The 71,606-nt window shown below is 31.0% G+C and overlaps 7 protein-coding genes, 2 long non-coding RNA genes and 1 pseudogene across 14 annotated transcripts in view; 2 read left to right on the top strand and 8 right to left on the bottom strand.

Moving 5' to 3' along the window:
* Positions 1-5,361, bottom strand: part of LOC114183142 (Single hybrid motif superfamily protein) — a 5,665-nt gene extending 304 nt beyond the window's left edge. The window contains exons 1-8 of the mRNA XM_028070049.2: positions 5,116-5,361; positions 3,333-3,518; positions 1,824-1,903; positions 1,111-1,170; positions 706-957; positions 575-637; positions 223-291; positions 48-93 (exon numbers count right to left, since the gene is read on the bottom strand). Coding sequence (XP_027925850.1) covers positions 48-93; positions 223-291; positions 575-637; positions 706-957; positions 1,111-1,170; positions 1,824-1,903; positions 3,333-3,518; positions 5,116-5,125 — 766 coding nt within the window. The 5' untranslated portion in view covers positions 5,126-5,361. The remainder of the gene's footprint in view (positions 1-47; positions 94-222; positions 292-574; positions 638-705; positions 958-1,110; positions 1,171-1,823; positions 1,904-3,332; positions 3,519-5,115) is intronic.
* Positions 5,362-7,337: 1,976 nt separating this feature from the next.
* Positions 7,338-9,211, bottom strand: LOC114186133 (RNA-binding protein csdA-like). Of its 2 annotated transcripts, none has more exons than XM_028074162.2 (3): positions 8,751-9,211; positions 8,267-8,584; positions 7,338-7,620 (listed from the first exon to the last, which is right to left on the bottom strand). In XM_028074162.2, exons 2-3 carry the CDS (start codon positions 8,575-8,577, stop codon positions 7,545-7,547), a joined length of 387 nt encoding a protein of 128 aa, XP_027929963.1. In that variant the 5' UTR covers positions 8,578-8,584; positions 8,751-9,211; the 3' UTR covers positions 7,338-7,544. The 2 variants fall into 2 exon arrangements, with proteins under 2 accessions (XP_027929963.1, XP_027929961.1); XM_028074160.2 differs by having other exon boundaries at positions 8,267-8,589; positions 8,751-9,208.
* A 7,818-nt stretch (positions 9,212-17,029) lies between these two features.
* LOC114183239 (uncharacterized) lies at positions 17,030-20,970 on the bottom strand. Its single transcript, XM_028070174.2, has 8 exons — positions 20,666-20,970; positions 20,255-20,554; positions 19,953-20,168; positions 18,635-18,786; positions 18,003-18,161; positions 17,790-17,870; positions 17,650-17,704; positions 17,030-17,487 (listed from the first exon to the last, which is right to left on the bottom strand). Exons 1-8 carry the CDS (start codon positions 20,774-20,776, stop codon positions 17,278-17,280), a joined length of 1,284 nt encoding a protein of 427 aa, XP_027925975.1. The 5' UTR covers positions 20,777-20,970; the 3' UTR covers positions 17,030-17,277.
* Positions 20,971-24,151: 3,181 nt separating this feature from the next.
* Positions 24,152-25,235, top strand: LOC114183496 (uncharacterized). Its single transcript, XM_028070529.2, has 2 exons — positions 24,152-24,296; positions 24,703-25,235. Exons 1-2 carry the CDS (start codon positions 24,243-24,245, stop codon positions 25,069-25,071), a joined length of 423 nt encoding a protein of 140 aa, XP_027926330.1. The 5' UTR covers positions 24,152-24,242; the 3' UTR covers positions 25,072-25,235.
* LOC114183495 (uncharacterized) lies at positions 25,123-28,171 on the bottom strand. Of its 4 annotated transcripts, XM_028070527.2 has the most exons (9): positions 27,616-27,980; positions 27,142-27,256; positions 26,571-26,607; positions 26,387-26,456; positions 26,195-26,299; positions 25,883-26,033; positions 25,635-25,717; positions 25,463-25,556; positions 25,212-25,382 (listed from the first exon to the last, which is right to left on the bottom strand). In XM_028070527.2, exons 1-9 carry the CDS (start codon positions 27,644-27,646, stop codon positions 25,298-25,300), a joined length of 771 nt encoding a protein of 256 aa, XP_027926328.1. In that variant the 5' UTR covers positions 27,647-27,980; the 3' UTR covers positions 25,212-25,297. The 4 variants fall into 4 exon arrangements, with proteins under 4 accessions (XP_085530126.1, XP_085530125.1, XP_085530127.1 ...); XM_085674000.1 differs by lacking the exons at positions 25,463-25,556; positions 27,616-27,980 and adding an exon at positions 28,068-28,171 and having other exon boundaries at positions 25,123-25,382; XM_085673999.1 differs by lacking the exon at positions 25,463-25,556 and having other exon boundaries at positions 25,123-25,382; positions 27,616-27,994.
* Positions 28,172-33,814: 5,643 nt separating this feature from the next.
* Positions 33,815-36,862, bottom strand: LOC114183357 (cytochrome c oxidase subunit 5b-2, mitochondrial-like). The gene is made up of 6 exons (XM_028070361.2): positions 36,648-36,862; positions 36,470-36,555; positions 36,193-36,243; positions 35,304-35,370; positions 35,111-35,190; positions 33,815-34,241 (listed from the first exon to the last, which is right to left on the bottom strand). Exons 1-6 carry the CDS (start codon positions 36,760-36,762, stop codon positions 34,188-34,190), a joined length of 453 nt encoding a protein of 150 aa, XP_027926162.1. The 5' UTR covers positions 36,763-36,862; the 3' UTR covers positions 33,815-34,187.
* A 1,776-nt stretch (positions 36,863-38,638) lies between these two features.
* On the bottom strand, positions 38,639-41,268 carry LOC114185730 (BIIDXI-like protein At5g11420; annotated as a pseudogene). The gene is made up of 3 exons (XR_014995392.1): positions 41,042-41,268; positions 39,541-40,053; positions 38,639-39,449 (listed from the first exon to the last, which is right to left on the bottom strand). The product of XR_014995392.1 is annotated as a BIIDXI-like protein At5g11420 (transcript).
* Positions 41,269-50,608: 9,340 nt separating this feature from the next.
* Positions 50,609-52,456, bottom strand: LOC114183105 (uncharacterized). Its single transcript, XR_003604296.2, has 3 exons — positions 52,316-52,456; positions 52,132-52,204; positions 50,609-50,873 (listed from the first exon to the last, which is right to left on the bottom strand). It is a non-coding gene; the product is annotated as an uncharacterized LOC114183105 (long non-coding RNA).
* Positions 52,457-54,972: 2,516 nt separating this feature from the next.
* On the top strand, positions 54,973-56,123 carry LOC146886562 (uncharacterized). Its single transcript, XR_014995401.1, has 3 exons — positions 54,973-55,167; positions 55,251-55,598; positions 55,811-56,123. It is a non-coding gene; the product is annotated as an uncharacterized LOC146886562 (long non-coding RNA).
* Positions 56,124-57,518: 1,395 nt separating this feature from the next.
* LOC114184230 (boron transporter 4-like) lies at positions 57,519-61,882 on the bottom strand. The gene is given in 15 exon segments (XM_028071512.2): positions 57,519-57,781; positions 57,783-57,806; positions 57,918-58,043; positions 58,130-58,409; positions 58,525-58,847; positions 58,945-59,061; positions 59,143-59,238; positions 59,329-59,502; positions 59,583-59,749; positions 59,830-59,995; positions 60,098-60,236; positions 60,312-60,504; positions 60,821-60,903; positions 60,994-61,099; positions 61,644-61,882. Coding segments are annotated over 14 exon segments (2,022 nt in total). The 5' UTR covers positions 61,098-61,099; positions 61,644-61,882; the 3' UTR covers positions 57,519-57,751.
* Positions 61,883-71,606: the final 9,724 nt, after the last annotated feature.

The raw sequence follows: 71,606 nt of genomic DNA, 5'->3' as shown, positions 1-71,606 counted from the left end.
ACCACACAGAAATTAAATTAAATTGATTGGGAAAACCAAAAACTAACCTCCATCCTTCCGCAGTATCTTGATGACCTCTCCGGACACATCAGACTGCAAACATTGAGAGTCATGGCAATGGTAAGTACTCATCATATTACAGTCATTTGCCCTTTCTAAACATAAAAAAAATCATAAACATGAGAGTCACACAATGACTTGGAAGAGAGTCAAGACACAAACCTCAATTGGCACCTGACCACCCAGTTGTTCAATGTAACAAATCACTTGCCCCTCCTCAACCCTTTGTTTCTGTCAATTGGCACACTACTTCATGAGAACACCACGCCAAAACAAAATAATAATAAACCTATTTTTGTGATGTTGCCCTACCAGGAAACTGCTAGCCTTGTTTTCAAAATATTGCAATTGTGTTGTGATCATATGTTTAAATGTCAACACTCAATACAGATAGAGATAGGAAAATCATCAAAAAATAAATTTTACAAGTTGTATGTTTCTGTGTAGCCTCACATGGTGGATAACAAGATTTCCCCAATAAAAAGGAAAAGAGAAAAGCCATCAACAACTGTACCTCTTTACAAGATGGTGGAGAACGCTTCCCTTTTATTGTTCGTGATCTTCTAAAGAAACCCACCTGCTTACGGTTTTAGAGAACATTATGTAAGGTTTGTAAAATGTGAAGTACAAGTTTCAGATTCTTACCTTTGGAGACGGAATTATTACCAAGCCTTCATCAGCAGCTCTGTCAAGGAATTTCTGGATAGATCCTGGAGAAGATATTGGGTCGACCGGGTTTACAGGCTTTGAGATGGCCAATGAAGTTGTAGAAACTGATCCATTTGTTTTAGGGGTTTCTATGACATTATTTGCACTTACAGAAGCAGGAATAGGAGGAGGTAGAGTTTTATGTTTTTGAGTCAAATCCCTCACTATATGCAGGTGAAACCCAGCAAGCTGATACCATTTGGAATTTGGGCAGATGACAATGAAGAGAAGAAACAACAATAAGAAGCAAGTCAAAGATAATATATCTAATGCCATTATGAGAGAGAATTCGAATAATATTGTGCTAATGAAGACATCTAAATTCAACTTCATTGTACTTACTTTTAATTCTAACTCCCCAATTGAACTTGAGTCACATAATTTAGTGACTAGGAATTCCACCTGCAAAGAATGTCCATACATATAGAGATACACGACTTCAAATTTTCCATTCATGAATAATAAATGTAGAAAACAGACTTGTGCATTACAATGTGACAATCTCTTTTCAAGTGTCATAAAAGGCAAGTTTTTATAGCTGGGAAAACTTCAGAACTAAGATTAAAATGATTATTTAACACTTCCAAGTAAAGAAAATCACAGAAGTATCCACACAAATTTCTGTAATAAATGAAAGCTGGGGATGTAGGTCAAGCCTCGGGAGCTAGGATGCTAAACATCTGATAGGTTCATAAGCTTGGACACAAACTGTACTTTTATTTTGGCTTGTGCTTTGTCAGTTTAATCAGAAAGAGCTTAAGCTCCAGAGCTAATGTAGAGCCACATTTCAAGCTAAGCACTGGCCAATATTAGACTAAAATATACTGGTAACATATGCTATACAATATACCAGAGCACATAATGGTTTATCTACATAAAATGGTTTTATAAATATGGAACAGCTTACTCAAATATTGACTAACAAACAAAGAAGGTAATAGATGAAAGCAGCACAATAAAGTCATCATGAATTTGGATCTGTTTTATAGATTATTCGCCCTGAAAAATGAAAAAAGAAATAGATGAATAAACAATGGGATCTTCCAAGTACTAACCTCGTTAAAATTGGGAATAAGCGGACTTGTCAAATCTGAAGATTTAATCTCTTCAGAACCTTCTTCCGACCTTTTAATAACTGTGATGTAATCATTTAAGTATGTTATAGAAGCCAGACAATGGTACAAATATCAAGTTAATAGTATTTGCCATAGTGAGAAACTTCAAATCAATAGCTTTACAGCTTTTACACAATAAGTCAGAAATGTGAATCAGATTACAAAATGTACAATCGTAACATTAAAAAAATCCTATAAAAGATACAGTTATGAAAACTTTACAACAAAGAACAGTACAAGTTCCTGCATAGTGTCCATATTCCTTGTATTTATATGATAAGTACGTACCCAAGCAGTTGGGGAACTCACCCAAAAGCTAACTATTTAAGAGGGGGAGAACCAAATACTCAAACACTCCACCGAGTATTCTAAACTACTCAATGTAGAACTTGGACACCCCATAATACCTAAGTTCCTATCATTATTTCGTACGCCAAAGGTAAAGGTGAAATCAATTTGACTTCCAAGCAAAGTTGATGCTAATATAGTCTATAAACTGCGAAAAGTGACATCAAAATCGCCTTCTGTTTGTTCATCACAAGAGTGAAGGACTTAATCAACATTAGTTTCAATGGCGGAGGCACTAAATTGATATAAACTCTTGTGGAAGGTCAAATTGCTTTCACTTTGATCAAGAAAATAAAATGATATCAGCTTTCTTTGGAGGATAAACGGATGTCACAAACATCTTTGAGGACTAAAATAGAACTCTATTCAACGCAAAATATTTTAAATTGTCAAGTATATAAGTAATTAAGTATGATTTATAGTTTCAATTCCAATAATATAATGTTTGAATTTATACAAACATATTGAATATGGTTTAATTACTTCTTTCCTCAAATAAAAAATAAATTAATAAAAACTTATTTGTTATGCAATCTATTTTAATATAAGGTTTTTCCATATAATGAAGTTGTCATCAACCAATTATTCCAAAAGCTTAAGCTTTAGATGGAAGTACAAGAATGGATTTATATCCATCACATCCTCCCACCCAAGAGTCCTGTGCCCTTTGAACACCGGTCAGTGCAAAGACTCATAGTGTGCTAACATTAAACTTTTTTTAGAAGAACTGGAGGAGCAGCTAAGATTGAACTCTAAACCACTTGCAACATAGGTTCTAATACCATGTCTTCAAACAACTAACTAAAAGCTTAAGCGTCTAGGTTAAAACACATGAATGATTCTTTGTCAAAACAGAAATAACAAGATCTGAATGTGTGTTATATCATGCACACATAGTATGACATGAATATGCATGCCAAAACTCACACCAGATTACTACCAGAAACCTAAATTGGACAGAGATAATGCATTGGATCCACTAGAAATCATTGATGGTAAGAAATTTAATAGGATTTGAAATTGAGAAATAAACTAATGACGGTTTTTATATAACCTATATGACAAAAAATATGTAAAAAATAAAAGAATAGAAGAAATTACCCTTGATCTCTGACGCTGGGTCATTGGATGATGCTAAAAGCCTATCTGCCTGTCGTGACGTAACCAAACCAGTGTACTGCAATGACTGCCTTCTCCAGCTTCTCGTACCAACGTGTTTTGAAAGTCCAACATTTTTTCCACTAAAGTGCAAGTTCAATACTTTAATATTTGGGCTACCTAAGCTACCTGTGATAGAATTTATGACATGATAACCACTCTTTCCGGGGTACATAACCATTTAGTAGTCTTGAAAGAAACACCAAACTCTTGCATACTAAGTATCCAATATATCAAGACAACAGAAAATGATTGAAGAATAAAGAAAAAGTTTCTTTGAAATGTTAAATATTTTGTCAAATGCACACTTAAGTGATGCTTTGGTTAGTAGAAAAAACAAAAAAAAAAAATCACAAGAAAAAGTACATTGATGAAATCAAAGAGAAAAAATACTAAAGAAGAAACAAAATAATAGAAATTTCTAATAGATTCCTACACTATATAATGGAACTTCGGCAAAGATTACAAATAACAGAGCACAATAGAAATGATCTTCGGCTGAAAAAGTACAATTTTCAAGACTCAATCATGATTATATTTTACACACAAAAAATGCTAGAGGGGGAGACATGTATTCTTTTCATTCACACTCATTGTGACCTATGCTTGTTTCTCAGAAATCATTCATAGTTATGTTAATCTACTCAACTAGTAGCCCATCTTTGAGGCTTAGAACAGCAAGCCCATACATAATCCTCACTTGAAGGAACAACAGTAAACCAGTAGGCTCACAAATTAAAGGACAAGATGAAATAGCTGCCCCAATCTGTACAAAGAAGTGTCGGACTATTGTAATGTCACCAGCTCAGGAAAATATCTAAGGTTCAGTCATGAAATTAAAACGCCAAGCAGTTTCACTGCCCTCATACACTGTATAAACTGTACAAATCAAGGCACCTTTTTCCTATTCCAAGGATACTAAAAAAACAGAGTTTTGTTGTCAGGGCTAACTTAATCCAACTGTTTTTCAAATACCCTCTCGGTCTCAAACATAAGCAAACCTAACGAGTGCTGGCCTCGAATATAAGCAAATCTCAACTAATTTTACCTCGTTTAATGAGACTATTTCTAAGATGCCTTCATTTAATTGAGAATAATAACTCTTCTATTCTTGATATCAAGATTTAAAAAGTTAAGATTACGAAAAATATCACTTTCGTAAATGAAACTAGAACAATTAAATACTACTAACATCATTTCTTAATTGATGTGAATTAGTTTTTCTTGGCCTATATTGAAAACGGAGGTAATATATCTTACAATGGACATGAACCTAACAAACTCAAAACACAAGAACCCACAAACAGAGTTTCAGAGACAAGTACAATATTTGGTTCAAAAAATCAATACATTGTACAAAATAATTGAAAAGACATCGTAGTGAAGGCTGCAGCAATTACGAATTTATGAACAATCCGGTACCCATAGCGTTGGTGGGACGAGCAAAGTAGATTACCATACGCTTGACCCATCAGATTAAAAATACAGCAGATTGTCAGTACTCAGTACAAAGCAAATAAAACAGCACTAAACCAGCATCGACCATGTCACCGAAAACTACATCTCAAATATAAAATCACATTCCACTTTCATTTCCCAACCCCACTCACGATATTGCAGAACAAATCACATGAAAAAACATAAATTATCGAAAAGGCCCCTCTTTGAAGTAGTAATTGTAATCTGTAATCGAATGGATATAAAATAGAGAGAAAGAAAAACTCACATGAAGCCATAGGAAGCGTGGAGCAGAAAGTGTCGGGGAAAAGGGTAAAGGGTTGGGAAATGAAGAGAGTGAAAAAGAAAAGAGAAAATTGTGGTGTCACTTGAAAGTTGAGAGAGTGAAAGAAAATGAGACTACAAAAGAATGAGAAGAGAAGAGAGACAGCAACATGAACAAAACCAATACCAACATGGAATGAATGAGGATTGACGGTTACAGCTGGATTTTTTTAGGATTGCTATTTCTATTTCCGTTTCTATTCTTAATCTTCACTCCAAAACTTGGATTTTCTTTTCTCCTCCAAAATAAACCTAATTATTTTTTTTTATTTTTACTCAAATAAACCAATGTAAATATCATGCTAGATCAATTTATTATTTAAGTTGAGAACTCTAAATTTATTATTTGGCTGGTGTGGAGTGAATTTCTGGCCTGATTTTCCAGCTTAAGACTGAGTTTTAGTCTGATTTTTTCAATATTTTTGAAAATTAGGAAAAAAAGGAAGAAAAGAAAATCGAATGTTAGTGTTTAACACGTGAATGATAAATAGGTTTAATTTAAAAATTAAAATAAAAATTAGTTTATTTGGGAAATTTTTTTATTGAATATATATTTTAAGAAAAAATTCAAAACTTGATCCGTTATTAACTAACGTATCTCCACTTTTAATGTGATATTGATTCATTTATTATTTATTAATTGATTATTATGAGTTTTAATTTAACTTTTCTTCTTCCACATTAATTTTCAAGAGTTCAGTTTTGTGAGACCGACCACGCTCCAGAGGTATTATTTTTCTTTAAATTGTATAAAAAAAAACATTTTAAAATAAATTTTTTTATTCAGCACATTTAATATCTTATTACACTTCAGCTTTAGATTTATAACTTTAGTCATGATACTACAATAAAATACTTTTATGAATTAAAAATAAAATGATAATTTTAATTACTTATTCAAATAATTAATTGTTAGGAAATTTTTACCGTTTATGTTGTGAAAAAAAAATATTTGAGTAGAGTAGAAGTAATATGAACTATAAAATTAGTATAAGAAAATGTAATTCGTCAAGAGTGATATGCATCATTTTTTATGAATTTAATAATATTATTTATTTTAATAATAATTATAATTATAATTTTTTTTTTATTATCATAAGATAAAAATATATACGTTTCCACTAATTTATTGTAAAAAAAATACTTACAAAATATATTAAAAAGCTATTTACAATAAAATTATTCATATTTTTTATATTTATTATTTTATTATTTAATCATAGAAAAAGTAAATATTTTTAGTGATATAATTTGTCTTTATTTCCAGTCAAAATATAGGTAGCCTAACAAAACCTCGTTAATATCGAAAATGTAGAACTGATTTTGAAGTATTCTGATTCTATTATAATAATAAGATGTTATGATACATGAACATCTGATATTCTATTCAACACCTATCCGATATCAACAAAATAATATTTTTACTTTAAAATATAAAATCATTTAGAATGAATCAATTAAAAGAGTAAAATTAAATTAATTAAATGTTGGAAAGGATGTGAAAATTGAGTATGAACATTTTTTATATAATAAATAGACCAATATAAATAAAAAAAATACCTTATAAAGTAAAGATTATACACTACTTATATATTATACTTTGGTATGAAATATATCCAACATTTTTTACAATATATTATTGCTTGTAAATAAAATTTATATTATTATTATTATTTTAACTACAGATTAAGTTAATATTTTAATTTGTAGGGAAACTAATAGCTAACAAATTATAAAAATATGATTTGTTTAATTTTTTATGATTAAATAAATTTATGTATCAATTATTTAAATATGAAATAACATGGTAAAAGTATTGAGAACATTATATGTGCTCCCCGTAGCAATGATATTATAATAACAACAAATTAAAACAAACTATGGTGACTTACACTATATTTTTTTCTTTATTTTGAGCATCAATCGAAGCATACATCATATGTTTGCTTGATTGTAATAAGAAAAATTGAAACTGAAAATGGCAATTTATCGCAAAAATTAAAATCTTCCCTAGTTTGGGTACTATAAGGATATAAGAAGAAAAAACATTTTTTTTTCTGAAAAAATCTTACTTTTTGTGTTTATGAAAACTGAGGACAAAATATAATTTTTGGCTTCTCTCTTTTAATTCTATTAAATTTTGGTTTGATACATTAAGTATCGATTTTTAGTTAATGATCTATTATCTAAAAGGAAAATCATGAGAATGGATTCTTGTTAGCTTTTTCAATAATTTAAAGAACATATATATCAATTAATTACTAATTTAATATCATGAAGTAAATTAATTATTAAATTCTTAAATCCTTGTAAAACAAGTTGTAATGCTAATATATGAATGGTGAATATACCCAAAACTGGATAATCTTATTTCTAATGCAAGTCTCTTGGAGCACAGCATTTAAAACATTCCATTCTGCTAGCGAAGTTATGTTCATTGCATCCAGATCTGCAGAAAGTGAAAAACAAATTGTCATCACAAGAAACACATGGAAGAGAGTTGATGATTCATCAAAATTTCGTTAAAATAAATAAAATAACGTAGCATATATAAAATGAAAAATAATATTTTAACAATTTTGATAATCACATATTTTAAGTGATCTTTCATTTGTTTATTTTTTTATTTTTATATTTTCTTTCGAACAATATGATTTTTATATTTTGATTCTTATCATTTATTCTGATGTAGTTTAGTGAGATTCATTGATTAATAGACCACTATTTTTTTTTTGAAAAAAATCAGTGATTCATAAAGTCATGTCAAAAAATAAATGATGAGAGTAAAAAAAAATGAGAATTATAGTATAATTTTTTATTTCAAAATCAGTCAGAAGATGTCACCTCAAATTATAATAGAAAGTTGTCCTGAAATTTAAGTCTAAAAATATCGATTTTGGATTTTTTGCTGGATTTTTTGTACGGTTCATCTACTGTACCTTCATAATATATTAATTATCACTAATTTTGACGTTTTAAAATATCAACATATTGTATTTTTAATGCTCAGCAGAAAAGACTACCATACCAAAAACAGCACGAGAGAATCTAGACTCAAAAATATCACTCCATCTAAGATATATATGAGTGATCACCTGTTACATATCCAATCACCATGCTTCCATCCAGGTTTCCAAGAGGGTTTTGAAGATGAAGTGTGAGCAGCAGCTGAGTGGTTCCTGGAAGCACCACACTGGAAGCAGGTTGAACGGGTAGCAAAGTTATGTGAAGCACAGTTAGATGCATCACAGTACCAGTCACCTGGTCGAACATCTGACTCAGTGCCAAAACCACCATAACCATTCCCCTCTCCACCTTTACAATCCCCACAACGTTGGCAACACTCTCTCCTCTGAAAGTTCAGGTGCTGGCATGACCTGCACTTCCAGTCTCCCACTCTCATCATTTCTTCTCTGCACTTTTAACACCACTCAAACAAATATTAACAATCAAACCTCACACAGTTTCACTACTAAAGCATTTTCTCAAACAATACATATGCAAGTTTCATTTTTTTCTATGCATCTCTTTCACTTCATTCATAAGGAAAAAAGAGAGTAACTACGTACAAAGACCAACCTGAAGATGATGCAAAGCTTGAACAAATCAGAGAAGCAGAAGCTGAAGAAGAAGGTGGTGATGAGTGAATAAGTGATGACGAGGAAGATGGTTTATATAATGGGAGAAGCCACAGAAAAAGAGAATGAATACTTTTTGATAAATGGAATCATTGAATTCTAAAAGAGAAAAGAAAACCATGCATGCTACAATTCCAAAGATACGATACTTTTGATTTTTGTACAACACTTCCAAGATTTCATGCATCACTGCAAGTAATGTAAGTAAAGTATGTTATAGGATTAACAAAAATCTGTTCCTTTTACTCCAAAATCAGAAAGCGAAAGTGGAATAGAGATAGTCTTTCTCCTTTATCAATCTTTTCTTCAAGGCATGCATGCTTAAAGCTAAAAGCATTTCTGAAGGAGCACTTTAATTTCAACCAACATGGCAAGTGAATCCAAATTTCCAAATCTTGGAATTTGTGGTCTTAATTCATTTTTTGACTTTTGGAAGTTTGCATTCAACTTTAGATGAATTCACACTTGGTTAAATTGCTTACTTAAACGCACTTTTTTGTTATAGAAATAATATAAATAAATTAGGAATAAAATATTATTCAAGTACAGCTCGTTAAATTTCGTATTGTTATGAATTAATGGTCGTCCATTGATTTATACAATTACTCATATGATTGATAATCATATTATTCATTACTCTTTATGATGTAATATTTTGTATTTACTATTTGATTTTATATCCTTTCTGGGTTACCATATTGTACCTATAAATAGGACTCGTCCTATCAGTAATGCGACACACATAAAAACAGAAGTTGCTCCCTACTCTCTCATTCTCTATTCTTCCTCTCCTTTGTCTCTCTTATTACCTTTATTTTATAACACGTTATCAGCACGAGGGTTATCCAACTGAGCGTGAAGGCATATTTTTTTTTTCCCTAAGAACAACGCTCTATATTCCTTAACCGAGGTTCTTTCTAATCTTTTTCTCATTCACAAACTTTATCTCATTTTCTTTTTTTTTGTGTAATGATAATTGTTTGATTTATTTTTCTCTGTCATATTATTATTATTATTATTATTTGATTTTAATAATTTCATACATGAAATTTGATTATATTAATATTTTATGTGCTAGTTTTAAACACGCGAAACGTTGCAAAATTCTCTGTCATAATATTTTTATTATGACGATGATTATTATTAATATTATTATTTTGATGATGATGATTATTATTAATATTATTATTTTATGTGTTAGTTTTAAACACGCGAAACGTTGCAAAATTTGGATTTGTGACCCTTGATATTGTAAGGAAGAATTCCTTATATTGGATTTTAAATGTTGAAATATATTTAGATGCAATGGATATTGGGATACCATTAAATAAAGAAATAAAGCAACTAATTTGCTCATAACAAAAATATTGTGAAAAGAGACTTCACAAATATTGTGAATTTATTTCATGCCTATGCATGGCTGGCTGGACAAAGCAATAAAGCTTTTGATGAAAAATCATGAGATCCGCCTAATCTGCTCCATTCCCAGAAGTGAATGGAGCAATCAATATTATGAATTGATTTCATGCCTTCTTGTGGCTGAACAAAATAATGAGCTCTTGATGAAAAATCATGAGGCCCGACCAACTGGTTCTGCTCCATTCCCAGAAGTGAATGCAGCAACATCTGATCCATATAATCATGGACGAGGTCAAGACCATAATAATAATCGTGGTCGTAATTTTGGCCGTGGTCGTAGCCATGGTCGTGGTCGTGGTCGTGCTATTAATCATGGTCGTGGACATGGTTATAAAGGAAATTTTCAAAGAGAAACTTCATCAACAGAAGTGGAACAAGAATGCGAAAAAGGAAAAAGAAAGGGGTGAAAATAATGGCAAAAAGGCTGAAAATATATGTTACCGTTGTGGTAATAAAGGTCATTGGACCCGTGCCTGTTATACACCAAAGCATCTTGTTGAACTCTACCAAGAATCACTTAAAAAGAAGAATGTAGAAACACACTTTGCTTATGAAGATGGTGATTCTGATTATGGTCATATGGATACTACTCATCTTGATATTGGTGATTTCTTTTCTAAACCCGATGGAAGCATTGATCACCTTATTGGTGATGGGAGTGTTAGAAAATAGTTTTATTTTATGATTAATTTTTAAGACAATGTTTTATATTTAATTCATGTTGCTTTTATATGTACAAGTTTTTATGTTTTTATGAATAAAATCCTCTATTTTATTTTTTTTTTTCTTTCTCTCCTCTTACAAAGTAATCTCTAATATTGATATTTATGTTTATATGAAGAATGAATATTGGCATTAACACCAATGATGAGGATCTGTGCCTTGCTGATAGTGCAACAACTCATACAATTCTCAAGAGTAATAAATTTTTCTCTACTTTGGTAATGCGAGAAGTCAATGTTAGTACTATTTCTGGTACTACAAATATAATTGAAGGCTCTGGAAGAGCTACAGTACTTCTGCCAAGAGGTACAAGATTGCATATTAAAAATGCATTTTATTCTCCTAAGTCCAATAGAAACTTATTAAGTTTCAAGGATATTCGTCTAAATGGATATCATATTGAGACAAATAATGAAGGAGATGTTGAATATCTTTATATCACTCAAATTGAGTCAAATAAAAAATGTGTATTGGAGAAATTATCAGCCTTCTCTTATGGCTTGTACTACACATATATTAATGCGATTGAGACGCATGTTATTGTAAGCCAGAAGCTTACAAATAAGAATGAATTTCTTGTTTGGCATGATCGGTTGGGTCATCCTGGATATATCATGATGCGAAAAATAGCTGAAAACTCATGTGGACATCCACTTAAAAGTCAAAAGCTTCTTCAGTCCAATGATTTCTCATGTACTGCATGTTCGCAGGGAAAATTGATAATAAGACCATCACCAGAAAAAATTAGAAATGAGTCAATCTCATTTTTAGAACGAATACAAGGTGATATTTGTGGTCCAATACACCCACCATGTGGATCATTTAGATATTTCATGGTATTAATTGATGCGTCCACTAGATGGTCACATATTTGTTTACTATCAACTCGAAATCAAGCATTTGCTAAGTTATTAGCACAATTGATCAAGTTAAGAGCCCACTTCCCAGATTATCCAATTAAGAAAATTCGTCTTGATAATGCTGGTGAATTTACATCTCATGCTTTTAATGAGTATTGTATGTCAATTGGAATTGAAGTTGAACATCCAGTAGCACATGTTCATACTCAAAATGGACTTGCAGAATCATTGATAAAACGTCTAAAATTGATTGCACGACCTTTACTTATGAAAGCTAATCTTCCAATGACTACTTGGGGATATGCAATTCTGCATGCTGCAGTATTGATTCGCATCAGACCAACAAGTTATCACAAATACTCTCCTTTACAGTTGGTTTTTGGTCAACAACCAAATATTTCTCATTTAAGAATTTTTGGGTGTGCTGTATATGTCCCAATTTCCCCACCAAAAAGGACTATGATGGGTCCTCAAAGACGTTTGGGAATATATGTTGGATATGATTCTCCATCGATAATAAAATATCTTGAACCATCAACAGGTGACTTATTTACAGCTCGATTTGCTGATAGTCATTTTGATGAATCAATTTTTCCAACGTTAGGGGGAGAAAGAAAGAAACTGGAAAAAGATATTGGTTGGAATGAATTATCATTATCTCATCTTGATCCTCGTACAAAAGAGTGTGAACTAGAAGTTCAACGGATAATTCATTTACAAAAATTGGCCAACCAATTACCAGATGCTTTTACTGACACAAAAAGGGTAACTAAGTCGCATATACCCGCTGCTAATACTCCAATCAGAATTGATATTCCTGTTGGACAATCTAATATAGCAAATGAATCTCAAACACGCCTAAAGCGTGGTAGGCCTTTGGGTTCCAAAGATAAAAATCCTCGTGTGAGAAAAAGGGAAAAAAGGCAAGATGGCCTAATCGAGGGGGTAAAAGTCCCAAAAGATTCTTTTGACATAATCAATGATTCGGTTCCAGAAGAACCTCAGGTACCTGAAATTGTTGAAAATGATGAGATCTCAATAAATTATGTCATGAATCATAAAATATGGAATCGAAATAAAGTCAATATTGACGAGGTTTTTGCATATAATGTAGCAAAGGATGTCATAAGTGACAATGATGATCAAGAACCAATGACAATTGAAGATTGTCGGCAAAGAAATGATTGGCCAAAATGGAAAGATGCAATCCAAGCAGAATTAGATTCGCTTGCTAAACGAAAGGTTTTTGGACCTGTAGTTCGCACACCTGAGGGTGTAAAACCTATTGGGTACAGATGGGTTTTTGTACAAAAACGAAATGAGAATGGTGAAATTGTTAGATACAAAGCACGGTTAGTTGCTCAAGGTTTTTCACAAAGACCTGGTATTGATTTTGAGGAGACATATTCTCCAGTATTGGATGCAACAACATTTAGATATTTAATTAGCCTTGTTGCACAAGAAGGTTTGAATTTGCACCTCATGGATGTTGTTACAGCCTATTTGTATGGCTCTTTGGAAAATGATATTTATATGAAACTCCCTGAAGGATTTAATGTGCCCAACAAAGCAAATTCTAAAAAGGATTATTCAATAAAATTGAATAAGTCCCTTTATGGATTGAAACAATCAGGACGTATGTGGTATAACCGTCTAAGTGAGTACTTATTAAAGGAAGGGTATAAAAATGACCCTATTTGTCCTTGTATTTATATGAAAAGATCCGAGAATGAATTTGCCATAATTGCTGTTTATGTAGATGACATAAACATAGTTGGAACTCCTAATGAGCTCACAAAGGCAATTGATTGTTTAAAGAAAGAATTTGAGATGAAGGATCTTGGAAGGACAAAGTTTTGTTTGGGATTACAAATTGAGTATTTAAACAAAGGTGTTCTTGTACATCAAGAAGCTTATATAACGAAAGTGCTTAAAAAGTTCTATATGGACAAATCACATTCACTATGCACTCCAATGGTGGTGAGGTCATTAGATGTTGATAAAGACCCTTTTAGACCTCAAGAAAAAGATGAAGAACTACTTGGTCCTGAAGTACCATATCTTAGTGCTATAGGAGCACTAATGTATCTTGCTAATTATACTCGACCCGATATAGCATTTGCTGTAAATTTGTTAGCAAGATATAGTTCTTCACCTACAAGAAGACATTGGAATGGAGTAAAACAAATACTCCGTTACCTTAAAGGCACTATGAATATGGGCTTGTTTTACCCAAATGATTCAAAATTAGATCTAATGGGTTATGCAGATGCAGGTTATTTATCAGATCCTCATAATGGTCGATCACAAACAGGATATTTGTTCACATGTGGTGGCACAGCGATTTCATGGCGATCTGTGAAACAAACAATAACAGCAACATCGTCAAATCATGCAGAAATTTTAGCATTACATGAGGCAAGTCGTGAATGTGTTTGGTTAAGGTCTATAATTCAACATGTGCGACAAACTTGTGGTTTATCCTTGGGAAAAATGAAACCAACAACGATATATGAAGACAATAGTGCATGCATTGCTCAATTGAAAGAAGGATATATTAAAGGAGACAGAACAAAACATATTCTTCCAAAATTCTTTTTCACTCATGATCTTCAAAGAAATGGTGATGTAGAGATCCAAAAGATTCGCTCATGTGAAAATCTAGCAGATTTATTTACAAAGTCTTTGCCAAGGAGAACTTTTGAGCAATTGGTTCATAGGATTGGACTCCGCCATCTTAATGATGTAAGTTTACATGAGGGGGAGAAATTAGAAGATGCAAAGAACAATATTATATAGAATGATGTACTCTTTTTCCTTCACTAGGTTTTTATCCCAAAGGGTTTTTCCTAGTAAGGTTTTAACGAGGCACATTCTTTTATCAATGGACACCCAAGGGGGAGTGTTATGAATTAATGGTCGTCCATTGATTTATACAATTACTCATATGATTGATAATCATATTATTCATTACTCTTTATGATGTAATATTTTGTATTTACTATTTGATTTTATATCCTTTCTGGGTTACCATATTGTACCTATAAATAGGACTCGTCCTATCAGTAATGCGACACACATAAAAACAGAAGTTGCTCCCTACTCTCTCATTCTCTATTCTTCCTCTCCTTTGTCTCTCTTATTACCTTTATTTTATAACACGTATTAATTAAAAGTTAAACATATGTAAAGAATAAAACTAATAAATTTATTCTCTCGTATATAGATTAGAGATAATTTCAATCTCTTATATAAGTTTCATACAAATATTACACATTAATGTGTAACTATTTAACCATAAATTTAATGATATTCATACTTTAATAAACTTAAATATTTTTAAGTGAAATGATCAAACGTTTAATAAACAGCTTAAATTATTGGTCAATATATATAGCATTTAAACTATAGACTACTTTTAATTATTTATTTTTTTCATATACATCCACATTTGTTCTATTTTAAATTATCTTATTATTATTTTTGTGTTATTCTACATTAGCTCAGAACAATTCTAAAGAGACCACAGAGTATCAAGTTTTATAATGTTACCTCTTTTTTACTTTTTTTCTAATTCATGTTATAGAGATACAAAGAACCAAAATATGCAATAATAAGTAAATAATATGTAAAAGGAAACGAGTATGGATAAATTATTATAACATTTTGCAATAAATAACACTAGTTTATTTTAAATAGCATTGAAAAAACATACAATGTAAGTGCATACAAACATTAAAGTAATATTTTAATGATAAAAATATGAGTATATTTTGTAAAAATAAAATAAGTGCATATAAATTATTTACTCCATTTGAAAGGTAGTTGCTATTTTATCAAAAATATTAAGAAAAAAACGGTTATTGTCTGTAAGAAGAAATAACAACATAAATAAATAGAATAAACATGAGTGCATATATTAAGAGTTATATGAAGTTTATAGTTTAAGCATTATACTAACTATTAGTTTAATCATTTTATTTCAGATTAACAGAACAGTTCCAGAACCTTCCCTACGTATAGCAAAGTTTATGTAGAAACAAAGCACGAGATTATAAACACACATCTTTAGCAACAAGTATTTTGAATCAATAATTCAACAATAAATAAGTCTAATGCAATAAATATATAGACACTTTAATTTTACGTATATCCTTCATAAATATTGATTTAAATGTAGAACTTTTCTTGCACGTATATCACCATAATTTAGATCATTCGGAGCTTTTGTATTTTCTTCCAAGATGATATAGTTATTGTCAGATTTGAACTAAAATCTAAATTTCATTTTTCTTTTATGGCATTGGATTATTTAATTTGTCCTTTTCCTTATTAACTTCGAAACTTCTTTGTTAGAAAAGTAAGAAAATGCCATTTTTACGTTTTTTCAAGAAACAATTCAACTTATTTAGGTAGAGTTATGCTTTATTTTTAATTTGATTAATTTAAATTCAATTTTTGAACACGAGCTTTAATCAATGTAATGTTTTATCATATACAAATGAAATTGGCCCATCTATTACCAAATTAAGAACTGTTGACAAGTGTTGCAAATCACTAAAACAAATACTTACCTATTATATACATATAAACTATTAACCTTTTATTATAATTATCATGAAAACACACACATATTATAATTATCATTACTAGCGAAAACAGATACGGTATGTTCGATTATTTTATTTTCATCAAAATTTAAGTTAAAATCAATAAAAAATATATAATTGTTAAAATTAAAAAGAATAAAATATATATAGAAAAAAATAAATAAATAACCGTTAAAAAAAGAAATTTTTAAAATAATGATTAAAAATAAACTATTTATAAAATAATTAATTTTTAAAATAATAATTAAAATTAAAATTAAGATAACAAAATATAAACGAAAAAATATATATCTTTATATATTGTTATTTATATAATGTTAGAGATAGATTACATAATTTTTTTCATGTAAATTGTATATACACACGCGGCATACACGTTTAAAATAATCAAATTACTCAAGACCCATCCTAAAAATGTTTACCCTGACTAACATCACAACCGACAATTTTCAAATATCTTTATTGATCTAATAAACCACGAATCGCACAAAGTTCCTTTGACCGTAGCATTTGGTTAAATGCAACGAATTCAATTTTCAGTCCCACCAAAAAAAAGTCGTGTATAGTGATAAAAGGAAAAAAGAAATCAAATAAAGGGCTATTCAAAATGCTTTTAATCCAACCGTGAATGCCATTTGATAATTTCAATAATGTGTTCTTCAAAATGAAAGAAATCACCAAACCGCCATTTTTACTCTATTACTAGCAGAATACATCATCTAGCATCATTTCAACTGAGGCAATACCATTTCCATGTACATTCTACCTATTAAACATCCCATTTTAGGAAAACAATCGTAAATCACCATCATCGATTATATTGGTTGAAGCATTACTTCAAAATAGAGTTTTCACTTCAATATCCTTTTCTGCTCCGGCTACCAGGACTTGCCACCTTCCTAGAACCTGATGATTCCGGTGAACCGTGCAAATTTCTCAGACCAGGAGAGGAACCTCCTCGGTGTGTAGGAGATGCAACTTGTCGAGGAGATCCAGTACTTGCTTCGCTACCTCTATTATATGACTCAGCCTCCAGACTTTTGGCTTCTTCACTCAGAACTGATAGCTGTCATCATATACAACACATAGATGTAAGAAATTATTAGACAAAAGTTTAAAAAAGGTTGAATTTCACAGAGGATCGGGCAAAAAGAATTTGAAATATGTAACTTTTAGAAGCTAAGCTAGTCATACGGTCAGTGAAAAACTATCATGATTCGAAAAATACCCGAATTTGATTATCTCTCAGTCGATCTTGAAGCGTACTTATAGCAGGACTTAAACTGTAAAGTCAGAAAGTAGTAAATTGTTATTGGAGAAGTAGAAGAAAATGAGGAGGAACTAGAAAACGGACATTTTTTCTCTTACCAGTATTCAATCAACTTGCACAGGGAAGCCTGATAAGTAGAAGTGTGGTGTATAAAAGTCAGAGGATGCACTTTCCCATCCCTGGAGAGTAGAAACAAAGGGTACATCGGAAATTGAAGACAGCAGAAAAATGATGACATAAAGCAAATAAACAAGAAAATTAAAGACAATTCGTTGAAGTATTAATGAGAATATATTTTATCAAATTATCACCTCATATTTTGTGAGATGGCCTGATTATATGCACTTCGCTCCTCTTCAAATAGTACATTTTGCAGATCTGCGTATGATGATAATGGCGAATCAAGGTTGAGTATAGACAAGGCTGGCACAACATGAAGGGGAACTTCTTTTCTTACGTTCTGTGCACCTCTGAAACCAATAAAAGCCATTTTAAAACCCAAGACTGGGAAACTATCTTGTCAACCTCAAATGATTAAGCATGACTGACCTGACCAAAAATAATACAAAGAATGCAGAAGAGGATGCTATTGTTTTATAGTAAAGAGTTGCTCTACAGTTATTTTATAGCTTCCGTTTATCATTCAACCAACCACCAAGAATGAGAATCATCCACATAATGAATGCCTATCTCCGTCTCCGGTGTGATTATATTTATTGATAGAAAATTCATGGTGTAACAAGTTATTAAGGCCAATACCTAGCACATATCTTTGATCTTATCAAATCACCTAAGGTTTGAGACTAGATATGAACGGTAGCACCATGTTCCCTTATGGATCAAGAGGACACACAGAATCCAAATACCAAAAATAGGCCTAAACTGTAGTTGATAAATAATAAAGATATTAGTGGTGCATTACGCACTTATCAATATTATATACCTCATGTCCAAATTTGAACGATGCATGGCCTCTTGCATACTATCTGACATATCCATGGGATCAACATCAACTAAGTTAATGTCTGAATTGTTGGGATGGTAGTTGGCATCAGCATTAGCAAAGAAATTCCCCAAGTCTGATCTCCCACCGTCCTGGCAAAAATATATAATTGTATAAGTCTTAAAGTAAGGAAACACAATGCAGTATTTTAATCCAGTATAGAAGAAAAAAACTAGTTTTATTGATAGGACCGCAAGGGACTGAATTCATTTCCCATAATGTGAACATGGAGAGTTTATGTTTTATCTTATACCCTCATCTTGCCATATCAACAAAATGGTATACACAAAATCCAGAGTCGTAATAAGAAACTTCAAGTAAAACCAGTTTCAGAAAAGAAATGCAGATTGGATACATGCCAAGGGTGGTTCTATAATAAAATACAATATTGAGTGCTTAATCATGCACAAAACAACAGTATTCTTGTTGTCCCAGAGACAAAAGTCTCCAACAGAGAGTTCTCTCTTTACGCAAGCTGCACATAATAATACACTTCCTTAATTACACATCCCACTATTACTAGATATAATCCTAATACGTTACTGAAAAATGTTAATTTCTATGAATACCAACCACTATGCAGTTTCCCATACGGAACTAATGCAGAATTACTAATACAAGATGTTATTTTATATTCCATGCATACAATTTCGAATCCCATCTGCCTCCAGCCCATCCGTGGATCCTTCCTAACCCACTTAACTCTAATATTTTCTATGAATAACTGCAACCATGCAGTTTCTAATACAGAACCAATGCAGAGTTACTACTACGCATATTCCTAAAAATAACTGACTCTAACCCATCAATGGATCCTACTACCATTTGGTCCCAGTTCCAAACACTGAATCCAATAGCTTCATTTCATATTCTGAAAAGAGAGACGGGATTCTAAAGCTTGTTGGTTCAAGTATCTGGCATTTAAAACTTTGTCATGATATGAATACACAATAAAAACACCACTGGAGGTGGACACTAGAAAACAATGTCATGATGGTATTTAAACATTAAAAAAATAATTCTTCAAATCATCTACAGATTTGTTTGAAATTGGGACTGGAAAGCACAAAAACAAGCAGAACTACATTTTAATAAAGAAACAAACACCCCTCTAACAATTTCTGTAAGCTGCATCATGTTTTACAAATTTTACATTCAAGCATAATAAGCATTCTAAATACAATTGTGTATTGTACGGCCAACCAACAGCACAAAATACCAAATTTTAAATCACGTTGAAATATAAAAAAAATTATACCTTACTAGCACCGACACTTGTTGAATCACCAGTGTCCTGCACAGGGCTCTCTGCCTTGAAGTAACCAGGTCTCAATGATAAATTCTCCGAGGAACTTGGCGAAGAATCGATATCAATAATAGAGCTTCTATTTACAGGAGACAAGGGTATAGGTCTTGATGTGTGATTCTGCTTCCCATCAGTTGACTGGAAAGCAATTACTTGAATTCTTCCAACCTGAACACAGCCCAAAGGATTTGACGATAAACTTAAAAACAAAAGTTCGAATTAAAGAACGTTTTGGCCATGCATTGAAGACAAACCTTGTTTGCATCTTCACTGTAACAGGAAAAAATCAAGCCAATAAATCCAGTGTCAAGAAGCTGATACATTGCCTGGGTGCGTACATCAACATGGGAAGGGAGAACTGTAATGTGAGGGTGCGAATGGTACCAACCGATAACCCTTGTCGTCGTTCCGGTGGCGACGGTCATTCGGTCAGCGTGGGCAGAAGCGGCGGCCAGCAGCTCAGGGTTGGTTTCCACCCGATCCTTCTGCCGATCAGACCTCGTCTGAGGAGACGCCCCCCAGATCAATGCAGTCACGTTCCCGTTTTTCGAATGCTGAATCAACCCAATCCATCACAATTATTAATCGAATCGAAACCTGGTACTGCGTCTATGCGTTTCTTCAATTGACTCGACAACAGAGAAAGAAATTTTAGGTCAGATTACCTGAATGTCCCCGAGAAGAAGACCCATAATCTCTTCGGTTTCAGTGGACAATGCATGAGTGAGGCAACTTAACCACACTTCTTCCGACATCTTCACGCTAGTTAGAGACATTTTTTTTTCGATTCAATTGATTCTTTCTTCTTCTCTTCGATGCTCGTAGACCCCACCGATTCCGAATTGCTCTCTCTTCTTTCTTTATCTTTCTTCTCCGCCCAACAAAACCTCACCCACCACTCGACAAACACAAACTTTAGCTTCTCTACCTCTTCTTCTTTCTTCTTCTTTTCTTCTTCGTTCTTGATTATTAATTAAAAACTCTTTTCTTTTATTACGTTGCCATACCCTAATGTTACTTACTCCCATTCAGCAAATGCAAATTTAGTTTCATTTAGGAAAATAAATTATCAGAGCAAAACAATTTTTGAAACAGATCAATTAAAAATCATAAAACTTAGTCATGTAATTATCTAACACACTTTTCATCCTAATATAGTTTTAGACATGCAATAACATTTCAAATTGACTTTTTTTATATTTTATAATTACTAATTTCGTATCCTAACATTTTATTAAAGTTCAGTATCATACTTTTGTTGTTGAATTTAATATTCTAATTATCTCGTTAGATCGGAGTTAACATCGTGTCCGTACAGGACACGTGTCAAGCCATGAATTTTTTAACTTTTTTTAAATTCTTTTTTTTCAAAAAATTAAAAAACTGTCACGTGTCAGTTTATCATCGTGTCACATGACAGCTTACCATCATGACATGTGGAAGTGATAATAGTTGTTTTCAATTTAGTACCCTAATTTTTTAAAATGATCTAATTTTGTTCTTTCTAATTTGAGACCAAATTAGTAAATAAACTTAATTACAACTTATATATATATATTACAGTAACTTTTTCTAATATATACATCAAATCATTTCACTTAAGTACTTAAATTATTTTATTTTTTACATTTAAATTTTGTAATTTTTTACACATAAAATTTTTACACTTGTAAAAAATAAAATAATTTGAATATTTAGGTGTAGTGATTTGATGTATAAATTCAAAACAATTATTTTAATCTATATATATAAGTTATAATTAAATTTAGTAACTAATTTGGTCTCAAATTGGAATGGACGAAATTAGATTATTTTTAAAAATTGGGTACTAAATCGAACCAAAAATTTAAATTGGGGTACTAAATTAAAAACAACTATTACCTCTGTCACGTGCCATGATTATAAACTGTCACGTGGCACGATGATAAACTGATACATAACAGTTTTTATATTTTTTGAAAAAAAAAAAATTTTCTTTAAAAAAAAATTATTTTTTTCAAAAAAAAAATTAAAAATTTCATGACTTGACACGTGTCTTGTACGGACATGGTGTTAACTCCACCTTAACAGAGAGGACCAAATTGAATATCTTTAAATAATTTGAGTATTAAATTAAATAAACTAAAAGTATGAATACCAAATTAAATTTTACCAAAAAGTTAGATACCAAATGAGTAATTATATTTTTTTTTCTTAAAAAAAAAATTATTGATTTTTTTCTTAAAATATTTATCTTCAACTTCACCAAAACAATATATTTATTAAAAGAGTGACTCGTTTCATTCAAATAAAGGAATAACCTTTTCGTTTTTAATATAATAAAAAATAGATATATAAATATTTTAAATTTATTGCGATTATTAAATACTGTCTTTAGTAATTATCACGTATATTTATAAAAAAGTAATATTAATATATAATTAATCGTAAATAAATTATTAAATCTTTTAAATATAAAAAGAACAAACGCTATACAATCACTAGATACTCTAAACCATTAACAATTTAAATAAAACTAATAAGACCATACTATGTTTTTATTGTTAAAAAAAAAAAAAACAATGATTGTATTAAACCGACAATTTTCTAATTTTTTTTCTATTAAACAAAATAACAAATGCTATATATAAATTAATAAATAAAGTGTTGTTTGCCATGATATATATAATTGTCTCCGAAATAAACACTATAAAAATATTGATTTGTTTAAATGGGAAACACCAAATAGCATAATTTATATTTACTTCTGAAATTAATTTTATGTTGACAATAAAAACTTATACAATAATTTTGAACCATGAAAATAGGTATATTATAATTATAACTTGCATAAACTTAAATATTTTATATTATTGTCATGAAATTTTATATTTTTATGAAATTAAATATTTTTCTATTATATAAATATAGAGAACTATTTTTTAAACTGTCACTGCTTACAAGTTCATGACTTTAATTTAACTTTAGAACAGTAATATAAATTAGATTTAGTTATGTCTTAAGTAGTGGATAAATTTAGAAAATTTTAATTGAGTTTTTAATAAAATTTTATATTATATTAAATATTCAGTCTAAATTTTTTAATTATATTTATTTTGTTTTATTAATTTAGTGATGTAGTTCAAAAGTGATCGATATAATTATTATTTTTGTATTGTCATTATATTTAATTGTTGTCACATATAATTTTACTATTTTATTGTTTTAAAATTTTAAAAATTATAATTTATATTTTTATAAATATGAAAATATGATGATATGGTATAATTATATTATATACTAATATAATAATATAGTGATAAAACGATGTAACGATACTATGAAATGATATATAATAATATGATGATTAAAGATAGGATAATAACGATAAAATCACAAAATATAAAATTACAATTTATAATTTTAAAAGAATAATTAGATTATAACTATGTATTGAGACAAACTTGACAATGTGTTATAGTCGTTCTATGATTTCTTCCAGGTTAATAGAGTTTATTGTTCTTTTGTAATTATTATGTTTTGATCCATAATCTAACATATACTTAATAAAACAAATAAATTTAACAAATTAAAAATATTAAATTTACCGTAGATTTAAAACAAAATTAAAGTAATTTTTTTTCTTATAATTCGTAGCATTATGTAAGAGATACGAATACTCACGCTATTTAATTGACTAAAAAAATATTAAATTTTTTATATTTAATATAATACTGACATTCTGTTTAAATATTTTTTTGTGAAAATTTTCTCTGACGGAATGATAAATGTGTATTTTTTACACGTTAATTATTGTTAATAAATAAACAGAAAGTTTATATCTTTTATATTCATTTCCTGTTTTAAACTGATTTCTAAATATTATTATTAAACTATTATTTAGTTGTTATTACATTTTAGCATTCTTATAGGAGTTATTTAAAATAAATGATTTTTATCTTTTTGTGTTCCTTATCTTTCTTCCTTCAGATTACTCCACATGAAAAAGAAAAAAGAAAATGATGAAAAGTAGATAACGTGGCAAAAATCCACAGGCTCATGGAAAGCTTGTAATAGCACTCGATTTTAAGAGCGGCACGTGCCTTATGCGTGTCATGAAGCTGGACACGTGCCTTTACTACAAAAGGCATGAAACGCTATAAATAGATAGATAGAAAGCAATTCAAACATAGTCACGAGTCACTTGAAAAAGAAAAAAAGTTCTGAGTTTTGAGTTTTTGTGTTTTGAGATCTGAAGAGAACATGGCATCCCATTACCAAAGCTACAGTGCTGGTGAAACCAAGGGCCGAACTGAGGTAATAATCTTTTTCAATTCATTCTTGAATCACCAAATGTTTTAGAGAAAAAAATTATCTATATTTAATATTGTTTTAGATATTTTTAATTTATAATTAGGGTTAAATATGTAGTTTTAATGAAATTTAAAATTAATTTTTCTTTAAAAATTTTATCAATTTAATCTTGCATTTTTTAAAATGCAGTACGATAAATATTGTTTTAATGTTAATGTTAATTCAAATATTGTTTTAATATTAAATAAACATAACAAAAACAAAATTTGATATCGATAAGAATAAAATGTTAGTACTTTTAAAGATTAAAAATTAATTTGGAGGGACTAAAAACATATCCTTGTAATTAATATTCATCTTATAATTAATAATTAATATTCATGTAATCTGTTTTTGTTTGGTGATGTAGGAAAAGGCAAAGCAGACTGTGGGCAATATCGGAGATAAGGCCCAAGCTGCAAAGGACAAGGCCCAGGAGATGGCCCAAGCTGCGAAGGATAAGACCCAACAAACAGCCCAAGCTGCGAAGGACAAGACCAGCAACACTTCCCAAGCGGCAAAGGAGAAGGCCCAACAGAACAAAGATGCTGCTCAAGGGAAGGCCTCGCAGATGGGCCAGTCAACGAAGGAAACGGCCCAATCAGGGAAGGACAACACCCAAGGGTTCCTGCAGCAGACAGGGGAGAAGGTGAAGGGCGCGGCCCAAGGTGCTACAGAGGCCGTGAAGCAAACTCTTGGGTTGGGCCAGAATGACGAATACAATAATCGCAGAAATTAGTTACTATGTTGTAACGGTTTTACGCAGCATCACTTTTTAAATAAGCTGCTATTCCCTCGTTTCATCCATGTTCAATTCAATGCTATATATATATATATATAGCCTTGAATTTATAATATCATATTATATGAAAAAAAAAAGGTTAAAAACAGAATATTTTATAATCTCAAAATCTCTTAAATAGAATAATTTGTTTGCATACAACTGATACATTATTTTATGCAACTTATGAGGACCCTTCAAGCCCCAACTTTGAACTAAGCCAAGTGCAAACTTCATCCATCTCTCTGGGAATTGTGTAATGACCAAGCCTGAAAACATCACAAACCAAAACTTTGAAAACCTGATTCAACCAATTCATGATGATTTCATCTATACAAAAAACAGTTACCCATCATAGGATTTGAATGCAACATATCGAAACCCTGATGAGCATAAAGATTGAGCTGATTTTTCACCATATTTGTAAAGGATCACATCATCACCTACAATAAAACTGTTTTGAATTTACTCTAAAAAATTAGGAACAATGACATTTACTTCTGAGTTTTATAGATACTTACTGATTCCATGGCACAACAAAATGGGTAATGAAGTTGCTCGTCTTCTTGCTTCATGTGATACTTCTATCTTGTTCCTTAAGCTCCTGCAAGTAGCAGGTTTCAAATGGTATGAATTTAGTATGTGAAGTATTGCAGATTTGTTAACAAAATCAGAAATGATTATTAGGAATCTAATGAGAAAACAGAGTCAAATGTTTGTTTGTGTTAAAAGACCAATGTCATGATTAACAAATAGTTTTACAACATACCTTGATCCTGGAAGCCAACCACTGAGTCCAACCACTGTTCTTAGATTGAGAGGGTAGGGAATGCCATTTCCATACCTTCCTATGGCAAAACAAGTTGCAGAGTACAGGGCTATTGCAGCACCCATGCTGAACCCTCCAATAGCAACTTTCACTACCACATAATTCATTGATTAACAAAGTAAATCTCTAAAGTAACAGATGAATGCAAGTACTAATAGAACAGTGATTGTTCAATTTTCTTAACTAATAACAGTACTGAAATGTATTGACATTGTAAATTTGCAAAAATTGATGTCTAATTAATTTATTTACCATCAGCTGGCTCTGTTGACAACAAGTTAGCAATGTGTGTTGCTGAGGCATCCAAACCCTCCCAATCATCTGGGCCATCTTCTGAAAGTTCTCCCACATCAAACCCTGATTAATAAGCCACTAAGCAAGTTATTTTTCCTTTTTATGACTAGAAAAGTCTTATATTGATAAAAAAGTTTTTGTATGTAATACATGCTGTGCAGGGAAAACCACCAAGTATTGCCACAGGACGGGTGGGAGCAGTTGGACAAATCCATTTTATCTGCATCATGTCATATCATATTGTGAGAAACACCCCAAAGGTCTCACAGTTATCAACTGGAATATTGGCACAAAAACGTTAATCTCAAACTGATTCAATACACAAAATTCTCACATTTGGAAGTGGAAGGGATTCCAAAAGCTGAGATGAGCTACAAGAAACAAAGCTTAAAATTAGATAAGTGTGTCACAGGTAAGTAAATATTACAGGAACCGGTTTGAAGAAACTAGTTCACACTGTTTTAAGCTCCTTGAGTTCCATAACAAAGCATAGAGGTTGCTAACAATGAATCTTCTCATGTTGCATTTTCATGTGACATGGTCATGTGAAAAATTTGTGTGTGTCTTTGTTCTCATGATGCCAACCAATATTAATTATGATTTATGACCCACATACTTAATGTGTGTAGAAACAGGTAAAAGCATTTCACGTGTTGAATTGTGTGAAAATTCAACATGAAATAATTCATTCCCATGTGCCACAAATACCTTAGCTGTGAAAAAGAGAACAGTGAAAAAGAAAAGAAAAAAGAGAGGTTGGAAGAAGAAGAAGGTACAATATTAGAAAGCATTAAAGATCATGAAGGTAAAAAGGAAAAGAGAAGTGAATATAGGACAACTGTATGAAAGAATGAACAACAAATAGTTGTGACAATGTCAGAATCAAAGAGAGATAGCATTTATACCTCAAACCATTGTCACCAAGACCATGCAACCAAATTATAGTGGCTTGGTGTTTACCTTTGGGTCTCACAACATATGTCTTCCCAAACTCAAAAGTACCTCGAGTCATTCTGCTGCCTATAATTGTAGGCGAGAAAACATATTAATTAGTAACTGACTTGTAAGGTGAGATTTGTATAAAATTATGTACATATAATCTAATTTAACTTTATTTTTAGTTGACGTAAGACTTTCAACAATTACTAACAAAATTCAAAATACAAGTAAAAGACATGCAATCTTTTATATGATGCGAGCGATGAAATTAAGTAAAGCAAGAAACTATAGGAAAATAGTATAACAAATGGTTTACACAACAACAGATGAATAGAAAGAAAAAGGTCCTATAATTCAGTGATATATAGCAGTCCAAAGACTAAAATTCATCAAGGTGAAAAGAAAGATAAAGGACTAGAAAGAGGAGAAGAAGAACAAACCAGAACCAGTATGAGAATGTGCATGACTCATTTTATTGTTTGAAGAAATTGGAGAAGCACAAACAATCCCAGCTACTACAATGAAGAAGATGTAGGATGGTGATGCCCCTTTACACCCAAAAGGGTATGGTAGAGTTAGAATGAAACTTGTGACTATGCATTGCAATGTGTATATATATATAGAGTGACCAGTGGGTGCACCAACTATAGAGTGATGCTGCAACAGTCTACAAGGGTATCCATGAAAAGGTGAGGTAAAGACAAAGACAAAAGAAAAAAACCTTTATGAGAACATAGAATCAAAGCATAAAATAACACAATCATCCATTCCTAAGCTTCACAACACAACTACAAGAGAGAGCTCTTCATTCTAACCTTAGTTTGTAAAAAAAAAAATCTTTTCACAATTATTTGTTTATGATTTTCTGAATGATTGATGGATAACCATTAACCTCAAATTAAAGTTCTTTGAATTTTCACCCACTCGAAGGAACTCAAGGAAAGAATTGGAAATGACCAAGAACAGCACTTGTGAAAGGGACTGAAGTTTCTTGGTGTTTTACTCTTCTTTCAAGTACCCGACATATATGATAATCAAGCTATGTAACTTAGCTGGTGTTTCAAATTAGAATTGACACCAAAAAGTAAGTAAGCTTTTCGTTCTAACCTTCCTTTTTATTTTTTGTTTTCTTGCTTGCCACTAAACATAGTTGCTCTAACCCCACCTAAACAAAATTTTATTTATCTATACACATGAAAACAACAAGTCTAAAGACTATAAACCTTGTCTTAAACGTAATGATAAACTATAATGGTAACGAAACTTCTCTTTTACGCATCTAGGTGAAAAAATAACCTCCTAAAATTTCATTTGTTTAGCACAGATAAATTGTCCAGAAGAAAAATAAAAACAAAGAAGTTTAACTCATGATCTTCGCTAAAAAGGAATCTTAAGAAACATATCAGACGTAAGCACACTCTTTATTAAGTTTCAATGTGATGAATTATAAGCAAAATTTTGAATTTTGTATATACTTTCTTTTGTGAGTCTATCTCAACCCAACAAACTGGCAAATTGTAAGATAATATTTACACCTATTTATATATTATAAATCTGTTTTATCTTTAATCGATGTTGGATCTTTAACACATCTCTCACACCGAATTATATATATATCTCAAATATGTGATTATACATTAATAGACTCCAATAAGGGTCTGATAACAGATGGTACGATCAATCCAACAAACACAAAATGTTGTTAGAATAAACTCTGGATCACTCTGATACTATCTTGAAAAACAATAAGTCTAACTCAATTTCATAAAACTGTTATAAGATGAGGTTTACCGTCACTGATATATATTGTAAATGTCTAATCTCTAATCGATGTGTGATTTTCAACTGACGAAACATTTTAAGAAGAAGATAAACTTGAGGTTTACTGAGGTAGATCACCATGCATAGGTTAATGAGTGCATTCGTTGTGCACCACTATGTGTGTCACCCTATAAAATCCAACTTTCATGCAAGCTTACCTGGAAATCTTAAAATGCTACTTGTCCTTCCTTCTGTCCACTATCTACTTTCACCATTCATTGCTTTCATTGATGGAGACTTTGAACTCAGATCAAAAATTCAAGTTGCGATGTCATCAAGCTCTAGAACAACTCGTGACTCATAGACCAAATTCTTTTACCTTGTGTCAAACTTTCATCATATGCGATATTCCTTCTTCATACTGTTAGTGTAAAAAACTTTCAAACATTGCTTAGACTCAGAACAAGTTAGAATTATTATAGGTGAGTTATCCTTTATAACATAGGCAAGTTTCGACTTGAAAAAAGGTGAAGGAATGTCTATAATTCTCACTTACGCACTATTTTTGTCTTAACACGATCGAATCAAAATGTTTAACACTTTTTTTGTTTCTTTGAACTACTATAGGAATTCAACGAAAACTATATATTTTGCTTTTGCATGTCTTGATTAGAACGTGTGTAAATAAAATAATAAAAAAGAAGTTCACTTCCTTCCTTGTGAAAAATAAATATGCATTATTATCTTTTTTGACATTATATATTTAATATTAAAAGTTAGAGATGGGTTAAGAAATTTTTCACTATTTTACCGCCAATTAATGAAAATTAGGTCTGAATGAATTGATATGAGATTATTCCAATTAAACCTATAATTCCCATGAGTTTGAGTTCTATGCATATTTCATTGGTTATAAATGGGTAAGATAGAATTTTAGACATATTATAGGGAAAATTAAGCAATTTAAAGTGAAAATTTTTTGAACTTGTAGAAAGAATATCTGAGGATCACATTAAACATTAGGGTTTGGTTGCTCATAAGACAATGTTAGAAACTAAAAAACAAAACAACATCTATATTAAACTGGTTGACTTTAAATTTTGAATAAGTTGTGAGGTGGCAAATGCTAATTGGTTGAGCATCTAATATATCACTCTAAGGTGATATTGAGATCAACTTTCCATTTCGTCCACTCTTTAGAAGCCTCACACTCAAATTCAGAAAGAGAAATATATAGTTGAAAATTCCATTTAAAAATAATAATAATAATATTATGACAATAATACAATGACTTTGATTCTTTACTTAAGGTGACTTATTTCAAGGTGACTTAGTGTGAATCATTAATTAATATATCATTATCTTTTTTTTTGAAAAAATTAATGATTCACACTAAGTCACACGTCTGACATAAAAGATAAGAGTAAAAAAATAAAAATCATAGTATAATTTTTTAGAATAATAAGAGGAGCGTTGGTGTTATGAGGAGACAATATATGGTGTTGGCACTAGCTTGTTATTGGAGATTAAAGTACTGTGTGATGAGTGTAATCTTTAAGATTGGGAGGCTCAAAATAGGCAAAGCTTTTCGGTAAAGGGAACATAATTGAGTAGGGAATTGAAAAAACTGTGAAAACTTCAAAATCATAAATCTTTAGTGCAACTCGTGTGTGACCATTTTCAAATATTTTGGAGATCCCATTTCCTACATTCAAGCTGGCATGCACATACACAAACAAAATTCCTTTGCTTCATCAAGAAAAACATTTTTTTTTTCAAATTTAATCCAAACCAAAAAATGGCTATATTTTATCAAGTAACCCATTTTACACACACCAATGCCTCAAGATAGTAAAAGTTAAAGTGAGTTTCAATGCCAAATTCTAGCATTAAAAAATAAAAAAAATTAACAAGTTAATACCCTACAAAAACAAATTTAAATAACAACTAATTTTAAAGACAAAAAATAATTAATTACTAATTTAGATATTTAATTATATCCTAAAAATTATTGGTATTTAAAATAGTCTTTATTATGAATAAAAAAATTATAATTATTTTATAAATTAGACTCTAAATTGATTACAAATATTAGTCATCAAAATTTTGATTATCAAAGCAATTCATGTTTAAATTGATCACTAATTAATTAGAGACCAATTTATACATTATTTTACTTAGTAACAAAAATTTTAATAATTAATTTTAATGACCAATTTAAAATTTAATACACAAATAAATTATAATTTTTTATTTATAATAAAGATTATTTTAGAAATTAATAACTTTTGGTTTATAAATTAATTATTATATTGAGTATTTTTTTTTTTTTGCTAATTTTTGTAGTAATATCTCAAATAAAAAAATTTCATCTCCCTCGTTATAGGAACTTTAATTTTAGGGTTTTAACTTAAACATGACGTTTGTGTTAGTAATTAGTTTCACCATCATGATCTAGGCGAAGAGGGTAGCACTTATCTATTGCCTATTGACTAGGCTTCTGTGAACCATGGCATGCTTCTTTCTAGCTTCACTTTTTGGATGAGGATGAACTAAACAATTTCATGTATCACAAGAACAATCAAGAACTGAAACCATGCTTAATTTGGTGTGAAAAGATGCTAATTTTTCCTAGGTTGATTTTGAAATGGAAAATCTATTTATTTATTTAACTTTATTGTAAGATACAATCATATGTGAAAAAGAACTTAGCTTTATATATGATTGACTTAATGACTTCAACGTCCTAAAAAATTATAAAATATTTATGGAAAAGCACAACCTTCAGCACGCCTTGCAGCCTTTACTATTGAGATTACTTTGGCATATCTTGTGCCAAATCTCAAACATGTGCCAAAAGATTGTTTCTAAAATTATAGAAAGCACAGCACCACAACACCTTTAATTTTCTGCCTTTAAAATTTATATTACTTTATTATGATATAATTGTTGGTATCATGATATATATTTACCAGCTAAAATATGAATTTGTTTTATTTATTAAGTTATTTTTGTCATGGATGATTTACGATATTCGATATTGTCATATTTTTATATATTTTTGAGAGGGATATATTACAAACTCAAGTATAAAAAAAATTATTCCTAACTTAAAATTTATAGGTTTTTTTTTTTTATTTTTAAGTATTTAATTTTTTTTATCTCTATCCAATGTAAGACTTAAACTTCTATTTGTATTTTTAACAAATTTTCGTTGAAGTTAGTCTTTTTCATTAATGGACTCTACTGAATGAAAATATTTTTAATCACACATACTTCAATGGTGACACACTCTCTTGAAACACATTTCAGGAAAATTTTTGAAATAAGAAATCTTTGTATATAAGATTTTTCATCCATATTATATATGTCTAAACCGGTCATTAAGATGAATATACAACTGATTAACTTTTAAAAGGAATTCACCTTATAGACACACTAACAAGATTTGAGCCAAACTCACATTAAAAAGTAACTTTACATTCAATTCAAAATGTTAAGATAATAGATTTATGGATCATCTTCTTTGTAAATTACTCAATTTTTTTTATCTTTATTAAATATGAACCTACACTCATAATCCCAACATTTTTTTTGTCATTTTACTGAGTCTAAAATTCTAGATAATATTCTGATTACTAAAGAAAGAGATGGATATTTTGATAATTAGGATTTGAGAAAAACTTTTGCACTACTTTTGTATTGAATTTTAAATAGGAAGGAGTAAGACAAACGGGTGCGAATGAAATCCTTTTCAATAAAAGTGTAATTGTGTCATTATTACTTTGGCTACAAAAAGTAGATTTTGATTGCTATGTAGTTTTCAAAATATGGTTTGATGTTAGGGTGGACCAATATAATTAAAAGACAAAACTTGTTTAAAGGTTTAAAAGAAGTTTGAGCTCATCATTAAAAGTCAAATACAAATGATAAACCAGTTTGATCTATTTGCACTTCATCTTTTGTATTCGGTAATCATTAAATGCTATGCTTTTGGATTATCTTACGAAAATAATTACTAATTTAATTAAATTTTTCGGATGTTACACCGTTTACCCTTGGTTTTGGTTGCGATGATGCAATAATAAAACGTATTATGATAATTACATTTATGAACTTATTTAGTTAGTTTATAGTTTATTTGTACTAATTTGACTATGAGTAGAGTTATTAGTAATGGGTTTATCCCATTAACTTGACATTTTTTGCATAATAATTGAAGCAGTGTTTGAATTTATAGTTTTTTCACAGTTATCCTTAATATTTTGTAACACAAATATTCAGTGTTTGGCTACTTTAACATTTAAAATTCGAGAGCACCTGTAAATTTTTGACTTTTTATCTATACACTCCGTATTAATAACTTGCTGGATCCTTTAAGCTTATTCACCAAATAATCCCGTATTTTCTAAAATGAACAGTTTTTCTGTGTAATAATTTTGTTCCAGCTTCTTAAAATAACAAGGTGAAAACAATCAACAATCTAATTATAATTCGAAACTGTTTAATTAAAACAATTTCTCATAAAATTAATCCTTTTAATCAGAAGCAAATAAATTTTGTAATCATACTTACATGGATTAACTTTTCTTTCAAACCTCTAAAATAACCATTAAACATTTTCCTCACTAATAAAATAACCATCAACTAATTCCTGTCAACGAATATTTTTGTGTACATACAGACCTAAAAACGAACTCCTAACCCTTTGATTAAGAAAAAAAAAATCATCACCTATAATACACCATGTTTTTTTTTTTCGGAAAGGATTTTGGAGATTAACAAAAATAATCGACATTTAAGAACATATTACTCCTACGGACACATAACATGTAAAATAAAACACGCCAGCGCATAGGGTTATGAAAAATTTAGCAATAAGAAAAAAACTTGAGTTGTCTCCATCTGCATTGCCAAAAAATTATTCAATTCGATCAAATTTGTAGTTCCTTACTCCCTTTCGTGGTTTAGGGGTGCTAAAAATAGTTGAAGGCTCTACATATTGAAGAATCGACAAAGAATCAGTGTTGCTATCAATTATTTGGCAGAGCCAAAAGAACATCCTTGCGGGATTTGATAGCTCAATCGAATGACCAGCATGTCTAATAAATACTGACAGGAAAATTCTATTCTAAACTCGCAAAACTGCAAGGTATAGACCAATCAAAACGAGGCCTCGTAATTTTGAGAGGTGAAATTGTCTCTCTTCTCTTTGAAAATTTTATTTCTGAAAGAAAATTGCGGGATGAAATCAATGATGATCGCCATGTCCATAAGGATCACCACCAGGTCCGACCACTTTGAGCTGTAAAAAAAAAGCAAATAATTAGTTTTAATGGGCAGTAAAGCACCCATCAAAATAGCAACATATTCTAATCCAACTATAATTTTAAGTGTGAAGAGAGCGCAATTTAAGATTATTCAGTGTCCTCTTTATTGGAATTCTCAAGCTGTAGTTCATAAACAAAAAAGCTCTAAGCATGATGGTTTGCACCAACTTCATAACCATATCCAGAAGCAGTGGCGACATATTCAACCACAAGAGGAATTATAGTTGGTGGAGCATCTTTTATGCATGTATTTTTTATGTAGGCAAACACCATACGGTTTCTCTAAATCAAACATAATACTAGCTGAGATATTAAATGAAGCGTTTATGAGTGGTGACACTAACAGAAGATAACAAATCAGTTCCTGTAAAATTTTAATTGTAACCCAAATTAAGTCCACGCAACTTCATTGCTTCTGGAGCAAAAAGGCTCCTTCTGACTTGTCACTTTTTTTGAGGTTAAAAACCGGATCGACACTAAAATGTTAATACAAAAATAAATCATGAAATTTTAACGTGTTAGAACCCCATCAATTTAGAATGTCATTTTTTGCTAAAATAGGAATCACACATACACACAATACAGTAACATGCTATAACTCCAAGAACCAAGCAAATAATTGTCAGATAATCTTACTTCAATCTATCATGGAAATTCATAATATTGGGTAACAATAGAAAGGGACCCAATGCGTGTCACGACACACAGATCTAATAGGATCATCCAAAGAATTCGAAAATTTTCAATCTACATAATCACGCATCTTGACATCTCTAAGACCAAATATATCACGGTAGGTCACAATGGTATCATCAACAGATTCCAAATGTGATTTCCAACTTACCTCAAAGTACTGTGTGCACACTGGACATTCATGAGGTTTGCCATTCTCAAGCCAAAACCATACAACATCATGCTCATCTTCTGCAGAAAAAGGGGGATTTCACATCACAATGATACCAAGATCTAGGACCTTTTTCATCAGATTATGACAAGTCTTACACACAGATTCATAGAGAAAGACAACGAACACTTACCACCTTCACCTCCTGGGCATCCAACTATCCTTCTGTCATAGTAAGATTTAACAATAGCAGGTGCTTCCTATCAACCAAAACAAACAACAGAGTAGACATATATCAAACATACTTCAAAACAGTTATGCATCGGGCAACATGAACAAAAAGAACTTAATAAAAAATACAATATTTCCACTTACGAAAGGGAAGAGAGAGAAAAAAAAATGCCTAGGACATCAGATCCCTTTATAAGAGATAAGGAATAGGATTTCTTCTGTTCGGATTCAACTTGCATAGCGACAACTCTAACAGTAGTTTAAGTCTGTTTTGTTTAATGTCAGGAAACCCTCAAATTGAGGTTGGGTAAAAGCTCAACAAGCTATAGATCCCCTCGATTTTCTAGCTTCATGCTTATTCTTTAATCTTTATCTTACAACCAAGTACAGATGATTGCTTCAACACTAAACTCAGTACGTGTGTATACATATGTTGCCCTTAAAAAATCCTGTCAGAGCAATACCTCCAGAGAATTGCTTCTACATTAAATTCAGTGGGAATTATCGTAATTAGGAATGGTCCCAAACCCAACAGTCATTTTTATCACTTGAGCGTTCTACATATTTTTACAGTTTCGTAATTTAATCCAAAATAGTGTTAACGACTTCTTCTGCACAGATCATGCCAATCAAAATATTTTGTTTTAAACAATAATGGTAGTGAAAATATAATTCTGGTATAAAACAAAACAACTAAACGAAACAAAAGAACAATAAGACAGTAACAGGGTGGTACTACTCATCATACGCTCTCAAATAATTAGACCGCACAGTACAACAATCGATAGTAATTTTTAACAACTCGATGCGAAACATTAAACGCACATATTTAAAAAGGTAATAACACTAACCTTTGTGCCGAAAGGACCTTCAGGATGGTTGATTTCAAGAATATCCCTTCCCTAAACAAAAGAGAAACAGAATAAACAAAAAAATCACACGCCTCTATTAAATATTAAAAAGCAGCTGCAAAAATTATGAGCAGACTACAATTGAAAAAAAAAATCAGGATATTCAACAAAGGAATCTCTTAAAATACGCACAATCAATCCACCTTTTTTTTTTCAGATACGTGATATAAATAGATTTGATTGATATCGTTGATTGCAAGGGAAGAATCTAAGATACCTCGAGGCTGGCCTGAATCTCCTCACGCTCGTGGCCGGTAGCAATTGGCAGGACATCTTCGACCCTCTTTCTGACGGAAGAAGTTCCTGATTGGAATAAGAACAATTGAAATCAAAATGAATTGAACTAAAATAGAAGCGTGCAATGCAATCGGAGAATAAACGGATAGAGCGAATACCTGATTGAGCAGTGACGTGGCGGGTGAGGAGAGGGGCGGCGAATCGGGGACGAGAAGGTGAGAGCGCCGTGTGTAGGGATTTGAGATTGGAAGGAGAGAGGAATCTCCGGAACATGATTAGGGTTATCGATCTGAGGAAATGGCGTTCTTCTCGTTTTTCTTCTGTCTCCTTCGCAACACCAAATGCACAAATACTCGCTCACACTCTCAATATGAATCGCAACCATGCTCAAGAAGAGGCCAACCTTGCCACGTGAGCCACCCCCCTCGCACGTGCCAGTCAAACAAATCACTTTAATTTTGGCTGGCTCTCACCAACCATTTTTACCAATTTTAATTTTTTCAATTTTAGTTTGGAAAAAGGTAAGTAAGAAAATCACAAAACCCATTTCTTTACTATCTTTTCCATTGAAAATTAAGGTGATAGATGAATCATATTTTCAAGTGCTATTTTTTTTATTTATTTTGATGTTTTTAGTACCAAACGAAATATAATATACACTTTTTTTGCAAAATCTTAGAGTATTGAGAGGGAAAGAAATATTGCACATAAGATTTTAACTACAGTTTAGAACAGATAATAATCAAATTAAAAAAAATTCTATTAGTTGATCTACAAATTTGATAATTAATTAAATAAATTAAAGTTTAAAATACACAAAAAAACAAAAAAAACTGGCATGTTGGTCCACTACCTTGATTTATTTTAGACCGATAGCAAGTAAAAATAAATAAATCATTTTGCGATCCTATCTTAAAGTTTTAAAGTGGAATAACCTTTTTAATTTTCTGTAATAATTTTTTGTACTTCTTTCGATAAATGAATTAGATTCTCACGTGTAATAATACGAATTTGGATTAAAATTGATGTTTAAGTTTTAAAATATATTATAAAGATATTTAAAATATGTGTATTTTTAATATTTAACAAGAATAACATTATCTTAAAATATATTAAAAAATTATTTAAAATATTAATATAATATATTTTTAATGTTTAACGGAGTACAACGTGAAAACAATTAGTAAAGAATTTAGATCATGATAATACATATACAATGACGGTGGATTTGGGAAATGGAAAAATAAATTGTACAAATGTGTCACTGGTTAAGTATACAATTTTTGAGCAAAATTTTATATCTAGATATTAATATCTGTAACTTTGTTGCCATAAATTGAATAAAACATATATATATATATATATATATTCGTAAACATTAAAACATGTCATATTTATTATGTATTACTTTCATACAATAAAATCACATTACAAACACCTTATTTATTGTTAGATACACGTTATATATGTCCAACTAAAAGGATATAAATGCGTTTGATTTTATTGCATCAATTTCAAGGGTAAAAGACCATACATACATAAATATGAAAATCACATGTTATATACGTCACCTTCATCTAATTATCGGTTTTTCTACAGTACAACTATTAAAGTGTCTTTTTATAATTAACATTTTTTAAATATTAATTTGTTTTTATACTTCAAACCGTGTTATCTCTAATAAAAAATTAGACCAGTCAAAATAAATTGGAACTTGTGAGTCAAGGTTCATCATAAGTTCAGATCGACTTGGGTTGAAATATTTTTACAAATTTTAATACAAGTTAATTTTTGCTTCGACTCATTTAGAACTCGACTCACCAACCCGTAGATAAAAGGGTCACACAAATACTTTTACTAAATTGAGCTTTACATTTAGATACTAAATTGAGCTTTACATTTAGATAATATTAGGTTATTTTTTTAGCTAACACATAAATATTAGGTTTTTTCTTTTAATTTTAATTTTAATTTGTATTGTATTAAAGTTTATTGAAATTTTAATTAGAATTATAATTTAATTTTGAAAAAAAAAATTATATATTTTTAATCAAGTGAACTCCTGAGCCAGTCCATTTACTACTTTAAAAAATGTTAAAATGAAAGAAATTAATATGTTTTTATAAATTATGCAAAAAAATACTGCAAATTATTTATCGTAAAAAAATAATTATTCCTTTAAACTAGTATGGTACACTGATGTTGAATCTGAGTTCCATTAGTGGAAAGAACTCTCTCTCTATCTCATCACTGCATATGATTTTGATGGAAAAATAGATACATGAATATAGGAGACTTGGTAAACTCACTCACTCATCAATGCTCACCCTACTATTATTACGAGAATCCTGTAGTATTATACATGCTCAACTACAAGAATCAAGCACATGTGTTTCGATTGTATTAGGTGTAGAAATTTCACGATCAACCATGTGTGGGATAACGAACACTAAGCAACTTTACATCATCTATGACGGGTCCACAGAGCGAGCCAGAGTTATCACTCTTCATGGTGTAGAAGGTGCTTAGGAACCTAAGACGTGTACGAGTTGACACAGCCTTGAACCGAAGTTTTCCTCTCACAGAACCTCCTTTACCCTTGGACTGGTATGGAACCTGAACAGTGTCTTTGCCAGCAAATGCTTCCACCACCATGGAACCTTCACATGCATTGTTGGCATCACCCACAGCGAAAGTGAGGTCATAGACCTTTCCGATTGTAGTGATCACAACCTGTGCAAGGGCACTCTCTTTCCCTGCAACAAGTTCAATGGCTCTTTTTCCCTCAGGCACAGAAAAATGGTCTGAATCAATGTACTTCACAGCCTTAAGAGACTCCACTATCCATCCTGGTAAAGGACTGTGAGCATCCTCAATGTGGGGTGGGATCAATGCCCCCCATGACGAGTTAGGGAACAGATATGGCCCTTCTTCAAAGTTTCCGTTTTTCAGCAAATTAGCTGCACCACAAATGCACAAATAGTTTAGTGAAATCAACTATGTAAAGTAAAATGCATAGTTTGTGATACTGTGAAACCAATCGATATTTACCTCTGGTTCTTTTGGGTGGATACAAAACCTTGAGGGCAACGGAATCGATGAGTGGACCACAAGCAGGGTCTTCTTCTTTGCCAGGGTTATGGATGACGATTTCACCTTCTGGGAAATCTGCTCTGAACCCACAAGTGAAAGATTCCCAACCATTGCTACCATACATGGTCTGAATGGGGATGATTCCCCAGTCCCTATTCTCAGCGGTTGGAACCACAGACACGTTGAGTTTCTCTTCTTGTGCACAGGTTCTAGCAGCGCTTAGCGTGATGGAGTAGAACAACCCCTTGATCAGCTTCACCTTCTGCTTGATGGAAGCTTCGTTGCCGAGTCTAACTGCATAGTCACCCTCTGGCACCACCAACAACATGTCACCCTGTTTCTGTCCTGATTTTATGTACTCAACCATTCCCGATATGGTCCAGTTCGGAACGGCATCGTGGCTAGTCACCACGGACCCCTTCAGTTGTGATGCCTTTGGGCCCTGCTCGAAGTTCCCGTTTGGCAACAACCCTGCAATTCATCGAACACTTGGTGTGTCACTGTAAAAACAAAATGAAATGAAACAGTTCTTTCTTCTTTTTTTCGGAACAACTTTTTGGTCGTGTTCCATGTGACAAGAAACAATGCAGGACGTGAGCACGTGGAAACATGAGTTAGCCATGTGAAAAGATTTCCAGGTCTTTCGTAGATCCTTACCATTTGTCGGTATATTTTTTTAATGGATCTATATTGCCACATCAATTTATACATATTTTAATTACCTTACTCAGATTATGTAACTAAAGATAGATAAAATTGTAAAACAAAATATCAATATAGAAAGAAAAAAATCGAGTGATTAAAATATTGAATTAATATATAGTATTTTAAAATTTACTTCTATCAGTTAATTTCTAATTTTTAAATATTCCTTAAACAAAAAGTAACAAAAATGACTGTGACATGCCAAATTAGATCTATGGTAAGTGATTGTAAAAGGAAAAATGTATCTACAGTATTGAAAAGTGTGATAGAACTAATACTTTGTTAATAATATAACAACAGAAAATTGAAGAACGACCTTAGAAGAACGAAAATTTGAAGGCTAATTCTGCATGTTAATAATATAATAGCAGAAGGCCTTAAGATCTGACAAAAAGGTAATTCAGACCGAGCCAAGCAAAACCTTGTACCATTTCAAAATACTATTACTGCAAAATTATTTAAGGTTTCTTGAGCAAAACATTTATAGTATGCGAGGAAAATGATGAATAACAGCATACAAATTATTCATGCATAGTCTTGGGTGGTAAATAACAGCATACTCTTTTGTGAGTTCAAATCTGAATGATATGATAAATGAAGGAAATGAAACAAAAGAAATTAATGACCATCGAAGAATATATGATTATACAACTTGCATTAAATGATGGATGTTTTGAGTTTTAAATGTAAGAATGAACAAAGAAGTTAAAGTGATATAGAAAGAGAGACATGATTAAAGATAGTAAGAACTAACCATCTGTGAAAGAGAAAACAACGTGACAAGTTGAGATTGAGAGGAATAAGAGTAGTTGCAGTTTGAGCTTCTGCATTTTCATGAATTATCAGAAAACAGAGAGAGAGAGAAAGAAAGAGAAATTGGAATGGTGTTGAGATCCCAGAGGGAGCACTCGGTTTTATTCAAACCATTACATGAAAAAACCACTGATTTGACATGAAACTACGTTAATGCCACTGGAACTATCCTATTGCTGAACCAAACCTTTTATAAGAATTCATTTTTCCGAGAACAGATAGCTTTGTCTGGAAGAAGACATGCATGCCGATATTGCCAAACAAATCTCACACGTGTCAAGAGTTAAAAAGTTTCTCATTAGTGTTTTTCTTTTTTATATCAAAGTTCTGTGCTCGTTTGAGACGTTATGATACTACTTGTTATGTTTGTTAAATTTATAGAAAAGTTTAATTAAAGAGAACAAACATGATGAAATTTAAGTTGATATTACTTTCGATCTAAAATTTTAAAACAAAAGATTTATAAATTTTTATTCTTTTTTATTTTTAATCGATGTAAAATTTAAATTTATACTTTAATTCCTGACATAACGAAAAAAAATAAACATTTACGATTTATTCAGTAACATTTTGTTTTACTTCTGTTATTCAGATTCAGCATATAATTTAGTTTCAAGAAACAACAATTAACAGAGACTGATTTCCACATTCCAAAGAAAGGAATATTATCGAGAAAAGTGTAATTATATGAACACGTGTCATTTCGAAAGACATGGTTTTACACTTGCAAGGAATTGTATAGAGTTAGAATATTTATTCATGCAGTTCTAGCAGAAGGTGAGACAAAGCAATTAAAAACCACATGCTCTTTCAATCCAGAACACACTGTCGGTGACTATGAATGATTAGCTATTTTTAAAATATTATACTGATATTGCTTTAATATTTTTTCACATGAGTGAATAAAAATAGTACTGTTATATCTTTGATAAAGGAGAATGATTCGTTTGTAAAAACTCTTTATACATAAATCGAAAGAATAATTTTTTCTAAATAATTATTTATTAAGAATTTAACTCGTGACTTTGACTCTAATATGGTTAAAATCAAACCCTTATTATTAGGTCAAAGTTTATTATAGTTAGTTAAAATATAACTCTATGTATAGAAGAACGTAACCGTTTAAGTGTCACAATTTGAATGTAACTCAATTTATTTGATTTCTTTTATAGAACAATTTATACGATTCTATGTGAACTAATCTACGTGGTCTATATTATGAGCCAATTGATATTAAATACAACGTAAACGTAAACCATGTAGATGTTAATCTCAATCAGTTGAAGTAGAAATTGTTGTACTTCATAAGAACTGTTGGGTATTGGGCTCCCTTCCTATGTGGAGAAAAGGCCCAAAATTTGAGAAGCCCATGTCTCACTTAAACCTAGTGGAGAGGAGGCTATAAAATAAAGAGAGAGGCAGAACAATAGAGTCAGAATACACTGAAAGCCCTAACACATAGAGGGAGAGGTAGAGGGAAAATTCTGTTCACGTTTTTCATAGAGCTGTCGCAGTAAATTCGGCGCTGCGGATTCGTTCACCGTTGGATCGGGCTGAAATTTTTACAGCAGGTTCGGAACTCATTGCTCTTCATTCTGACCGGTCGGATCTTTGATACGAGGTCTGAGTTGGGAGATATTAATTTCGCACTGCAGCAGTGATTTGTAGAGGTTTTCCTCTCTTGTTCTTCTCTATTTGAAAGCTTTGTTGCTTTGTTATTTGGTTGGGTGTTGGCACTAATTTGTGCTATTGATTAAGACTCTTTTGTACTCTTGTTGATCATAGTGAAGCTATTAGAGTCTTAATCAATAGCACAAATTAGTGCCAACACCCAACCAAATAACAAAGCAACAAAGCTTTCAAATAGAGAAGAACAAGAGAGGAAAACCTCTACAAATCACTGCTGCAGTGCGAAATTAATATCTCCCAACTCAGACCTCGTATCAAAGATCCGACCGGTCAGAATGAAGAGCAATGAGTTCCGAACCTGCTGTAAAAATTTCAGCCCGATCCAACGGTGAACGAATCCGCAGCGCCGAATTTACTGCGACAGCTCTATGAAAAACGTGAACAGAATTTTCCCTCTACCTCTCCCTCTATGTGTTAGGGCTTTCAGTGTATTCTGACTCTATTGTTCTGCCTCTCTCTTTATTTTATAGCCTCCTCTCCACTAGGTTTAAGTGAGACATGGGCTTCTCAAATTTTGGGCCTTTTCTCCACATAGGAAGGGAGCCCAATACCCAACAAATCTCCCCCTCACAACTATGTGGAGATAACCGCCAAACCGGCGATCTCACAACAAACTTCAAACTTTCCTCTTGGCAATGCTTTAGTCATCATATCAGCACCATTATCATCTGTATGAACCTTTTTCAACTCCAACAACTTAGCATCCAAAGCATCACGTATCCAATGATACCTCACATCAATATGTTTGGATCTAGAATGAAAAGTTGGATTCTTACCAAGATGGATAGCACTTTGGCTATCAACAAACAATGAATAGTTATCTTGCCTAAAACCAAGCTCCTGCAAGAATTTCTTCAACCATAACACCTCCTTGCATGCTTCAGTAATAGCAATGAACTCTGCTTCTGTAGTAGACAACGCTACACACCTTTGTAGTCTTGATTGCCAAGCCACAGCTCCCCCTGCAAACTTAATCAAATAGCCCGAAGTGGACTTTCTGGAATCAATATCCCCAGCCAAATCTGAGTCTGAGTAACCCATCAAAGTAGGTTTATCACCTCCAAAACAAAGCTTCATATCAACTGTACCATGAAGATACCTCAAAATCCATTTCACAGCATTCCAATGCTCTCTACCTGGGTTTGACAAAAATCGACTAACTGTACCAACAGCATGTGCAATATCTGGTCTTGTACACACCATCGCATACATCAAACTGCCCACCGCAGATGCATAAGGAACTCTACTCATATTGGTCTTCTCAACTTCATTTGAAGGACTCTGTTTAACACTCAGTTTAAAATGAGTAGCAAGAGGAGTACTCACAGCTTTAGCATTTTCCATCTGGAATCTCTGCAACACCTTCCTAATGTATTGCTCTTGTGATAGATAAATCTTCTTTTCTCTCCTATCACGTGAGATATGTATGCCAAGAATCCTTTTAGCAGCTCCCAAGTCTTTCATGGCAAAAGACTCGCCAAGTGTCTTCTTTAACCTGTCAATTTTGGAAATATCTTTTCCAACAATAAGCATGTCATCAACATATAATAACAGGATAATAAAGTCATCATTAGAAAAACTTTTAACAAAGACACAATGATCAGAAGTAGTCTTCATGTAACCCTGCTCACACATAAAAGACTCAAACTTCTTATACCACTGCCTTGGAGCCTGCTTCAAACCGTATAGACTCTTCCTTAGTCTACACACATATTCTTCCTTGCCTTTAACAAGAAAACCATCAGGTTGCTTCATGTATATCTCTTCCTCCAAATTACCATGAAGGAAAGCTGTCTTCACATCCATCTGCTCAACCTCCAAATCAAGAGTAGCAGCTAAACTTAGCACAGTTCTGATGGATGACATTTTCACCACAGGTGAGAAAATCTCATTGAAATCAACACCCTTTTTCTGTCTGAAACCTTTCACCACTAATCTGGCCTTGTACCTTGGAAGTGTAGAATTTGAATCTTGTTTCACCCTGAAAATCCACCTAGTTTCCAATGCCCTTTTGCCCTTAGGCAATTTCACCAAGTCGTAAGTGTGATTATCATGCAAAGATTTCATCTCATCTTGCATTGCATCCAGCCACTGTTTCTTCTCTTCACTATCCAAAGCCTCTTCAAAACACTCAGGTTCTCCACCGTCAGTCAAGGTTATGTACTCATCACAGGAATACCTTGTAGAAGGTTGTTTTTGTCTATTAGACCTCCTGAGTTGGACTTGAGGTGATTCAGGTATATCACCAAGATCGTCATCATCATCATGTTCCTCTTGAGCATCATCAATTGGAACCTCTACTCCACTTCCAAACTGTTGATCATCAACATCACCATGTTGCTCATTGTCTTGAGCTTCCGTTTCAACATTCTCCAAATTGTGAGTGGGCAACCTCATCGGATTACCATCAGTGAGATTACTGTCTTTCTCGGGTGTGGTCTTCTTCACCTTATCAATGTCTTCAATGGTCTGATCTTCCATGAATTGTACATCACGGCTTCTAACAAGCTTCTTCTCAACAGGATCATAAAACCTGTAGCCAAATTCATCCTCACCATAGCCAATAAAGATACATTGCCTTGTCTTTTTATCTAACTTGGATCTTTCATCCTTAGGAACATGAACAAATGCCCTGCAACCAAAGACACGCAAATGATCATAGCTAACATTCTTACCAAACCAAATTTTGTCTGGCACCTCAGTATTCAAAGCAACTGCGGGACTGAGATTAATAACATGCACAGCTGCAAGCAATGCCTCTCCCCAAAAGTGCTTAGGCAACTTTGCTTCCGAAAGCATACATGTAACCCTTTCAACCAAGGTCCTGTTCATCCTCTCCGCTAGACCATTCAACTGAGGAGTTTTAGGAGGAGTCTTCTCGTGTCTAATACCATGCTGCCTGCAATAAACATCAAAAGGTCCACGGTACTCACCACCATTATCACTACGGATGCATTTCAGCTTCTTGCCTGATTGCCTCTCAACCATAGCATGAAATTCCTTGAACTTTTCAAGTACTTGACCTTTCCGCTGAAGAGCATAGACCCATAGCTTCCTGGAACAATCATCAATAAAAGTAACAAAGTAAACTGCACCACTAAATGACTTTACCTTTAATGGGCCACAAACGTCAGAATGCACCAATTCAAGTAATTCTGACTTCCTTGAGGGTGGATGCTTCTTAAAAGATACTCTGGTTTGTTTACCAGCCATGCAATGAGAACATTTCTCCAATTCTGCATTTCTCAATCCCATAAGCACATCCTTTTTAGCTAAGCAGTTAAGCCCTTTCTCACTTATATGACCAAGCCTCCGGTGCCACAAAGATGCCTCCATATACATAGCATTCACACTGTCTTTAGCAACCAAAGCTTTAGTCCAATACAATTTAGATTGTTTCTCCCCTCTGGCCATAACCAAGTTACCTTTAGTGAGCTTCCATTTACTAGAACCAAAGTGATTGTCATAACCACAATCATCAAGCAACTGCACAGAGATTAAATTAAAACGGACATCCGGAGCATGTTTGACTCCTTTAAGCAACAACTGCACTCCCATGTTGGTTTGCAGGCAAACATCACCAACACCAATCACTTTAGACTCACCATCATTACCCATCTTCAACACTCCAAAATCACCAGAAGTGTAAGATGTGAAGAACTCCTTCCTAGGTGTAACATGCAGTGTAGCACCACTATCAATAATCCACATGCTCTCATCAGATACAAGATTAACGGACTCAAAGTCACGAAGAAGAACAAGATCACCATCTGTAGCAGTAGTGACACGATCATCATCATCATGATCATTCTCTCTCTGTTTGCCCTTCTTGTCTTTGTTCTCCTTTTTCCACTTAAAACAGTATTTCTGAATGTGTCCAGTTTTATGACAAAAATGGCACTCTAAATTCTTGTATCTTGACTTGGACTTGCTCCTACTCTTCTCTCTACCACCTTTATGTTCCTTTTTCTGACTTCTCCCCCTAGCTTCTGTAACAAGCATCTCAGACTGAGATGAAGAACCATGTGCCTTCCTTCTCATCTCTTCATTAAGAGCACCGCTCTTTGCCATCTGAAAAGAAACAACACCATTCGAGGCAGAGTTCGTAATTGAAACCCGAAATACCTCCCAAGACTCTGGTAGAGTATTAAGCAACCATAATCCCATAACTTCGTCATCAAACTTTATGCCCATTCCTGACAATTGATCTAGGAGCCCTTGAAACTCATTTAAGTGATCAGAAATAGAAGAATTCTCCCTGTACCTCAAATTCATCAAGCAATTTAACAAATACAATTTATTATTGCCCGACTTAGAAGCATACAAAGACTCAATCTTCTCCCACAAAGCTCTGGCATGTGTCTCATTAGCAATATGATTATAAACATTATCTTCAACATATTGCCGAATAAAACCACATACCTGTTGGTGCTCAAAGTCCCATTCTTCTTCAGACATAGAATCTGGCTTCTGTGTAGCAAAGACCGGAAGATGCAATTTCTTGACAAATAATAAATCTTTCATCTTGCCCTTCCACAAATGATAATTTGTACCATTCAAAGCAACCATCTTTGCATTTGCCTCCATCATTCAAGCAAGTAAATATAGCCCAACCAAGAGCTCTGATGCCACTCTGATGGGGAAAACAATAACAAACAATATACCAGAGAATGCAGCGGATATAATTTCCCCTAACTTGCAAGAATCTATGAGGAGCAATAATCAAAGAGCAGCAATAATAAACCACCAAAAGCACAAATAAAGGCACCAAGATTTTTAACGTGGAAAACCCCTCAAATCAAGGGTAAAAACCACGAGTCGTCCAGACCAAAGAAATAGCTTCACTATGATCAACAAGAGTACAAAAGAGTCTTAATCAATAGCACAAATTAGTGCCAACACCCAACCAAATAACAAAGCAACAAAGCTTTCAAATAGAGAAGAACAAGAGAGGAAAACCTCTACAAATCACTGCTGCAGTGTGAAATTAATATCTCCCAACTCAGACCTCGTATCAAAGATCCGACCGGTCAGAATGAAGAGCAATGAGTTCCGAACCTGCTGTAAAAATTTCAGCCCGATCCAACGGTGAACGAATCCGCAGCGCCGAATTTACTGCGACAGCTCTATGAAAAACGTGAACAGAATTTTCCCTCTACCTCTCCCTCTATGTGTTAGGGCTTTCAGTGTATTCTGACTCTATTGTTCTGCCTCTCTCTTTATTTTATAGCCTCCTCTCCACTAGGTTTAAGTGAGACATGGGCTTCTCAAATTTTGGGCCTTTTCTCCACATAGGAAGGGAGCCCAATACCCAACAAGAACTGTATAAAAATTCAATAACAAAGACATATCTTATGTAAGAGTTTGTGTTGCTTAGGTTTGTTTTGGTGATCTCTATGTGGGTTTGTTTGTTTGTTTCACCGCCTTATCACAATTCGCAGAATTTTGTCCTTAATGCGAAGTGCAGTGTTCATTGATTTCATTGACGATAATTTTTTTGAAAAGCAGGAGCTTGAACAATTTGCAGAAATATTGGAGAAAGAAAACAAAACAAAAATGGAAGTAAAAGAGCAACTAAACATGGTTGCAGCACATGGGTTTGAATTTGATAATGTTTGTGTCGATCTTGTTGGTTCTGGGAAGGTGGATTGGGTCCAAGATCTGTGGATTACAAAGACAACATTGCCCTTCAATTATTGAGAATTGCAGTTAGTTTAAAATGGGTATCAGATCCTATCTTGGGCAACCCATGTGAGTGTAACATTTAAAATTTGAATCTGCCCTTCATCTTCCCTACAAATGTTATTTTTTGTTTGTTGTTTGAGTAGATTGAGTATGAAGATGACGATGAGAGTGATTAAGGGACAGGTTCGAGAATAATTGCTTCTGTGTTCAAACGTTAACCAACAATTAACATGGTTGCATGTGTTTTAATTCATGATTACACTTTCGGATTTGGATTTGGACTCAACACTGCTACTGAGTTACACCTTGAGAAGGTTTTGAAGATATTGACAGTGAAGGATTCTTCTTTTATTACAGGTTTAATTATTTTTATGTTTAACTATTTGTTTTAATCAACATAATCATTTATATAAAAAAATATAACATGTACATACCATGTTTTACTTAATTTTGAACTTACATGAGACTATTTTAAGAAATAATATAAGAACGATATAATAATGTATGATATAAAAAAACGAAACTAAAAAAATTCTAATTAAAATAAAAATTAAATATGTTTTTATTTCTTGAAGAAAAAATTGTCCTCTAATCTTATGTAAACTTTTGATATATTTGATCTCAAATTTTAAGATATTAGTAAGTATATTATATTGGACAAGTAATAAAATAAAAAGTTTAGACATGATTGTGCAACTCTCGTAATTCACACTTAATTAAATAACAAAGTTTACTAAAATATAAAGCAATTTTTTTTGTATTTATATTAGTTGTTGTGCCATAGAAATTTATCATAGAGTATTATAAATCTCATTTTTTCATTTTCGTACATTTATAAATATCTCAATTTTAATTTTATGTTAAAATCAATTTACAAATATATTCAAATCCTACCCTTAAAGACTTTAAACATGTGATAACTCATCAGAATTCAATTTCTTAAACTATCACCAAGTAAAATCAAGCATTAAATCTAATTTAAAATTCTTAAAATTACTAATCAAAAAATTTTTATCCCTAAATATAAATTTTATTTGGTATTTAAATTCTTGGTTCAAGATACATTTTCTGACATCTTAAAAATCAAATCAAGAAATTATAAAGGTTGAAGTCGCAACAACCATAAATATTTAATATATTGACTAATTAGCATGACTTTTATTTATAAAATTATTAAAAACCAGTTATATTTAACTTAAGAATGCATGTATTTAAATACAATATGACTAATGTAATATAAACATAAACACGTATTACGCAATGCCAAATATTATATTAAATATTTTTATCAAAATATACATATAGCGTAATTTGTGATCCTTAAGGTTACACTTTTTCTTAAAATATATCAATCCTTTTAAAAACTTATTCCTATTTTAATTTTCAAGGTACAATTATTTATTGCTCATACATTTAGTATCTTTGAAACCGAATTTTCAACCGTGATTATTACTACCAAGTTATTTTTATTTTTAATTTAAAACATTTTAGAAATTATATTATAATTTAGTTTTTGGATAATCGAACTAGAGAATGAATGTTGTTTCATGTCAAGAATTCAATTTTACCTTTGCTTACTTTCATTTAACATTATTCTTTCATTACTTCTTAAATTTTTATTTATTTTACAAATATAAAAATTCATTTTTATTAGATCATTATTCTTCATTACTTTTTACTTTTTAATTTTCTTTACAAATATAAAACATCATTTTTATTATTATTACTATTATAATCATAGGGAATCTCAGTGTTTGTATAGTACCATGGCTCCACCTAAATTATTTTAAAAATTAAAAATAATATATTATATTAATGAAAATTAAATTAGGTAGATTTTTATTTTTTATAAAATATAATATTTAGTGTTAATAACTAAAAAAATTAAAAACAGTAAAAAAATTTATTGAAATTTTCTTTTTTTGTTTTCTCACCTATCAATTCTCATATATATTTTCTTTTATTTATGAAAAAATAGTTAAACATAAGTTTATATTTTTTATTCTTATTATATATATATATATATATATATATATATTATATATATATATATATATATATATTATATATATATATATGACATCCCATTTTTTTAATAGATTAAACTATTAAATAAAACATCACAAAATTATAATAATGAGAAGCACTCAGATGAACATAAAACGTAGGAAAGGTAACTGTTACAGTCATCCAGAATTTTACTATGAAAACTAAATTTGGCATACCACCATGCCAAAACGAAACGTAAAGAAAAGTTAACAGTTTAGCAAAAGGGGTTGCCACTAAACAGCTATTACAAAAGACCCCATGACCATGAAACTGCCCCTAAGGCCATCAAGACAAGAGAATTTAAGACGCACTGCTGCTATCCCCAGATCCACCTCGCGCACCTCTCTCATCTACTCCCACCAGAAGGTGATCATCCCAAAAAGAGGAAACATAACAGAACATACACAAAAATGCAAGAGTAAGCTAGTGCAGTTTAAAACTTATCATGGTATAAAAGAACAAGTACTTAAAGAGACCAGTCATGCAACACAGGAGGCATAGAGCATCACTTTATAGCAAACAAACAGGACACTATAACTCAATTATCCGGATACATATACTAAGATCGGATTCACTGGATGCTTGCACTCGTGGTGGCCTCTACTGCTCTACAGAGCCATTGCCAATGGGTTTCACTCTACCACACACAAAGTTAACCTTCAAGCACCTAAGGCCATTATCCTGCCAAAGACTAAGGCCTCCCGCCACTCTCACCACTTGGGTCAGTTTGCTCTACTTGAGACTCACTGACCCTTTAGAGTTTCGGGATGCGATCCTTACTTGAATCCATATCTTAATATATACACTACACGCCACCATGGAGTCCCCCCACGAGGCTCATGGAATTACGCCTATCACATACGATTTTCATGTCTCTCATACCACAACCACCACTTTCATCTCATACATTCAATTCTCATTTCACCCAAACATCATGTACAATTCCATACCATTACTCGTACCAAACATACCAATTCCAGGGCATATATCAATATCAGGAATTCATGCATTTACAAATCATGCAGCCAACCCACAGATAACCAAAGAAAATAGACCCAAACCTGACCCCTTTCTCACTTAGGCTAAATGCCTTCGCTTAAGCTACACAACTGTCTCGCTTAAGCTAGGCGAAGTCACCTGGGCGAGATCTGCAACAGGGGCACTTTGCAAGCTCTCGCCTGGGCAAGACTCCCTCACCTGGGCGAGATCACTCTTCGCCCAAAAAAAAAAACGAAATCCCTCGCCTGGACGAGAACGCGATCAGAGGACACCAAGTTTTCTTCGAGAACTCGCTTGGGCGAGACACTCTCGCCTGAGCGAGACAGCGTGTCGCTCAAAACAAGAGCACTCCGCCTGAGCAAGCTGCTCGAACAAAACCTGGGCGAGTCTCAACCATTCTCGCCTAGGCAAGACGAGCTCGCTTGGGCGAGAATAATAGTACTCTCCACTGTTACGCGCATGCAGCAGGAAATCAAGCTCAATAGCAACATACCAGAACTCAACAAGCCAGTTCATACTATCCAAAACATCAATCAGATATAAAATCATGGTACAGATCAAAGACATGCAGAAATAGCTCTTAAAGACTCAAAACCTAACTTCCCTTACCTCTATATTGAGCACCAAAAGCAAACAGATCTGAACTAAGAGGTACTACAGCTCCAGGAACTCAAACAGTGAACTGTGAAAACCAGGACAATACGAGGTAATTACTTGGAACCCTACCCAACCAACGTACTCAAACAGCGAAATGAGGAGGGAATAGACCAAAGGACTCTGAAGTTCAACTTACCGGAAGGCACTAGATGGGTTTCGTTAGCTCGAAGGTGGATGAAGATCGTGCCCTATCAGAGCTCCTAGAAGAAGACAAGAGAGGAGAGGGAACTGTTTTTTGAAAAAGGAGACAAGAGCATACTGAATGAGCTGAAAGGGGTATGGGGGGTCCTACAGTTGGGCTGGCCTTGGGCCTACGAAAAGGCCAAGCCCAATGAATATATATATATATATATATATTATTAATGATAGGAATTATTAATTCTCTTTTGTTTCATTTCTAAAATATTAGTTTAATAAATAGAATATTTTTTATCTTCTCGTTAATTTTGTTTTGTATTTAGTTTTATGAATATGAAAAGAAAAATTATATATTATAATCTTTTTTCATAAGTGTATTTTTAATTGTGATTTAATGATCAACTATTTTTCTTATAAATAATTATGTTATCAATTTTTTTATTTGATTTTGATAAATTATTTTTATTTTTATTTTTTAAATAGGTATATAGATAAATAATAAAAAAACAATTTATTAGGAGAAAGATGAAAACAAGAAAAATTATATTTCTTTGATATATTTTGTATTCTTCAAATATTTTGAGATATGATAATAAAAATTTAATGATTAGATTAGAGAATTTCCGTAACATTCGAAAGAATTACTTAGTATAATCGAAGAGTTTTATAGTTAATTATGATCATTTATTCATGTAGACTTGTAGTTAATTATCAAATGATAGTTATCATGTTAAACCACATTTTTTTTTCATGCATATTGTAATTAAAAAAACACAAGCTGAGCACAAAAACCTGTAACTGGCTTCTGCAACGTCCTAGTCCCATCTTTCATTCTTGGTTAGGAACAGTGAAACTCATGATTGGGTTGGAGCATCAAACAGGAATATGTAAAACCCATACAACAAACATGATAGGTCGGAAAAGATTTATACAATGAAATCAAACACCACCTCATTCCCATTACTGAATACTGCGAGCGTCAAACAAATCCTAGGACATTTCAGCACTAAAGGAAATGAATATTTTTATCCGTTTCCTTTCTTCTTTTTTTCTGCTTCTTTATCCGTCTACTATGGCTCTTCTCTCAACAACACAAAATCTCAATCTTCTGCGACCATCATGACGGATTCTGAGAAGGCAGAGAAGGAAGGCCTTCCCTCACCGTTGTCCAGTGAAGGTGATGGTGGCTCTGGAAGTGCCAGAGACCGACGATCCATAAATTCCTATGATGACTTTCCGGCATAATTTCTGGGAATGGCATCTTGAAGAACGTGTTCAAGAAAATTAGGAGCACGCAAGATGTCATTCTTGGAATCATGTCTCAAAAGTCATCACCAACATTCATGGATCGTCGGTTCCGCCACCATCAGAGATACTTCCACTGAACAACTGTCAGGAGGAGATACTCTTCGTTCTCTGCCTTCTCAAAATTCGTTCTTTGATTTGTGTACAAATTTATAAGCTGAATGGCAACTCTGAAATAATTTTCATAGATGGTATATTGCTAGGGTAATTGGAGGAAACGGTTAGGTTTTCAAATAAAGTGAATTGAATTTTGTAACAAATGAGCTTCTACCACCACTACCTGGTTGGATCAACGAAACTAGAAAAATTCAGTACTTCTTTTCTTACCAATGAAAAGTTCATGCCAAATTTTGTAATGCGATATTTACCTATATAAATATGATGCTTCTTTGTAAAGTCTCTCAAGTGGAAACAAACTTTAACAGAAGAAAAAGTCTATTGTAAGTAACTCAAAATGGAGCAATGGATCAATTGTTTTAGTTTAAAATGGGTATCAATAAAACTTTCTGACATTTAAAATTTGGTTTTGACATTCTCTTGAAAAATTACAACTTTTAACCATGTAATAATAAGGAAAGATTTTATCTCATGGATAATATATCAGAGAATAGGCTTATTCTTTGCAAGGAGACGAAGATGAACAACAAATAACTTGTATTGAGAAGGCCATGTTTCTTCACATATAAGGTATAAGTTTTTTGTTTCTGCTCTTCTACTGCGCATTCAAATAATTGAAATTTTAAAAAATATATTAAAAATATGGGTTAAATACAATTTTGATTTCTCAAGTTTTAGTGAATTTTGGAATTAATTCTTCTTCGAAATTTTATATCAATTTAGTCCTTCATATTTAGAAATGCGTAAATTTACTCCTTTCTACTAAATTTTGTTAAATTTATTTGATATTTTAAATGCATTTTATGATAATAATTGAGTTAACATTAAAGTTAAAATGTGTCAAACGGTGTAAACAATTCAAATACTATCTTGAAATGCGTTTGAAACCGAGTAAACTTAACAAAATTTAGTTAAAAGAACTAAATTCACGCATTTTTAAAGATAAAGAACTAAATTGATTAAAAAATTTTGAAAAAAAAACTACTTTCAAATTTCATTAAAACTTTTGAAAAACCAAAAACATATTTAAACCTACAAATATTTTTAAATTACTTTATAAATATAAATATAGCCTTCACTCTTTTTTTAGTCAATATTATTTTATCTTTATGAATTATGAATTGATTGCAGGAACTCCTGCATTGGCTGAGTCCTCTAAGATATCATGTTCATTTTTAATTGTTGTGTGTGTTGTTTTTATTTATGATAGAATATATACAACATTTTTTATAGATCAAGGGTACCTGCAGAAGAAGGAAAAAGATTTGATTCTAACCACACAAATCATAATATTCAGTTATTTGTTAACCATACACGCCCTAACTTTCTCTCCATCGGCTTTGGCTTCTTTCACCAACTGGAAACAGGGCACATCAAACACCGGGAAATGGAAGATTTTGGAGCATGTCTTTTTATTTGGTTACAAAGGTTGTTGGATTTTTCTCAACTTAGAGTTCTGGAGATTCTTGTATAATGCATATTTTAACACTATAAATTTGTCCATGTGATAGGACTAAAGAAAAAACAGAGCAACTCTGAGAGAAACAGAGCACTCTGTTTTTTCTCACAGCTTTTACTCAATGTCTGCGACCATGATGACGGATTCTGCGAAGGCAGGGAACGGAGACTCTCCTCCTGACGGTTGTCCGGTGGTGCCGGAGACTGACGATCCATCATTTCCGGTGATGACTTTCCGGACAAGGTTTCTGGGAATGGCATCATGCGTGCTCCTAATCTTCTTGAATACGTTCTTCACGTTCAGGACTCAGGCACTCACCGTTTCTTCCATTCTTATGCAAATCCCGCTGAAATGTGGTGGCCTGCAAACCTTGCTCAAGTGTCGCTTTGAAGCTTTGAAGGTTCGTTCTTGCTCTTTTCTTCAATTAAACCGTTTAATTACGTGTGATGTTTCTTTTTTCCTTGTGCTAAATAAGGCTATGCTAACTACACAATTGGAACTTTCCGACGAACTATTTAACCGTCGGTTTACTAAAAAGTTCAGTTCAAACAATGAAGTCAGAATACATGCAAAATTTTACTTTGGTTACATCACTAAGATTCTTATTTACAGGGCACTCCATGAGAAGGAGCAGAAATCATAAAGTTTTAGGAGGATGCAGTTTTTCCTCGTTGCCATGGGTGCAAGCTTCTTGTACTATGTAGTATCTGCAGCACTTGATGCCGGCACAGCTTTAATGGGTGTTTTAATATTCTTTACTCTGCAAAATGCTGGCCATAATCTCAAGCGGTGGGGAAGTGAAATGGACCATTGCTCTTTGGCCACTTACCCAATTGCACCTGGAATATAGGTTCATGGGTTTAGCTTCTTTGTTTGGATGGGATAAAGTTGCCTAATAAATAAATACAGGTAAAATATTTTTTTATCTCTTAACTTTTTGAAGGAATTTCGGAAATAAGTGAATTTAAGTTATTTTAATTATATTTTATTAGGTTTATTTGATATTTTGTATGCATTTCAAAATTGTATTTGAGTTGTTTATATTATTTGACACATTTTTGTTTTAATGTTAAGTCAAATACTATTATGAAACACGTTTAAAATGTCAAATAAACTTAATTAAATCTGATTAAAAAGACTAAATTCACGTATTTCAAAAGATGAAACATTAAATTGGTCCAAAGTTTCGAAATAGACTAATTTCAAAATTCACTTAAAGTTAAACAACCAAAAACATATTTAACCTATAAATATATATCGGTCAAAAGATATATTTTGACAACTTTTTCTTATAATTTGAGATAACATTTTTTTAAGTGATTTTAGAATATAAAAAAATAAAAAATAAAAAATTACTTAAAAAATATCACATCATATTATAAAAAGAAATTTTTCAAAACTTAGTTATATTTGACACCTTTAATGTTTTTATTCATAAATATTGAATAAAAGTATTATTATTTTTTAAAATAGTTTCGACTAAGTTCAAAATTAAGTGAAACAATATATGCACATGTTTTATATATATTAGTTAGCGTGTTTGATTACAACTAATAGTTAAACATAACATTATTAAACGAGTAATGAAAAATAAAATAAATCCTGCATTGTAAATATTCAAACCCTCTCAAACTATAACTATGTTGCAGTTTTGAGTCCAAATCCAAGGATTTAACCACTGAAGTTTGGAGTAATTTGTTGTGTTGAGGTACATTTACACTATAAATAATAATTTTTAAATAATTAAAAGATGAAATTGGATAAAATTATAAATCATTCTAGTATAATTCTTTGGGGACAAATCTACCTTTTACTAATTGAGGGATGATTAGTGATCTTGTCCGAGCTCGATTAAATTTTGCATTCGTTTACGATTCAACACTGTTTGGAATTATTAATGATTGTATGCAAAATGTAAGGGAACGTGATTATGCAATATGACTATGATGGAAATATGTGGTGATGTGAATATTTTTTAATGTGATTTTATTTTAAACAAGATGAGAAAGAGACGTGTAATTGTTGATTGTACACACTTAAGCTTTTAGAGTTTAGGATTTTTTTTTTCTTGTTTAAATTTGTTACCTACGAAAAAATAATCCTTTGATAAAATACCATTTTTATATTACATTGATATAATATATGTTACCCTTACATTATTATCCTACGTTATCCTCGTTCAAAATATAACTATTATAGTCTATTATATAATCGTTACCTAATCAAATTCCATATAAACTTCATTTTCACAGAACTAGTTTTACGTTTTGTTGTATCTAAAAGTCTACTTTTATACTACCATAGCAATCACACACAGAGAGGATATAAGTAACTACTTGAAAAAAGACTAAAATTTAAGTGCTAAAATAGTGTGTTGTTGTACCTATGAACCCTTAACCTCTTACTAGAGGCAGCTTCAAAATTTCTACATTCTAAAACTTCATCTTAATCAACACATTGATATCATCCTCTATTTTTCTTGTAGAGTAGACGTGCATGAATGTCAGAACCCTTCCGCACGGATTGTACACTTATCATATACGATTCGATTCATCACCTTTCATCCCTAACAATTTGGGTCTGGAGATCCGGTTTCATCAGGGTGCACCTGGAAATCCTCAACATTCAAACAAACACAAAACCATTCACGTGAGAGAAAGAACAAAAAATGATAAACAAACAGTTGAATTCAAATCAGTAACAGTGGAATTGTTGTTACCTGGCGATTTCTTTCCTCACTAAAGCTGACATTTCTGACCTTCAACTCCCCTCTATTTGTAGTTAACTCGTCTAAAATTTCTGCATTAACTATTTCCACTGATCCAACTCTGGGTGATTCTACCTCCTGTTAAAAGTAAACAAGCTCTTTCGTATCCCACAATGTAAAGAAGAACTAAGACGAAATGGTGATAATAAAGTATGGCATCGTACCCTGAAAGACTTGTTGAAAGTTAATCCTGGAGCAACAACTATTTCTTCATATTCAGCTGCATCTAGTTCCCTAAGATGGTGAGGCTTGAACAGCTTGGGGAGTATATGCTGCCTCAATGTGATTAGTAAAAAGAAAGGCAAGGGGAACAGTATTCCAGCTATGGGAATCCATGTCACTCCAAAGCAAACCAAGAAATACACACATTGGAAGAGAGTGAAGAATACTATGTATCTGTAAGGTACTGACTCAACAAAGGAAGCATGATCCCCCTCCAACAACCTGCCAAGATTATATATAGGTTGGTGTTAGAAATGGAGTTAATCGAATGAAAATATTGAGGGTGGAAGTTTCATGCTGTAGTAAAATTGGTGAAAGAATGGTAACTTTTACTTACTTGTACCACCTACTAGGTGTTACAAAAAGGAGTAAGATCCTTTCCCAGAATTGATTTCCTGGAAGACTATCAATGGCCATGTAAGCAAAATATCCCCACAGAACTGAAGTTGGTATCTTTTTTATTGCTGGCATGCCAAAGACTGATGCTCCCACAAAGATTGATTGTAAGAGATTGCTCACTCTCTGCTCCTTTACTCTGACGGGCAAATATGCATCAATGTGTTTTTCAGGATCAAAGTTACTCTTGTTCTCAGGTCCTTTGTCTTCTCCGTTTAAGACAACCTCTTTCAAATCCTCTAGTTCTTTGACCACTGAATGATTCTGCAAGCAATCAAATTCACGACCAAAAGAAAACTTAGCTATGTATCGATTTTCATAATTGGACAGGGGCAAGAGGATTAAGGGTGTATATGCTTACATCTGGACAGTTATCCATTTCTATAAACACTGCTTGCATCTTCCCATAAATTTCAGAATTGCTAGCTTTCTGATTTATGCTTTCCTTGGCACTTTTAACCATCTTTCTTCGGATCATCTGCCATTGAAAAAAAAATATCATCATATCAAATATCCAATTCAATCATGACAGTTACTAACACTCACTTATCCTATCTACCTGTTTCTTGAGAATAGCCAGGCTCTTGGTGTGCATAGGAGATTGAGGAAGAACTCCATTTGAAGGGGGTAAGCCAATTAATCCACAAAGCAAAGTCTGAAATTTTTTATCCAAATAAAATCATCAATTCCCCTCGGATCACTAGTATAAATGATCATTAACCAACCAAGTACAAGAGAGAGATACCGTTAGTCCTAGCAACAATATGTCATAGTGGTATGCAGAAGGTTTCTTGAGATTGAATTCCTTCTGTTGTGCCAGCTGGGAAGCAACACTATGGTCAAAGAAGTAAAGCCCCGCTATCATTATGGCGGGAATAAAAGCAGCAAAAATATATGACGGAGAAACCTTCCCCATATCCTGCAGAAAATGCTATGTAAGTAATGACCAAAACCACTGAAGTAAGAACTGCTTTGACTATATGCAATATTACGGATTACTTTGATTACTGTCCAGTGATGTAAAGATGTAGACTCCCAAACAAGAGGAGAGGTGAGCCTTCTGGGAATTCCAGAAGGCACTTTACTTGGTACTATGAATGATAATGCTGTCCACACCACCACCATGAAAGGCACCCCATAGTCTGCAACGAAACTCCTAAACCACCCTGTTCAATAAACAAACTATGTCAGATTCCCTACTCCAACCATGCTATGGTTCAAAACACTTGAAATTCACTTAACAAACCTGTGCCATATAACCATGACCTTGCTCTTCTGCTCTTTAAAGACGTATAGAGAAGGCCAAAGGTGAATATAATACCCATCAATCCATTTGCATACAGCCAATCAAAATGGTACTTTTCCGATGTTGGGTCTCCCTCTTTAGGAACATTAAACTCACTTATAATTCCCTGAACTTGCAAAAACTTGTATCAAAGTACTTTTTCCATGTCTTATGCCAAATCATGTCTAATTTGATATTTGATACCTAGACTAATATACCACAAACTGACCTTTATAGCCTCTTGAATGAACAAGACTGTGATCAACATGCCAAAAAGCTCACCCGCGATCCTTGTAAATCTATTGATGATATTTCCAGCATTGAATATTGCTAGAAGAAACAGCAAGAGAGCAGTCCATACACAAACCCTGGGACGTTAATTATATCAATTAGACATTGATTTCACAACGAACTTGGTTCATATAGAAAATGTTTTTTCTTACCATCCTGCCCACGCTAAAAAGAGTTCTCGTCCCAAGGAATCCTTATCTTTGGCAAAGTTGTACAAATAAGTGTACATAATGATAGTGGGTTCAGCAACTCCTACGATTAAGAGAGGCTGGCCACCCAAAATTGAGTGTATGATTCCACAAATAGCTGTAGAAGCCAGCGTTTCTACGGTGCTCAAGCTTCCATCTGTATACAAACAACAGCTAGTTCAATCTTACTGTCAAGTTTTTCACTAATAAAGAGACTAACTTAAAACCATTTCTTCTCGTGCTTACTCATGCAGTAAAATGCATGAGAGGTTGAAAAGGCTTGTGCTAATGTATGAAACACACTTACTTGTAGTACAGAAAATGCATTTTAAGTTGTCATTTTAACTTTCTTATAAAATACAGAAGACGTACCTTGCTAAAATACTTCTAAAATAATCAAGTTGAATTGTATATAAAATCATGAGATTTATCAACGTAGATTCATTTTTTAGAAGAAATGTTTAGCAAATTACCTGTGTCTCTACTTAGCTGCTCGCCAAAGGCAATGACTGGAAGAGCAGAAGCAAAGAAAATATAGGTAGTTGGGGCCAATATTCTGTCAACAAAAAGAGAGTGTTCATTAAAGATTACTATTCTTTAAAAGTCTACTTAACGAAGATCTGATATATATAAATAAGAAGCTTACCCAGCTCCTGAGTAGAGACCAGTTGTCCAATCATCTTTATAGTACACCGCTCTTCCTCGAAGGTCTTTCTTAGCACCCTTAAAAGGTGTTTTTAAGCTTTCCATACCTGCATTCACACGGTGATGAGTCATACTCATTAAAAAATTCTTAAGCATCCAAAGGCAGAGAAAACAGAAAACGAGAAAGTGGAAAACATAACACGCATATACAATCACACATACACGCCTTAGGTTTCTCTCCATTGGTTTTGGCTTCTTTCACCAACCAATTTGACAGGAAACAGGCCATATGGACCATTACTGGAACACTCAAAAAAATGAAAAAAATAAAAGAAAAAGACGGAAATGTTTGACTTCACACACGCGTTCAATTTACGATTTACTTTCAGTTTCTGTAAGTGCTGTTCGATCAATAAGAATCCATAACGAAAGAGATATTAATAACACAAACACGAAAGGTGCTCGTGACGAACACAAGAAAAAAAAGAAGTTAACCAAGAAATCAGAATTCCGGCAACACAAAAAAGAAACCAAATTCTTTACATTTGCAAGTATACATGCAGAATTAGTATACAAACCAACGAAAACGATTCAAGAACGAAAAGGTGTGATATCATGCAGATTAAAAACCAATGCATAAATGTATTATACCTGGTTAATACTCAATGCAGAATTGATAAGAACGAAGAAGAAGAAGAGAGATGATACTGCACGTAGCGGAGATGTTGAGGTGGCCACGAGGAGAAGAGCAAAACTAGTATTTGAATTGGTTTTTCGCTGAGTTTGGGTGCTTTTATTACGCAGACGGAGTAATGAAACAGAGAGAGAGGCAAAGTCCACGTTGTTCAAAGGGAGAAAATCCTAACTGGTCCCCACTGTCACAGAAATTACTGTTTACAATTCTGAAAGCATTTCACACTCAAAAAGTTCATTAAGTTTATAACTTTGACAAGGTAAAGTTGAACTGTGAAATCAACAATGGAGAATTGTTAGGTTGAAGAGGAGAGAAGGAACTGGTTTCTGCAACCAAGAACCCTGGATTAAATTTTGTTGGAGGATGTGTTCAGTATAAATGTTTCACTGTGAGTGTATGTGGAAAGGATACAACTATTATATAGAATGAGAAACTAAAAACTTTTTTCATTAATGTTTTGTGTGAACAATTGTTACATTTATGTGGGGTAGTTTTTCTTTACTATTCAAGTCCACACCCTACTTTTTTATTGGAAGGAGTCATCACTCTAAATTTGCTATTTCATTAATTAAATCAATTATGAAAATTTTATTAACTTTTTAATAATTAATTAATTGAAATGTTATAATTTTTATGATCTTTATGCTTTTATGTTGAATAAATATTTATAATATTTACGGCATATAAAATAATGATCCATGAATATATTTCAAAATTTATACATTAATAAGGAAATATTTAAAAGTGTAAATATTAAAATATATGTGCAGTTAATTATAGCAAATAAATTTGTGATTGAAAATACGAAAAATGAAGGTGTATTGATGTATTGTTTCTTACTCCTCATTTATATTTTTTTTTTAGTTTTCATTTTTTTTTATTTGATCAAGTTGTGAGTTTTAAAAAACGTCTGGAAAAAAGTTGGCTAATCATCAATCGAACAAAAGACCATTTTAAACTATTTTAAAAGCTTAAAGAAATAACCCTATTTAGAAAAATTAAGAAATCAAATTGATCGTAAAAAAATTGAAAAAACTATGATTATAATTTATTCTAAGCTATTATCAAATCACCACAGTAAACAAGATATACAGAGATCTCAAAATTAATTTCAACCCATTAATCAATCTGGTTTATCATGGATTTGGGTCGGGTTGGATCAAAAATATTCAATTTTTTTGAAAATGGATTAAATTCAACCCGACTCACTTAACCCATGGATTAGAGTCGGGTTGATGGTGAGTTGACCCATTTAATCCATCAACATTTTTTTACAATTTTTTTTTGTTTTTTAATAATTATTTACTATTTCTAATTATATATGTTCACAATTTCATATCTCTAAATGTTAGAATGTTGATCAATAATATTGAATAGTTTGAATGTTTAATTAATTTGATTGTCAAGTTATATACGTTGATACTTTAATTTTTAATTATAATCTTTATAGTAAATTACTCAAACAACCATCTTATAAACAAAATTTTCTAAATTAGCATGACAAATATGTGTAATTTTTTTATTTATATTTTGTTGAATAGCATGACAAAAAATATGTAATATTAGCCATGTTTTCTTAGATTATATGGATACTTTATTGGAAACAATTCATCGTATATTGGTGGTGAACATGATGAAGACATTGGTTATTGATTTTACCGCGATTGTAATCTCATGAATTGTTTAAAAAATTATTTAAAAAATTATTTAAATATTTGAATACTTAAAAATAAATAAACAAGTAACTTTTTTGTGTAGTTGTTGTAAGTCAACCCCACTTAACCCACCAAACCGTAGTGGGTTGAACTGGATTACAAAATTTCTTGTTCACCATAAAGTGAACTGGGTTGGGTTCACTTATTTTCAACCCATGTCGTGGTAAACCAAACCGTGTAAGCTGGGTTTGCTCACTTTAATATGTCTAAAAATAAAGTATAATTATAAAAATATTTTATAAAACATGATAAATTGATTTCTGTATATTATACAAAATTCATTTAATATTTAATGATTTAATTATTTGTTTTAATTAGAATGTAGACCTTTGAGACCCGCCTTAATTATTATAATTAAATATGACATATAATAATATTTTATACGAAATTTAGAAGGAAAAAATCAATTAAATTCAAAAAGGTTTTCCTTTCAAACAAAATTTACATTTCTTTATGCATAACAATATTTGGAACATTCTATCTCTGTTCACTTTTTTTTGTCACTTTTAATCACATCCTTTATTTTATTTTTTCTTCTCTTTAAGTTTTTGTTTTTATGGTCTCTTTAACCTATTTATGAAAGACGTAATCATTTCAAACAAACAAGTTTATTTTAAATATTTGGATGTTGAGTCTTCTTACTTAGTTAAGAGATCTTGAGGGTATGAAGATTTAGACGACAGAAATTAAAATTTGGATTTTATGTTAGGTTTTTTTATTTTTTATTTTTTTATTATGTTTTTATAATATATTGATTATTATTAATTTTAATATTTTAAAATATATTAAAAAATATTTAAAATATTAACACAATATATTTACATTGTTCAGTTTGTTTATAATGTTTAGTAGAAGAAAACAGTAAAAATTCTGGACTTTGAAAAAATTTGAACTCAGAAAAATCAGTAGAAGGTAACCTTTAAATTAGAGTTATTATCTATGAAGGTTTTAGAGAAGAAATTTTGTGTTGTTACTGAGAAAAAAGTTATATTGTTGCATGTGTGCCTTATGTTTTTCAGTTGCATATAGAAACTTAGTCATGTTATAAGTGGACATTTTTCAATTGCAGATAAGATCTAAAGCTGATGTTAATATATAATAAATTTACATTATAAATTAAAATTTATTTTAACTCTAATTTTTATTTTAAAAATATTATATATCAAAATACTTTTAAAAATTAATTGTATAAATTACTTTTTGAATATGTACAAAAAATTATTTTATCACACCAATAAAATATATTAAAATCCAAAAATAAACCTTCCCTCTCTTTCTCTTATTCCTTTTATCTTTTCCACCCTGTCCTTAATCTTGACAAAATTAGTTTGTTTTTTACATTACAAGATTCGTATTAATTGTTTAATTAATACAATCTACCTTGCTATATTTAAGTAAAATTAATTGTTAAAGACCGAATAATTTATTCAACAAAGAAAAAAAAATTAATTGTGGTAGTCTGACATTTTTGAGTGCTTATTAGTAACAGTATATATATAGTTGTATTAATTATATTTGTTCGTAATATTTATTTATTATATTTCAAACTTTATTTGGAATATTATTTATAATAGTAAAAATCATGAAAATTTACAATTTTGGTGACATATATAATTTATAACTAGGGACGGATCTTCGTTGGTCCGCGGGTCATAGCCCCCTCTCAATATTTTTTCTATACGTTAGAAATTAAAATTTATAATATGTTTATAATTTTAAAAAATTAATTTAATTATAGGTAAAATTTAATTATTTAATGAATATAAAAATAATAAAAATATTTATTATCATCTTTTCACTTATTCTCTTACTATTAATTAATATTTTCATAACTAAATTGTTAATATCATGTTCGATAGAAAATTAATTTAAAATTTTAATTTCAATATTTTATTGTTAATATTCTTAATTATTAGAATTTAAAAAATCTATCAAACATCATTGAACTATAGCAAATTTTAACAAAAATAAGAATTATATTTTACTTAAAAAAATATTTTTTTATTAAACAAAATTATGAAATAAAATAGAAGATAAATTTGTTTTACATAATATAATTATTCATATTAATAATAAAAATATAACCAAAAATTATCACTACTAGAATTATTATTTCATGAGATTTTTTCTACAATCCTTTTATCAATTTTTGCAACAAAATATATTTTTTTTCTAAGAGTTTTAATTGGTTACTAATTCATTCATTAATGGATAATTATTTCCTATAAAATTATAAAATTTTCAAGTATTTTTTACAAGTTTTTTTGTGAAACCCTAAATAGTTTACTAAAAAATTAGTAACAAATCCTTACAAATTATTTTTCATAAAAAAAAATTGTAAATATTTATTATGAAAATAATTTCAAAACAAAAAAATTAATAGTGTATATTTTAACTTAATTATTGATGAGTTTAATAATTTAAAAATACAAAGAAATTTTATTATATATATGATTTATTTTATAATTATAATTATAATTAAATTATATATTATATATTATATATTTATTTTTTATACTAATCATAATAATAGAACCATATAAATTTTAAAATATTATTTTCACTTCTCAAAATTAACGTTCCAAATCTGTCACTATTTGTAACTTTGTGTAGCACGACCAGATCACAAGGGAGTTTTTCTTATGTCGATTTTAAGACGTTTATTTTTTAATTAAATATAAAAATTAATAAATAAATAAAAATGATATCTTAAAGTATACAAAATTAAACTACTTATTAATTATTGGTTTTTAGAAATAAAAAATATATTTATTTGCATTCGAAAATTATTAGCTTTTATACATAGGCGTAATAAAAAAATTAATGCTACGTAATTTTGAGGTAAAAAAATAAATTATGATCTGACAGCTTTCACTCTGCACATAACTTAAGTAGATTATAAACTTTTGTGTATTATTTGAAACATATAGAAAGAAGCTTTGTTAGTGCAATTTGATGCAGCATTTTGGCTCAACAAGAATTGGAGAATCGGAATCACTGTCACCTTTCCAACTTTCTCTCACTGTTACTTCGGTCATTATAGCGAAAAAGGGTAATTTGTTAGGAAAGAAAATTATAAATGGTTGCACTCTGTATTCCCATTATCAATTTTTACTTTAAAAAATTATATTAATGTGATTTAGTATATGGTATTAATTCTTTCAAAAAAAATAATGATATATTTAAAATTTATTTAAGCTATTTTTTAATAATGTCATAAAATGTAAGATAATATAAATGATTCACATGGTGCCACATATTCTAAATTGAATGCATCTAATATAACATCCATCCAATTTACAATAAATGAACACCGAGTGTCTGTCAGGTAAGGCAAAGATTGAAAAACAAGTATATACCAAATATATAAAGTCACAGTCCAGTGTTAACATATTTATCATCAACCATAAAATATTCATAATTAAGCATATTCAAATATGAAAAAAAAAAGCAAAGAACATTTTTATTAGGCAATATTTATTTGAAAAATTAGTATACAATACTTTAATTTATTATTATAAATTATTAGAAATAGACTTTAAATTTAACACAATCTCACAAAACTGCTTATAAGTTGATATTTGTACCTCATTTATATACTATGAAATGTTTTTATCTTTAATCGAGGTGAGATTTTCGATATAAGCTAAACACTTATATTCTAATTGATATTTTATTTAATTATTGACAAAAAAAAATATTTTTTAAAATAAAAGTATTTTCTTATGATGCAGAATCTTATTTAAGATGTGTAGTTTTAAATTTTATGATATATCATCATATTCTGATAGAGAGGTAATACAATATATATAATATTTGCAATAGTCTTTTAGGATAGTTTTCTCATTGGTAAAAATATTTATCTAATATATATGTATGTATGTTCATTTGTTAAGAGTTGAACAATTTTCACTGTGCACGTAACTAAAGTAGATTATAAACTTTTGTGTATTATTTGAAGGTTATAGAAAGAAGAGTTGTTAGTGGTATTTGATGCAGCATGTTGGCTCAACAAGAATTGGAGAATCATGTCATCTTTCCAACTTTCTTTTACTGTTACTTAGGTATGTATGAAAGTGAGAGGGAAAATAGTGAAAAAAAGGGTAATTTGCTAGGGAAGAAAATTATTATAAATGGTTGCACTCTGTATTCCCATTATCAGTTTTGAAGAAAAGAAATTGATTTTGTATTAATATAGCACAAACAATCATTGTGGTCTTCACATTTCATTCTTATTATATTATGCTAAGCCACCATGTTATCTTTCTTTTATTTTTCTTATTAATTATATGTTTTATTAGCATTAATGTAAACGAAGAAATTAACAAAAAAAATATATAAAGAGTTTTAATATAAAGACCTATAGAATAGTTTACAATTATATAGGTTTTAAAGATGACATTTAGATAATTTTGTTCGTAAAAAGTTTTACTTTTTATTATCTCTTTAAAAATTCTCTCTAATTTTTTGAGATTGTCTCTCTAAAAGAGAATTAGTAAATCTATTTTTTAGTTAGTTTAACATTTTTGCACAAGATTATATGATCCACATATGTGTCTTAAAATAGTTTAATTAAATTTTTACATGGTTATATAATTCATATATGTGTCTCAAAATAGTTTAATTGAATTTTTATTTAGTTATGATCGTTATAATATGTGTACATATGTGATCTAGTGCGCGTGAACGTAATTATAACTCTAAAAACAACTTTGAGATAGGGGTATTTAGGTTAGAAAAGCCATTTTAATTAGATGAATTATTCTGCCTTTTTGATGCGATGAGTTTAATGTTTATTAATTATCAATGTGTTGAGTTGTGAGTGTGTTATTTAATTAATTTTATAAGTTATTGATGGTTGATGAAAACCTCCTTTATTCTTATCATCAAACTTATCAACTTGCTCTATATGCATGGCTTTTTAATTAAAAAAGAAAGAAACAAATTTTGTAGTTAAGTCGAATAAAACTACTTGATAGGCCTCTCATTCTTTAACAAGGTATAAGCAGAGAGGATTCAAGAGTTTGATAGATTTAAAATGATTTAAGAATAAGGTATTTTATTTATTTATTTTTATGCAAAATTATTTATTAAATTATCATAATTAATTTCATTTAATTTTCACGTTATTTTTCGGTCTCAACTCCTGTTCATTGTTTATTTTTTTAGAGGTTTTACTTCCATTATTCATCCAAAGACTAAATCCTTAGTTAATAGCCATGCAATTCAATCAAAGCAAAATTTCAATCCCTCATCAAAATATATGTAGAAAAATTCTCGAAATCCATATATTGAAAAGTATTTGAAAAACATAGACAAAAATAATGCACTTTTAATCCTAATGCAAATTCAACAAAATAGAATAAAAATAACTTCAACAGAAACAAAAAGAAAAACAAGTTAATAAAAAATGAGGATAAAAAGATTGATACACAAACAATATGAGATTAAAGGAATAAAATCTATCACTAAAATCCTCAAAAGAATAATACTATAATGAATAAAGTTATTCTGATCCGGTCACGATTTTGTTCTTAAAAAACATCTCGGATGATGGAGGAAGATAAAAATATTTAAAAAATCACTTGACCTCGACTCTTAAGCAATATGAACCTTATTAGGTATACCGAAACAAAAACAAAGATAAATAATTAAAGTAATCAATATATAAGAAGCTACATAAATAAAAGAAGAAAAATATAAATCAAAATTGATTATAAAAAGATAAAAACAAGTAAAGATTTTATTTTTTTCTAAACAAAATTATAATTTATTAGAAAAATATTTTAAATCATTAAATATCATATTTAATACCAATAAAAATTAATAAACAATTAAAATAATTTAATTAAATTTATTCTAATTTTTCAAAATTAATTTAATAAAATATATTATACTAAAAACATAATTTTATAATTAATTTAATAAAAAAATTAGTACTAACGACAAATATTCTACCTTTCCTCTTAGATGTCTAAAACGGTGACGTCATACGAACTTGAACTTGAGTTCTATGTATAACTAATAGTTGACATTATATATTCAGATTAAAATTAAGATTATATGTGGGTGAAATTTTTTCTGAACGTTTGATTTAACCTTTTTTATATTTTTATTTAATGTAAAATATTTAATTCATATTTAAATTTCTATGAAATATCATTTTCTCCTTAAGATGTGGTCGGAGATTTGTCTTAAGTAAATTGTGATTCTTTGACCATTTGATAGCATTAAAATTCTCTGTGCGTTGGCATAGAGTTTTTCAGTTCTGCCACGTCTTGCACACAAAAAGTCTACCTATAACCCACAAAATTTGGACGCGTTATTAATGGTTACCCATATATGCCTAAAAAATAAATGTACAAAATATAAACAACCCCACTATCATTCAAATCTATGAATAATTTATATATATATATATATATATATATATATATATATATATATATATATATATATATATAATAGAAAACAAATTAAGTAAGTTAATTAGTATTTTAGTATATACGTTTTTTAAAATAAATGGTACAATTTAAAGTTATAAAAGGAAGTTATGTTTTGTATTTTTACATTAAACTAAATAAAAGGTTAAATATAATTTTTTATTAACTTTTAATAAAATTTATAATTATTCTCTCATCGAAATTTTAGTCTAATTTAGTTTTGTAATTTCATAAATGTGTGAATTTAGTCATTTTAATTAAATTTGGTTAAGTATATACACATTTTAAACGTGTTTGATGATAGCATTTGAACATTTGAGTTGTTTATACGATTTCACACACATTCCAATATTAGTTAAGAATCACATTTGAAATGTCAAAAACTTAATCCAATTTTATTTTATTAAAATTATTAAATTCATGCTAAATTAGTATGAAATTTAAAAGAAAATTATCATAAATTATAAAACTAAAAACATATTTAACTGTTAAATGAATATTATTTTTGTCCAACCTAGCAATATGTTAACTCTTATCTCTTTCTCTCGATGATTTTGGATAGTTATTGATATGGGTTTAAAGAGATGTTACTACCTGCAAGAACTTTTCTCCCACTCATGATAATAATATGTGTATTTATAAATAATAAATGTTATTGATTATAAGATTCGCTAAAGCTATAAGATGTCAACTTATTTTGTTCAGTTTATAAAATATACTTATACTGATTTTGATGTTTTACCAAAATTGTTGAATTTTTAAAATATGGTGATGTATACTGATTTTAATGTTTACCAAATGTCCAACAAAAATTCTAATTGTTTGCTTAATTTATTTAATTAATTAATTGATATAATGAGCTCAACCTTGTTTTATTATCATTTCAGATTTTCAAGATCTATTCGGGTGTGTTTCTTAAACTTTTTTGATTGACGTCATTCAGTCTTATATAACACAAATATAATAACATATTATTGTTTGATGTGAATTGGATTAAAAAAAATATTATAATTCTATGGTATAATATTAATTCAGATCTATCTAATATATCTCAACCAAAAGGTAGTAAATTGGTTATTCAATCTTTTACTGATTTTTAAATGAATCTTGAAAGTTTTTTAATTTTTATAATCCAAAATAACACAGTTTTTCAGTTTTGTAGTAAGGGACTGATTAAAGCAATTAAGAAAGATATAAAAGATGAGAGAAACAAAGAACAAAACCATTTTTATACTGGTTCGATTCAAGATGAATCTACGTCCAGGTCTTCTCCTAAGTAATCCACTTAGGAGGATTCCATTAATTCAATAGAGTTACAATGATTACAAGAGCATCTATATAATTCAAGACCCTAAAGACTAAAGAGTTTGATCTACAAATTAATAACTCCCCTAGATGCAATGCATCACACAATTACACTTAGGCCTTCACTTCACACAGTGAATCAACTGTAAACATAAATATAATAAGAACAGAAAGAAGGAACGAATACACCTAGTGGATGTGCAGATTTATCACTTGATCGTAGATCCAAGCTTGACCCTCCAAGATTGAGTCCATTATCAATCATTTTGAATATCCAAATGGATGATCACCAAGAAAGTAAGAACTCTGTGAATCTTGATCCCATAAAGAAATCTCTCAGTTCGTCTCTTAATAATTTAGTTATTTCTCTATGTTTTAAAATTGATTTCAAAACTATTTTTATACCAGAGTTCTACTGCAGTAATTAATCGATTAGAAATTTACCTAATAGATTATC

This window comes from Vigna unguiculata, chromosome 5, assembly GCF_037176805.1.
Source record: "Vigna unguiculata cultivar grain cowpea cultivar isolate G323 ecotype 2 chromosome 5, ASM3717680v1, whole genome shotgun sequence".
Taxonomy (NCBI): Eukaryota; Viridiplantae; Streptophyta; class Magnoliopsida; order Fabales; family Fabaceae; genus Vigna; species Vigna unguiculata.
Note: the sequence above shows the minus strand (reverse complement) of the source record. Positions and strands in the feature narration are given on the sequence as shown.

What these genes read in the sequence shown, in the direction of transcription:
- LOC114186133 (XM_028074162.2), bottom strand. Translation starts at nt 8,577, where the DNA reads ATGATGAGAGTGGGAGACTGGAAGTGCAGGTCATGCCAGCACCTGAAC. An exon ending in GGTGATTGGATATGTAACAG is followed by an intron (nt 7,621 to 8,266) that starts GTGATCACTCAT and finishes CACTTTCTGCAG; the next exon opens with ATCTGGATGCAATGAACATA.
- LOC114183239 (XM_028070174.2), bottom strand. Translation starts at nt 20,776, where the DNA reads ATGTCTCTAACTAGCGTGAAGATGTCGGAAGAAGTGTGGTTAAGTTGC. An exon ending in TTCTTCTCGGGGACATTCAG is followed by an intron (nt 20,555 to 20,665) that starts GTAATCTGACCT and finishes GGGTTGATTCAG; the next exon opens with CATTCGAAAAACGGGAACGT. An exon ending in ACAGTGAAGATGCAAACAAG is followed by an intron (nt 20,169 to 20,254) that starts GTTTGTCTTCAA and finishes GGCTGTGTTCAG; the next exon opens with GTTGGAAGAATTCAAGTAAT.
- LOC114183496 (XM_028070529.2), top strand. Translation starts at nt 24,243, where the DNA reads ATGGCATCCCATTACCAAAGCTACAGTGCTGGTGAAACCAAGGGCCGA. An exon ending in AAACCAAGGGCCGAACTGAG is followed by an intron (nt 24,297 to 24,702) that starts GTAATAATCTTT and finishes TTGGTGATGTAG; the next exon opens with GAAAAGGCAAAGCAGACTGT.
- LOC114183495 (XM_085673999.1), bottom strand. Translation starts at nt 27,646, where the DNA reads ATGAGTCATGCACATTCTCATACTGGTTCTG. An exon ending in AATCCCTTCCACTTCCAAAT is followed by an intron (nt 26,457 to 26,570) that starts GTGAGAATTTTG and finishes GACATGATGCAG; the next exon opens with ATAAAATGGATTTGTCCAAC. An exon ending in GGTTGGCTTCCAGGATCAAG is followed by an intron (nt 25,718 to 25,882) that starts GTATGTTGTAAA and finishes TGCTACTTGCAG; the next exon opens with GAGCTTAAGGAACAAGATAG.
- LOC114183357 (XM_028070361.2), bottom strand. Translation starts at nt 36,762, where the DNA reads ATGTTCCGGAGATTCCTCTCTCCTTCCAATCTCAAATCCCTACACACG. An exon ending in CCACGTCACTGCTCAATCAG is followed by an intron (nt 36,556 to 36,647) that starts GTATTCGCTCTA and finishes TATTCCAATCAG; the next exon opens with GAACTTCTTCCGTCAGAAAG. An exon ending in ATGCCCAGGAGGTGAAGGTG is followed by an intron (nt 35,191 to 35,303) that starts GTAAGTGTTCGT and finishes CTTTTTCTGCAG; the next exon opens with AAGATGAGCATGATGTTGTA.